General features: G+C 34.8%; 1 protein-coding gene and 1 non-coding gene across 2 annotated transcripts; both read left to right on the top strand.

Moving 5' to 3' along the window:
- The first annotated feature begins 21,752 nt into the window (after window positions 1-21,752).
- LOC114748936 (U6 spliceosomal RNA) lies at window positions 21,753-21,855 on the top strand. The gene has a single exon (XR_003740515.1). It is a non-coding gene; the product is annotated as a U6 spliceosomal RNA (small nuclear RNA).
- A 10,652-nt stretch (window positions 21,856-32,507) lies between these two features.
- Window positions 32,508-38,642, top strand: LOC114748935 (GDSL esterase/lipase At5g55050-like). Its single transcript, XM_028937397.1, has 5 exons — window positions 32,508-32,745; window positions 35,301-35,446; window positions 36,424-36,657; window positions 37,106-37,352; window positions 38,279-38,642. The coding sequence occupies exons 1-5, from the start codon at window positions 32,508-32,510 to the stop codon at window positions 38,497-38,499; spliced, it is 1,086 nt and encodes a 361-aa protein (XP_028793230.1). The 3' UTR covers window positions 38,500-38,642.
- The last annotated feature ends 31,022 nt before the right edge of the window (window positions 38,643-69,664 follow it).

The following is a 69,664-nucleotide window of genomic DNA, read 5'->3' as shown; positions in this document are numbered from 1 at the left end:
TAACATTTGGTATCAAAGCAGATCTCTTCAGTAAAGATTTAACAGTCAAAGAGAGATCCTATGGCAGGTTTCGGAGACAAGTTGCTACTGAAGGATGTTCAACATCAAAGACACCTGGCTTTAACAGAGAGAATTACACCTTCTAGAAGATGAGGATGAAGATCTTCATCAAAGCTACAGAATAAGGATTATGGGACATGATCGAGCATGACAACTACATTCCAATGAAAACTGTAGATGGTCAATAAGTTGTAAAAGTCTTAGGGAGTTCAATGAAGAAGATAAGAGGCTAGTGACGTTGAATGATAAAGCTATCAATATACTGACATGTGCCTTGAGCCAAAAAGAATATTTCTGAGTTTCAGTTTGGAAACTTCAAAGGAAATGTGGAAGGCACTAGAGATTGCCCAAGAGGGAACAACTGGTGTGAAATAGAGTAGGATCAATACTCTCACCATAAAGTTTGAATTGTTCAAAATAGAGGATAGAGAAAGCATTTGAGACATGGAACTTAGATTCTCACACCTCATCAATCACCTTACTACACTCGGCAAAAAGTATAGCCAAGAAGATCAAGTGAGGAAAATCCTAAGCGGTCTGACGAAGGAATGGGAGCTGAAAGTAACAGTCATTGAGGAAACAAAGGGAGAATCAATTGGCTTTATTGTAGCACTATTTAGAAGTCTAGCAGAGTATGAGAGCAAATAGAAATACAAGAAGGAGATAAACAGAGAAGTCATAAGGGCATCGCTTTGAAAACTCAAGAAAGTGAAGATGACGACGAAGAGGACCTGGAGGATGATGAAATGGGTCTTATAGTGAGAAGATTCAAAATGTTCTATAGAAACAAAGTTGGAAGGAGGTTTCAATCAAAACATAAAGCCTCCATGTCTCAAAATGAGTCCAAGGATCAAATCATCTGCTTTGAATGCAAAAAGCCAGGACACATCAAAGCAGAGTGTCCTCAGTTGTCCAAGGTGAAGGATAAAGAGAAGAAGAAAGAGAAGTTCAGAAAGAAAAAGGCCTTTGTGACGTCAATCTGGGGAGACAGTTCCTTAGAGGAAGAAGAGAGCGATGATGAAGAAACAGCTAAAATCTGTCTCATGGCTTAAGAAGACGAAGATTCTGAGATAGATGACATAATCACTTTTGAACCCTCTTATGATGAATTACAATCTGAATACCATCCATTATATTCAGAATTAGTAAGAAGTGCAAAGGAGTTGGAAAGCTCCAAGAAAAAGATAAAGCTTTTGGAGGAATACTAAGCAAAGCAAAAAACACCTCACCTTCAGTATGCACAGAATGTGAGCAGAATAAAAAGAAAGCTGAGGAGCCCACAATAACCTTGGAGAAATTCACTAGGGGTAGTAAAATGCTCAAAGTAATTCTAGGAGCCCAATGGTGCTCAATGGATAAAACAAGAATAGGATATGATCCTACTCAAGATAAGAGGAAAGGAAAGAAGAAAAGTGGTGATAAGTCATATCTTACATTTTTTAGAAATGTTGTTCATTCTTCTAATCCTTTTGCATTATGTTCCAATTGTAACCATAAAGGTCATACAACTTCTTCTTGTCATCACATGAAGAAAGGGATTTATTGGACATTAAAATGGGTGCCCAAAGGTACTTATGTACCAAGAATAAACCATACTAACCAAAAAGGACCCAAGAAAGTATGAGTGCCTAAAACATGATTATTCTGCTACAGGTATGTCTTAAAGCATCTAGGACAAACAAGTGGTATATTAATAATGGATGCTCCAGACACATGATGGGTAATACCGAGAAATTCTAGTCACTCAAACCAAAAAGGGGAGGCAAAGTAAGCTTCCGTGGAAATTAATCCAGAAGAATAGCTGGAATCGGAGAAATAGGAAGTGACAAAGGGATGAAGGTTGAAGATGTCTACTACGTAGAAGGTCTATGTCACAACCTGCTCAGTGTCAATCAGAGTACTGACAAGAACAATTGGGTGATCTTCGATTTAGAGGAATGTTTATCATAAGCAAAGATGACTTGCCATTGAAGAAGGAAGAATTAAATGTAAAGTCGACAGCTCCAAGGGACGGTAATTGCTATACTATTCAAATTAACTCAAAACCTTCTAAAAATTGCTTTGTTAGCAAAAATGAAGAAAGTTGGCTTTAGCATAAACGACTTGCTCATATTAATATGAATTAGCTTTCAAAATTAACAAAAAGGGATCTAGTTGTTGGTTTGCCTAAAATTCAATTTGAACATGATATTGTTTGTGATGCTTGTCATAAGGGTAAACAAGCAAAGTCCTCATTTAAATCAAAGAAGACAGTCTCAACTGAAAGACCACTCCAGATGCTCCACATGGATTTGGTTGGTTTGTCTAGAGTTAAAAGTTTCAGTGGAAACTTATATATGATAGTTGATGACTATTCGAGATTCACCTGGACTCTATTTCTTTCCTCTAAAGATGAGACATTTGGTGCATTTATTATTTTTGTCAAAAAGGTCCAAAATGAGAAAGGTTTTTCTATTATGTCAATCAAGATTGACCATGGAGGAGAATTCGAGAACAATGAATTCATGGACTACTATGATGAGCATGGGATTGATCACAATTCTCAGCGTCGAGAACTCCTTAACAGAATAGAGTTGTGGAAAGAAAAGACAGAGTACTCACATAAATAGCAAGAGCAATGTTGAATGAAAAAGCGATTTCTCAAGTGTTTAGGCTGAAGCAATGAGCACGGCCTGCTATATTTCCAATAGAGCTTACATCAGAACATTGCTTGTGAAAACTCTGTATGAGTTGTACAAAGGGAGAAAGCCTAACTTGGCTCATCTAAAGATCTTCGAAAGTAGGTGCTACATTCACAACAACAACAAAGAGAATCCCGGTAAATTCAATCCTAAAGCTGATAAAGGTTTATTTCTCGAATACTCTAACTATAGTAAAGCCTATAGAGTTTCTAACAAATGTACTTTTACTATTGAAGAGTCAATACATGTCGTGTTTGCTAAAACTGAATCTATTTCCAAACCTCTAGATGATGACGCTGAGATCATTCAAAGTTTTAAAAAACTGAATCTGAGCAAACCTTCTAACAAAGTTTCTTCAGAAGAAAGTTTAGAAAACAAGGATGATTTGAATAAACCTCTTTCTCAAGAAAACCTAGAACAGTCGAAGGCTTGGAGGTATAATAGAAACCATCCTCTGGAACAAGTCATTGGTAAAGTCAATAAAGGGGTCGAAACCTAGAGATAAGTGTTCAATGAAGTGCGTTTCTCTACATTTATTTCTCATATTGAACCAACCAATATTGATGAGGTTCTATCTGATAAATTATGGCTAGTAGCAATGCAAGAAGAGCTGAACCAATTTGAGAGAAATCAAGTTTGGGAGTTGGTACTCAAACCTAATGACCATCCAATCATAGGGACCAAATGGGTATTCAAAAATAAGCTCGATGAATTTGCACAAATCATCAGGAACAAAGCCAGATTGGTAGCTAAAGGCTATAATCAGGAAGAAGGTATTGATCATGAGGAAACATATGCTCTAGCAGCTAGATGGAAGCCATACGAGTACTCTTAGCTTTTGCTTGCATAAAAGATTTCAAATTATATCAAATGGATGTTAAAAGTGCTTTTTTGAACGGTTATATTTTATTATTAAACAACCTCCTAGTTTTGAAGATTCTAATTTCCCTAATCACATTTACAAACTGAAAAAGGCTTTTTATGGCTTAAAACAAGCTCCTAGAGCTTGGTACGAACGGCTTAGCAATTTCCTAATAGAAAAAGGTTTTGAAAGAGGCAAAGTGGACGCTATACTTTTCATCAAAAGAAGTAGAAGGGAACTGTTAATTGTTCAAATTCATGTGAATGATATCATATTTGGAGCTACTAATGAGGATTTTTAATTTGCCAAGAGTTTGCTAAGTTAATACAGGGTGAATTTGAAATGTCAATGATGGGAGAATTAAACTTCTTCCTGGGATTGCAAATCAAGCAGAAGAGAAATGGCATATTCATATCCTAGACAAAGTATCTCAAGGAGTTACTAAAGAAATATGGATTAGAAAATGCTAAAAGTGTGAAGACTTCTATGAGCTCAACATCTCACTGGACACAGAGGAGAAGGGTAAAGACGTGAATCTGACCAAGTATAGAGGAATGATTGGATCACTACTTTATCTCACGGCAAGTAGACCAGATATCCAATTCAGTGTGGGACTTTGTACAAGATACCAATCAGCTCCCAAGGAATCACATAAAGAAGCTGTCAAGAGAATCCTTAGATACCTTGTCAGAACATAAAATTTGGGAATCTAGTACCCAAAGAAAGGATCAGAATATCTAATGGGATACTCAGATGCTGATCATAGAGGTTATAAGACAGATAGGAAAAGTACTAGTAGACAATATCAGTTTCTAGGAGGATACCTCATCTTATGGTCGAGCAAAAAGCAGAATACTGTGGCAATATCCTCTACAAAATCAGAATATATTGTCACTACCAGCTGTTGTGCCTAGATTCTATGGTTAAAACAGCAACTACAAGATTTGGGAATCAACTTGAAGGAAATACCAATCTTATGTGACAACACGAGCACAATAAGCTTATCCAAGAATTTTGTTCATCACGATCGAAACAAGTACATTGATGTTCGATATCATTTCATTCGGGACCATGTTCAAAAGAAAGATGTGAAAGTAGAATTCATTCCCACTGAATATTAGATAACAGATATATTCACAAAGCCTCTCGATTAATAGAAATTCAATTACTTCAGAAGAGAATTGGGAATGGTAAATCCTAATGAGTTGTAAGAAATCTTATACTACTTCTCTAATTTAAGTACTTAGATTTAAAGTTTTGATGATTAAAAGACTAGTTTAAGCATTGGAGTATATAGAAATTTGTTTTGTAGGAAGCTCTGTTTTTTCGTGGAAAAACAGAGGTGAACAGAGTATGGTATGATCGATGAACACTTCGATAATTATATATTGAATAGACATGAATTATCAATCAACTAATTGATAGATAAGGCATATCGAACTGATCAAATATGATGGAAGGAAAATTATCAATAAGCTGGTAAATCACTCAATTATCGATCAATACATCGATCAACAGTAATGAGGAATCTCAGTCAAATCTATCAAATGGGTAAGAATTATCAATAAGATGATCGATAAAATATTAATAGATCAAATGATCGATAAACCAGAACAGGTACGCATGTTTACTTGACATTTATTGGTAACGTGATTGATGATTTATTATTCAATAACTTGATCGATAATTGTCTTCAGTGTTCTTATGTGTTCTTCTTATTTATTGAACACGTGATCGATTATGCATTGATCAATAACTTGATCGATAAATTATGTGTCTATAATGTTCAAAATTTGAAAAATCCCTATCAGTTATAGAACCCTAGCTCGATAAAACTGTCACCCCTATTTCACACAACGTTCAAATTCTCACTTTCCATCAAACTCCTCACTATTCCTTACTTGAAATCACACTCTAAGCTCTTTCAATCCTTCCCAATCTTACTAAACTCTCAAACCACCGAACTTTCTTCCAAAATCTGCCTCAAGACTGAGAAATAGCGAGAGTTAAGCAACCGAATGTTAGGCAAGAAGAAAACACTAAGAAACAAACCCAATCCAGAGAAAATATTCCCTCAACTATGAAGAAGAGATATAGACCCAAAGTAAGGGAAGAACCCTCAAAGAAAAGGGGCGTATTGAAGATAAGAGAAAGCCAGACTGAAAGCTATGAGCAACCCATCTCTTAGAGAAAATCTCCACCGTCAAAGTCTAAATCAAAGCCACCTATGGTCACTGAGGAATCAGAAACAGAATCCGATAATGAAGCTTCAGTTCAGAAAGCTGTAGAGGCTGTACAAAGAATTCCTGTCCCCAAGCAATCAAGACAAAGGAAACAAAAAGAAAGTAAGGGTGCATCATGCCAAGTTCCCACCCAAGGTACTTCATCTGAATTATCTAAGTTTTTAGTTGGGGATCTGAATAAGGATGTGAACATGGTTAAGTTTAAGGCAGATTTTGCAAATCAAAAATTTTGTCCTATAGTTTCTGTTGATCTAAATGGCTTAAAAAAGAATGAGAAAATCAATTTGGACTTGAGTAATCCACTTGAACACTATTCCAATTGGTTGAGCATCGCAAGAGAATACTGCCCAGAATTAGTTAAAAGATTCTATTGCAATATGGAATCTGTGGAGGAATTTGATGAACAAGATAATCTGGTGAATGATTATCTAAAAGTCAAACTAAGAGACAAAACCTTCAATCTCACCAGTGCCAAGCTGAATGAAATTCTAGGGACTCAAGAATATGTGAGGGGAGGTGATATGAATGAGGTGAAAGCCTATAAGGTTCTGATACAGAATGACAACTATCCTGGTGAACTGAACTTCCCCCCAAAGCAAATGTGTGATTATTACAGAATAATCCACTATATATACTCAAGGAGTATGGTCAATAAATTTGGCAGTTTCTCACATCTGAACCAAGATGATTACCTTCTGTTGGCCAAAATAATTAGTAGAGAAAAGATCAACATAGGGGATCTGATTTTTAATGAAATGAAGGACTTTGTTCTCAACAAGTCCAAGTCTACACCAATCCCATATCCTCAACTGGCAACCTATCTCCTTCAAGTGCATAATATTGCACCCTTTGAGCCAAGAGAACTTAAAGTGAAGGTTCCTGTATTTGGCATAAATTAACTCAACAAGATGAGAATATCAACACCATTCAGACCATCACAAAAACTATCACAGAAAGAAAAAGGATAACAACCAGTGGCTAGCACCTTTAGACCCTAAGACGAGGCAAAATCCACTGCAGCTCCTTCTCATACCTCTGGACCCTTATTTATGGAAACATCAATCAGAGAGATGTTCCAAGTACAACTTCAAGAATTTGAGAGGAGAGTTTATGCCACGGCCAGAGACTATGGGGAAATTTTAGACAAGAAATTTGATGGACCCTCCAAGATGTTGGATCTTCATCGTCAAGCCATGGTAGTCTTGGAAAAAGAGGTCTCGCAGAGGTTTGATCATCTTGACAAGGAGATCAGAGAGCTGAAGAGCTTGGTTACCTCACTCTGCACAAACTTTTCGGCCCTTAATACTTCCTTCAGTGTTAAGGACCTTCTCTCTCACCCACCATCTCCTCCTCACCTTGAGCCTGAACCACCTACTTCACCTATACCCACTTCTCCTACTTCTACTTCACCTTTTGTCCCTTCCACATTATATCCTACTCCTCCTCCTGCTACCTTAGCCATTATCATAGTTCCTTAACCTGCTCCCTCTCTAACTCTTCCACCTATTTCTCAGGCCCTTTCTCCCCTTTCCTGGCTTCCCCCTCTCCCTATTCCCATCACCTTACCTACCATCTCTTCTCCTTCCCCATCCTCTGATGCTGACAAAAAAGGGGAGAAGAAATATGCTTAATCCTTTTGTGTTTTCACTATGATTTTTGTTATGGTTTCATGTATTTGTGTTATTCAAATTCTGAGATTTATGCTTTCTGTCATGCTGACAGTACTTATATGATTCAGTTGTGCATTTATGATAGTTTGATGTTTCTTGATATTTTTTTCTGTCATAAGTTCCTGTTTAAATCTGGATCCAGCTTAAGTTTTTTATCTGATAAAACTTGTTTAATCTTACACCTATATTTTGTCATCATCAAAAAGGGAGAGAATGTTAGATTTAAGGTTTTGATGATAAAAGTTTAAGTAATTTCTGGCTTAGTAAGTTGATCGATCAAAGGTTAATCGATCACCTGATAGATAAAGTATCTCGGTATAAAAGTAACTTAGCAATAAAGTTTATCGATAACTTGCTAGATAAATCTGTTTTTATGTGTTGATCAATCATTTTATCAATCAAGGTTAACACTGTTTAGTATACAAGTATGCAGAGAATTATCAATCAATTGATCGATAATGTAATGATCAAAAAACTGACAGATAAAGGAACACAATTCATCTTTAAGGCTTTCTCAGCCTTCCTTATACACATAATTCTCTTCTGAAAGGATTTAAAGGCATTGATGGATTTAAGGTCTTACTCTTACAAAATTTCTTCTGAAAGTCTCTGTGTTTATTTTTCACTGTTTATTAATCACATATTCAATCATCTGTTGATCCATAAGCTCATCAATAAATGTACACATATGTGACTAAAGCCTTCTCTGTATTTAATTGAAAACTTGATCGATCAACTACTTATCAATTAAGGTATCGATCAAGTATGGCCAGTTCATAATTAAAGTACCTGATGATTGATTCATTGCTTTTCCAGTTAGAATATGAATATCAATGTTCATTATTTATTCAACTATCTACACAAGTTTCCTTTTGAAAAACAACTCACTTGCTTCAAGTGTTGCTATAGATTACAAAGCACAATGGTTATTTAGTAGCCCTTGACCTATTGTGTTAGAGGCATTAATGGCGAACCACTGTTGCAACTGCGAACACACGCAACCTAACTTTGAATAGCTAGAAGATCTTCAGTCTGATGGATAATTAAACTTCTCCAACTATAAAAGGCATGAAGAGCATTGAATGAAAGTACTGAATACGCGAGCTACCCTCTGCAGAAAGATTTACTATTGCATTCAATACTTTGTTTTCTCACTAAGCTTCAGTGTTTATTACAGATTGAACCCAATTATTCTATATTATTTCATATCATTTTAAGGGTTTTTATCATAGATTTTGGCTCCTTTTGATGATAATTATGCTTAATTTAGACTAAGAGTCTTGCTTTGAGTTAGTGTCTTTTTTAGGGTAAAATTGTCATAATTGGTTATTAATTGATTTTAATTAATTTCTAGGATAATTAATGCTTTAAATTGTTGCTTTTCATTGTAGGGCATTTGGGAATTAGAGCCAAGATTAAAGACCAAAGCATTACACAACATGAGAACTCAAAATATTCAATCTGGAATAGTTAGTTGAGGTCAAGGAAATATTGTGCTATGGCAAAAAGTCTGAAAAGGTGCATCAGTGACTATTCTGGAATAGTTCACCGTGGCAAACTTTTGAGTTCGCTGCAGCCAACTCCTTTATAACAGTAATGTTAGATTCAGATCTAGAACGCAAAAATGGACCCTATACTCATGATCTAACCCAGATTGACCTCTAAAACCCTTAGAAACCCTATTTTTGACAAATCACTCCATTTTATCATCTCCAACACCTCTATTTTCTTATCTTCTTGCCTCTCCACCTCCATCTTCTTCCCTATCCATTTACTTTAACTTTCATTCATTCCATTTCATTTCCTTCTAGTTCCAACTGCCATGGTTGACAGATTCACTTCGGTTGGAGTTTTTCTTAAAGCTACGGAGGGCTAGGGTTTATCAACTCTTGAAGAATGGTAGAGTGGCATGAGTTTCCAGACTTCAAAGGGGAGCTTAGTTTCAGTTTATAATTTTTAGCTATGATTTATGGCTTTCTATGTCTAAGAGTTGTAAATTGTTAGTTAGGAACTTGGGATTGATACTGTAATTATTGGTTAATGATTACATTTGTAGTTGGATTGGTTAATGTAGAATTTTATGCTTAAATATATGTGGTCACATATATGCTTCTTTGTAACTCTCTTGATTCTCTCTCAACTTGCATGGTTGTGTTTTGATACTGAGTTGATTGTGGGTTATATTGAACCAATTGCATTAATCATTCTCAAATTACACATTAGGGGAGCTTAACAATGTTTTCATTAATGAAGTTCATTGATTTAAACATTGGAATCAATGAGTTATTGAGGTTGTTATTCTAGAAAACCTAACAGATTTGTGAGACTCCCAATATCTTAAGTGAACTAGGATTGCCATTAAGACCATTCTCAAGAGATTTCCTATCATTCATTTCCATTCCATCATCATTATCCAAAAACACCAAAAATATAGTAGCTTAAGTTTATTTCCATTGCATATAGTTTAGTTACATTTCAATTTAATCTTAAAAAACCCAAACCCCCATTTCATTGTATTGCATGGCATTTAGTCTAGCTTAGGTCATTAATAAAGGCTCCTAAAAGTGAACACGACCCAGATTGCACTGCTATATTGTATCTCTTGGATCTCATTATAAATTTCTTGCATTTGACCCCAAGGCATAACGACACAATCAAATCAATTACTCATTTACTCTGTAAGAGAGTTTGATATACCTTTTACTCATTTTCTAAGAGTAACTCAAGAGTGTGGACTTTTGAGAGGGATTGTAACCTTACAAGTAGTAAGGAGGAGTAATTGAGAAATCAATTAGTATACTGAGGTGCCAAGAGCCCGTTTAATCTTGGGATCATAGTGGAAATCTCAAAGGTGTTTGGAGGACTAGACGTAAGTCAAGTAGTTAAGACCGAGCCAGTATAAATGCTATGTCTTCGCTCTACATTGAAATCCTTCTAACTCTACCTTCTCTATTTTATTTACTTCATTGTTTTATTACGTTAAATTTTTATAACTCACCTAATTCACCCCCTCTTGGGTGAAGCTGTCACTAAAATTTCTTACTGTTGATGGCTACCAAATACCCCCATTATGTGGCATCTTGCACATGCAACAAGAGCGAGAAGGAGGCTGATTGGTTTGTCTATAAATACCCCTCCCTAAAATACAAGAAAAATGTTAGAAAATTAGAAAAAGAGGGGGAGATGCTACAACTTTTATTCCAGACCAAGGAGACCAAATTTGAGAGGGAGTTTAAGCAAGGAATCATTCATTTTTTTATCAAGGAAGCGTCAAGGTATGTTCAAGCCTTCCTATCCCTAAGTTTCAAGATAGTTTAGTTAGGGTTTTGGCTTGAAATTTCAAGGTGAGTTGCTGCCCAATTTTCAGTTGAACATGTGTTGTTTAGGGAAGAATAAAAACCTTAAAAATCAAGTGGAATAAATATGGTTAAGTGGCATATGGATTGATTTTTGAAAGAAAACCAAGTTAGAGTTTTTTATGCTTCATTTCGGCCAAGCACTGTTCATAGGGCAGGAGGTTGATTCACCTTGATTTGATAATTCTAACGGGTTTAAAATATGTTTTTACGTAGGGATATACTAAAGGGAAGTGTTTAAAATCAATGGAATCAAAAATGAAATTTTTGGAAGTCATATACCCCCGATTCATCCATTGTAACTTGAGAGGGAAGGAGTTTGATTTTTAAAAATCTAATTGGATATTTAGATTCTTCATGAAAAATTGTGTAGGATTGGGCCAAGAGACCATTGGTTTTAAAGGAGGAACTACATTGCTAAAAATCAAAGAAAAGGGGGGAGAATGTTAGGTTAAAGATAAAGTGTTATGTTTAAGTTATCTAGTTATTAATGTAGCTTGTATTTATGCTTGAATCAATAAGTGTTGGGAAGAGGACACAAGGAGGGGATAATTACTTCAAGGAGGCCAAAACCTATTAGGCTTGAAAGGTAGCATTAAATTATAATTTGATTGTTTATCTTACTTGCTTAATGTGATTTGTTGTTTGCTTAGATTGAGGAACTTGTGTTGTGATCTTGTTTGATTGGATGACTTTAGGTTATACTTTGGCCAAATGCGTTGAATTATGTTATTGTGGAAGTGTTGGTGTTCCTTGTCACATCCAGTAATATGGCAATTAGGAATAAGAATATCCCTAAATATTTAAAGACCAAAAATGACAAGGAGAAATAGAAGAATTTTGCTGAAAAATAATTATTATAATTTTCCAGGCCAATTATGAAAAGTTTGACTAATTAAGAAAAATTGGTCAAGAATAATTATAAAAAATAATTTAGAGTCTTAGAAAATTAAGGAAAAAATAAGGACAATGTTCCTTGAGAATTATATGGGATTATAAAATTGGTTTTATGACCAATTTGCCCTTAGAGAAATTACAAAGGAATTTGAGGGCAATTTAAGCTAATTTAAGGTCTTTATTTGGAAAATTCCAAATAAATATATTTAAGAAGAATAAAATCCCATGAAAATTTTTATGATATCCCAAGGAATTATAAGAGATTATGGAATTAAAATAAGACCCCCAAGTGTCCAAGATTTTTTCCAATTCCTTTGACAAGTGGAAAAATCAATAAAGAGAAGGAAATTAGTTTTCCTTTTTATTTAATTATTGGGAAATTAATTTTGAGACAAAGAGGGAAAATTGGAAAGATAAAAATGAGGAGAATAATTTATGGATCTAACAGAAAATAATTACAGGGGCCAGAGTACTGTAATTATAGAAAAGAAGTTAAACCTGGAGTAAAAGTGCACCGATAAAGCAAGAAGCAGAGTCTTGCACTTTACTTGGCCTACAAGTTGCCACTTGTCAAGCCTTTAATGGATGGTAATTAGAGCTTTCCAAGTGTCAAGCTACCAATAGAGAGGATCTTGACTTTTGAAATTAATTTCAATTGTCATTAAGTTAATTAAAAAGGGAAAATGCAAGACTAAGTAGGTACTTGACACTTGGCTTCTCATTAATGTGGGTAGATGGAATATTTTGTGAGCATTAATGAGCTCATCCTCCCCATTTTTTTGATCAAAGTTTCGGCCAAGGAGAGTTAGAGAGGAAAAAGGAAGAGCTTCAAAGGAAAACCAAGAGAAAGGCATCAGCTTTGGTCATTCAATCAAGGATTCAAGGTGAGTTCTTAGTTCTAGATGTGTTCTTGCCTTGTTTTCCTTCTCTTCTATGGTTGAAAAATCTGTCCTCTCTCTCTCTCTAATGGTTGGTCGAACTGAACAATAAAAGGGGAAGGGAGTTTTGTTCATCATACTTGCTAAGACACAACAACACAAGTTAGATCCTAGTGTTTGCAAGTGATTATAGTTGGTTTTGAAGCATTTTTCATGGTTATTTCCTTGAGTGTTATTTTCGGCCAAAGCAAGATATGAATCCTAGGATATGTTTTTCAAATTTTTGAGGCTTCCATTGTGTTCAAAATGAAGAATAGTGTAGGGTAAACCTAAAGAACAAGTGTTGGAAGCTATAGAATCAAAGTTGCAATTTTTGGGTTTTATACCCTAAGGGTTCGGCCAAGCTGAAACTGGAAGAGGAAAATTTATTTTGTTAAATCCAAGTAGATATTTGGAATCTACATGAAAAATCATGTGGGGTTGAGTTAAGAGGGAATTTTTAGGGTTTATGGAAACCAACTCTAAATATTCAAGAACAAAGATGGAAGCTTTAAGGGGTTTAGGAGTTACTTGAGATATGTTATTGATTTTATGAGGAATGGTTGATGATTTTTACTGCCCTTTTTGTGGATTGCCATGTTAGGGTTTGACACTTGTGGAAGCAAGAAGGAACAACAAGAAAAACAAAAAAGCATTGGATCAAGGTAGTGGGATCTAATTAGCCATTAATGTTAACTTTGCATTGTTATTTATGGCATGTATGCTTGCTATTATATGGTTGAACTATGAAGTTGTGATATGGTTGCTCCTTGCATTTGTTGCCATAGCCTTGCATGTTAAGGTTGCCTATTTATAAAAGATTAGTTCTTCTATGATAGCTAATGTTGAAATGCTTTATAATGATGCATGTTAATGTTTGGTTGATTGATCTTGCTACTGGGATTTCTTAAAATCTCATCCCCCAAATATAATCTAACATTTTAGGGCCTGAAACTACTATGAGAAAGCTGCAGATTGGAGGCTAAAGTATGGTGTTTTGCCATAAAATTCGTGGACCCTTTTTGGTTATGTATATATTAAGCTAACAGTGCTGTAAGCACACTGACACTGCCATGTTCGAGTGACTTTTTGGTTATGGTCCCGGAAGCTTTTAATCACGAAATTTGGTATGATGAAAGATAACGTCCTGAGCTTTACTTTGATAGCTAACATGTTAAAAATGGCCAAGTATACGAATTTGATTGATTTTTCAAAGTTAAAGGTCAGAATCTGGGAAAAGGGATTTTTGGCAAATGGACAGTGTTGCATTTCACAAAAACCTGATGCTTTTCATATGGAAATGGATCATGAGATTATTTTTCCATGAAAGATGTCACATCCAGTATTATGATAATTGGAGACAAGAAATATTCTCAAATTATTGAGGATTAAAAGTAATAAGGAAAAGTCAAAGAATTTTGGTGGAAAATAATTACAGTAATTTTCCAAGCCAATTATAGGAAATTGACTAATTAAAGAAAATTGGTCAAATGTAAATAAGGAAAAATATTTTCGAGCCATGGAAAATTAAGGAAAAATAGGGATAATATCCTTTGAGATTTATATGAAATTATAAAGTTGGTTTTATGACCAAATTACCCTTAGAGAAATTATAAGAGAATTTAAGGGTGATTTAGGCTAATTGAGGGATTTTATTTGGAAATTCCAAATAAATATTTTAAGAGGAATAAAATTCCAAGAAAATTCCTATAAGATCCCAAGGAATTATAAGGAATTATGGAATTAAATCGAAACCCTCAAGTGTCCAAGATTTTTCCAAATAAATGTGAAAAGTGGAAAAATCCCTAAAGAGAGGGAAATTAATTTTCCTTTTTATTTAAATATTAGGAAATTAATTTTGAGACAAAGAGGACAATTTGGGAAGACAATAATGAGGAGAATAAATTAAGGATCTAATAGAAAATAATTACAGAGACTAAGATACTGTAATTATAAAAAAGAAGTTAAACTCAGAGCCTAAAGTATACCGATAAAGCAAGATTGGTGTCTTGCAAATCCAAGGGATCCTATTGAGCCATGTGTCAAGCTCTTGAAGGAGAAGATTTGAATTAGCCAAGTGTCATTCCATGAATGGAGAGGATTTTGACTTTAGTAAATAATTTCATTTGGAATTATGTTAATTAAGATAGAGGAATCAAGACTTAGTAGGGTAATGACACTTGGACTATCATTAAAGAAGGTGGTTGGGATATTTTGAAGCCTTAATCAAGCTCTTCTCTCCCCATTTTCAGATGTTCATTTCGTGCAAGGGAGAAAAATAGAGAAAAAGAGAGAGTTTGAGAGGAAACAAGGAGAAAGGGAGCACTTTTGATCATCCTAGCAAGGTTTCAAGGTTAGATCTTGGTCCTAGAAGTGTTCTTGCTTTGGTTCTTTCATTTTTATGGTTTAAAATCTGTCTCTTCCCTCTCTTAATGTGGACCAAACTGATTAATAAAAAGGGGAAAGAAGTTTTGATCATAACACTTGCTAAGACACAACAACACAAGCTAGATCCTAGTATTGGCAAGTGAGTTTAAGTGATTTTAAAGCATTTTTCATGGTTGTTGTTGTGAGAGTTATTTTCGGCCAAGTGAAGAACTGGACCCTAGGATGAGCTTTTCATTGTTTTAAGGCTTCCATGATGCTTAAAATGAGGAATGGTGTAGGGTAGACTAAAAGAAACAAGTGTTGGAAGCCTAAAAGCAAAGCTGAAAATTTTGGGTCAAAACCTCTAGTGGTTTGGTCGGTTTGTGGCTGGAAGAATCAGTTTCATTTTTACAAATCTAAGCCTATTTTTGGAATCTACATGAAAATCCATGTAGGAACAAGTCAAGGAGTGATTTTTAGGGTTAAAGAGAACCAAATCTAAAACTAGTGAACAAAGGAGGGAACTTTATGGTCCAAGAATCATTTTGATGTATGTTCTTGCTTTTTCATGGTTGGATAATGATTCTTGCTGCCATTTTTGTTGAATCACATGGTTAGGGTTTGATATTTGTCAAGGGAAAGAGGAGAAGGAAGAAAGGCTAAGACTTTTGAAGCAAGGTAGTAAGTTAAACCTAGCTACTACCACTAACTAGCATTGTTGATTATTGTATGGTTACTTGCTATTATTGTGATTGAGCTCTCTTGATTGTTATGTGGCTGCTCTTTATAGTATCTTGCTTTGGCCTTTGCATGATTGAGTTTGCCAAATGATAAGCATGTTAGTTCATCCATAGCAGCTAATGTGATCATGCATAATAATGATGCTTGCTTGTGATATAGTTGGTTAATTTACTACTGGGATTTCCAAAAATCTCATCCCCCAAGAATCATGTAACATTTTAGGGCCTGAATCTTCAAAAGGGAAGCTGCAGATTGAAGGTTGAATTGTGGAGTTTAGCCACAAAATTCGTGAGCTTATTTTGGTTATGTAAATATTAAACTAACAGTGCTGGAAGCACACTGACCCTGACCGGTTCATGTGACTTTTTGATTATGTTTCCAAACGTGTTAAATCGTGAAATTTGGCATGATGAAAGATGACATCCTGAGCTTCAAATTGATAGCTAATACGTTAAAAATGGCCCAGTATACAATTTATAATGATTTTTGAAAGTTAATGGTCAGAATCTGGACATCAGGGTTTTTGGCAAATGGACAGTGTTGTTTTCTTAAAAACTGACGCTTTCTCATAAATAATTGGACAATGAAATTATTTTTCCTTGAAAGAGGACTTAAAGAGCTTTAAGTAGAATTTTGAATCACCCCAATTGGATTTTTGTAGAATAAGTTATGAATTTTTAAAGTTGGGCCAGAAAAACTGGATTTTTACCTAATGAACAGTGAAAATCCGAAAATTAGCCTTTTTATGGTAAAAAGTGAGCCCAAGACCATCCAATGTGGTCAAAAATGATTTTGAAAAGGGACCTAAGTCAATATTATAGTAAGGTGTGACAAAAGAGGACTTAAAGAGCTTTAAGTAGAATTTTGAACCACCCCAATTGGATTTTTTTAGAAAAAGTTATGAATTTTTTAAGTTAGGCTAGAAAAACTGGATTTTTACCCGATGAACAGTAAAAATCCGAAATTTAGCGTTTTTAAGGTGAAAATTGAGTACAAGACCATCCAATATGGTCTAAAGTGGTTTTAAATGAAACCTAAGTGGATATAATAGTAAGGTGTGACATTCCTCTCCTAGCATGATGTTGAGCATGATTTTATGTGGCTTAAAGATGTCTTGAAGTTTATAACATGTCACATTGTAGCTTGCTTGATTTACATGATGATTCTAGTTCAATTGCTACTAAGATTTTCATGAAATTTCATTCCCCTATGTCAACTTATTATCAATTAGGAGGTGCCTCATCTGTAACATCCTAACTTTTGGGCCTAGAAGTACCAGAAATAGCCTGAATTGGATAGGCTACTAGACCCTTTTTAGCAAAGGTCCTAAAGATGAGAAAGAAAGTTAAAGCATTTTCAAGGACTAAACTGCAAAGTAAAAGTTTTAAGGGGCTAAAGTGTAATCAAAGTTAAAGGCTCCAGTAAAGTCTTAAAGGCCAAGAAAGAGAAAAGAGACTAGATACAGGCCAAAGGTTAAGTTAAAAGCCTCAAAGGGATAGTTTTATAAGGTTGAACCTAAGTAGGGATAAGCCGTAAATTAAGAAAGTTACAGCCATTCGGGGTAAAAAATGAAAAGTACATAGAAAATTCTAAGAAAATCTCAAAAAATGGAAATAATATTCTAAGACTCTTTTATCAAGAGAAATGACAAAAATATCCCTGAAAAAGCTTAAATGGAATTTATAAAGTTATGGCCAGTAAAAAGTACACTTTTGAAGGTAATTATTTAAAATAGCAAGAGACATAAAAAATATATGCAAAAATGAGGTTAAATGATTAAAACGTTATACTAATTTAAAAAATTAGTCTCACAATAAAAAAGGCCAATGGAATGGCTTTAATAAATATAAAGCCAGTTATACTGTTAAAAGGATATTTTAGTAAATGATTTTTATGCAAGGCTTAAAGGAAGTGTTATGGCTTGAGAAAATTCATACGTATTCTCTAGAATTAAAAGGAATTTGTGGAGTAGACAGAAGAATTTTCTAAGCTCTGAAAGGCCATGAAGAAAGTCAGAAAAATGTGAGCCAAGTAAAGTAGGAGGAAACTTAGGGAACAAGTTTTGATCCAATAGCTAGGATCTAATCTTGTCACATTCAGTAATATGGTAATTAGGAATAAAGATATTTCTAAATATTCAAAGGCCAAAAAGAATAAGGAGATATAGGAGATTTATGGTGGAAAATAATTATTATAATTTTCCAAGTTGATTATGAAAAGTTTGACTAATTAAAAAAATTGGTCAAGAATAATTATGGAAAAATATTTTTAAGCCTCAAAAAATTTAGAAAAAATAAGGAAAATGTTCCTTCGGAATTATATGAGATTATAAAATTGGTTTTATGACCAAATTACTGTTAGAAAAATTACAAAGGAATTTAAGGATGATTTAAGCTAGTTTAAGGCTTTTTATTTGGAAAATTCCAAATAAATATTGGGAAGGAGAATAAAATTTCCAAAAAATTCTTATGATATCCCAAAGAATTATAAAAGGTTATGAAATTAAAAGAAGACCCTCAAATATCCAAGATTTTTCCTAATTCCTTTGAAAATTGGAAAAATCAATAAAGAGAAAGAAATTAGTTTTCCTTTTTAGTTAATTATTGGGAAATTAATTTTGAGATAAGAGGAAAATTTGGGAAGATAAAAATAAGGAGAATAAATTATGGATTTGACAAAAAATAATTACAAAGGCTAGAGCACTGTAATTATAGAAAAGGAATTAAACCCAGAGTCAAGGTGTACCGATAAAGCAAGACTAGAGTCTTGCAATTCAAATAGCCCACAATTTTCCACTTGTCAAGCCCATAATGGATGGTAATTAAAGTTGCCAAGTGTCAAGTCTTGAATGGAGAGGATTTTGACTTTTGGAAATTAATTACCATTAGAATTTCTTAATTAAGAGAGAGGTTATAAGGAAGAATAGGAAGGTGACACATGGCATAGCAATTAATTGTGGTAGGTGGGTGGTTGAGATATTTGTTGAAGCTTTTAATGAGTTCTTCTTACCCCATTTTGCTGATTATGGTTCAGCTAACAGAGAGCAAGAGAGGAAAAGAGTGATCTTGAAGTGCAACTAAGGAAAAAACAACCATCTTGGATCAAGTAAGCTTGGAGTTAAGGTTAGTAGTTGATTTTATGTTATTTCTTGCTTGATTCTCTTGAGTTTGATGGTTGAAATTTCTAATTTTTCTCTTTTTATTGTGCTGGCTGAAATGAGAATGAGAAGGGAGGGAAGTTTTGGTTGCTAGACATAGTTAGAACACTTAAAATCATGGTAGTTTCAAGTGGTTTGGTGTTATTTTTGAAAGATTTCATGGTTGAACTTTAAGGGATATGTTTTGACTACTTCAAGAACCATAACCTAGGATGAGATTTTCAATGTTTTGATGCTTCCATTATGTTCAAAATGAAAAATGGTGTAGGATAAACCTAAAGAACAAAGGTTGGAAGCATTAGAACCAAAGTTGCAATTTTTGGATTTTAAACCCTAATGGTTTAGTCATTTCAAAACTAGAAGAAGGAATTTTATTTTATTAAATCTAAGTAGATATTTGGAATCTACATGAAAAATCACATAGGAATGGGTCAAGAGAGAATTTTTAGAGTTAAGGGAATAAACTCTAAAAATTCTAAGAACAAAGATGGAAGCTTTAAGGGGTTTAGGAGTTACTTGAATTATGTTGTTAATTTTATATAGAATGGTTGGTAACCGTGCTACCCTTTTTGTGATATATCATGATTAGGGTTTGTTAATTGTGGAGAAGAGGAAGAAGGTTAAAGAATTAAGAGCATTTGGATTAAGGTAGTAAGATTTAATTAACTTTAATGTTGAGCGTTGCATTGATTGCTATGCAATTTCATGTGCTATTATGTGATTGAGCTAGATGATGATGATGATGATGATTGTGTAGCTATACTTCTTGCTTTATATGCCTTGGCTATTGCATGTTAGAGTGCTACGTGTATGAGGTAAAGTAGTTCCCTATTAATAGCAAAAGGTTGGAATGCTTTTAATTGAGGCATGTTGATGTTTTAGTTGATTGATCTTGCTATTGGGATTTCATTGAAATGTCATCCCCCATATGTAACCTAATATTTTAGGGACTGAATCATCAAAAGGGAGGCTACAAATCTAAGGATAAATATGGTGATGAACCATGAGGAAACATTTATATTTGGTGATGTATAAGTATCTATGGTTGGTGCTGTAATCCCTAAGCAAGACGCCAAATTAGAGCTACATTTTTATTAAGTTTCCGAATGAATTTCTTCGTAAAATTTGGTATGCATAAAGTACATGTCAAGATCTCAAATCAATAGTCATCATGTTAAAAAAGTCCAACTACATGATTTTTAATGATTTTTTAAAATTAAGGTTTAGAATCTGGAAAAAGGGATTTTGCCAAATGGATAGAGGTGACTTCCACAAAAACTTGACACTTGTTCAAATGGAATTGATTTACAAGACTATTTTTCCTTGAAAGAGCATTCAAATAACATTTTATAGAAGTTTGAACCACTCTATTTTGATTTTTCTAAATTAAGTTATGAATTTCTGATGTTGGACCAGAAAAATAGATTTTTACTCGGTGAACAGTAAAAATCTGAAGATCAGTATTTTTCATGGATTTTTGAGTCCAAGACCATCCAATGTGGTCTAAAATGGTTCTAATTGAACTCTAAGTCGATACGATAGTAAGGTGTGACAAATCTCCCTTCTCCTCCACCACTTTTGTGATGCCTAGCAGCTTCTAGAAGAATGAGGTAAGGATGATTCAAGAAGATGATGCAATGATGATGTAAAAGTCAACTTGAAGTTCCAAGATTGCCCTTACTCTTTCTCTTAGCCACCAAGGACATTTTGGTCCACTTAAACTAAAGTTTGGACTATAAATATCCCACCTTAGAAGAGTATTTTGGCAGCCATTTGTAGAGGGAAAACTCTGCTAAAAATTAGAGAGAAAAACGTGGGGTTGAAGCCAAGAAGAAGGAACAAGATTCAAGCTCCAAGATCAAGGTATGTGATAATTATAGCATCTGCCTTGATGCTTATTTCAAATAAGTTACTATTTGTATATGATTTTGAAATTTGGCATGATTAAAGTACACTCTATAAGCTTTAAACCCATAGGCAGAACACCTTATTTGGATATGTGTACGATTTATGGTGATTTTTCAAAGTTAGGGCTTGAAATCTAGAAATAGTGTTTAACCTTTGGAAGAGTGGCAAATTCTGTACAATTTTGGTACTGTTTCATATAGAATTGTTCCTAAAAATATTTTTTCTTTAAAGAGAACTTAAGGAGCTTTCAGTGAGACTTAGAACCACTCAGTTTTGATTCTTCTAGAATTAATTATGAATTTTCAAAGTTGAGCAAAAATTCTGGAATTTCTGTGCGAACAGTATTTGTGAAGCAAAATTTTTAGATTTGATCTTCTTGAATCTAAGACCATCCAAAGTGGTCTTAATTGACAAGAAATAGATCTTAAGGATGGAAAATGATGAGGTTTATATTAGAAAAGTTAGAAAGAAAACCCTAAAACCAAGAGAAAGGGTTGAGGTTCAAGAGAGTTAGTCTTGAACATTATGTAATCTCTTACTCCTAATAGATTGAATGATCAATATTGCTATGTTTAGGATCTTGAAGCATCTAAGAGGATGTTTGATTGTTGTTGATCGAAAGCTCTTATGGTTGGAAAGTCAAGGGAGTCAAAGAAAAAGTAAGAGGAAAGCTTGAAGTCCAAGGTAGTGTGAACTTACCCTTTATTTGCTTGATGTGGTATGCTTATCTGTTGGTTTATATTTGTTGATGTTTGAATGATGTTGTGACATGATGATTGTTGCTGAAAATGATGTTTTTAATATGTTTTCATGGCCATGTATTTTTATACCAAACATAAAGCATGATGGCATGTTACTAGTTAACTTAAGTTTATGGAAAACTACATACCATAGTCTTTTCGGGGACATTCGATAAAATTGGAACGATGCAGAGAAGATTAGCATGGCCCCTGTGCAAGGATGACACGCACAAATCAAGAAAACTACATACCATACGTTAGCATCTATCTTGTGCATGTACGTGATAATTTTGCTACTGAGATTGCTTTGAATCTCACCCCTCTCTAACTAACCATTTAGGTCAACCATCAATGGGCAATAATGGCATGAGAAGCAAGGAGAAGAAAGTGGAGAATTATTCATGTTAATGAATGAGATTGTTGATGAATGTGTAATTCTCTTATTTTGTAAATTATGTGTATGGATGCCAAGGATGTCATGTATTTAATTATAATGTTTATGGCATGTATAGAAATGTATGAGAATGAATGGAAAAGAGTAAACCCAAGTTATGTACGTCAAAGAAAGAAAAAGAATTAAAGTAAAGAGTGGTTAAGGGATAAAACGTAGGTCCTGGGGCAATGAATTTGTAGCTCCATTTTGACCTATCAAATGAATGAGTTAAGTCACGAGATTTGGTAGACTTATATTAGACATCCCAAGCTTTAAAATGAGAGTAGATCATCTCAATTGGATATGTACACAAAGAGATACAAATTTCCAAATTTGAGGCACAGAATCTAGAAGTTCCTGATTTTCCCAAATGAACAGTAATATTTATTGATTAAATTGTATGAATTGGGTAAAGATAAGTCCAATTAGATATTTTTTCCTAAAGAGCTTTCAAATAGTTTTTGGTATAATTTTAGAACACCTCAATGCGTTTTTTATGGAATTAGTTATGAATTTTTAAATTTGGGCCTGTAATCTGGAATTTAAATAGTAAATAGTAACCCAAGTAATTATGTTGAATTTTTAAATCCACGGGCTTGTGTCATGATCTGCTTGAACTATAATGCTTATGAATGCGTATTCTGAGGGGTTAAATGAAGGACATTCCATTTTAGTATCAGAGCAGAGGTTCTAGCAAGTATCTAAAGAGAGCAAAGGTTCTAATAAGTGTTTAAACAGAACAGAAGTTCTGGTAAAGGTTCTGACCAAGGTATAAGTAGAGTATTGGTTCAAGCAAATCCTAGTATAAGAGAAAACCTAAATAGAAAAATAACGAGTTGGGCTAAGAGTGTCACACCTTACTATTATATCTATTTAGGTTTCATTTAAAACCACTTTAGACCACATTGGATGGTCTTGGGCTCACTTTTCACCTTAAAAACGCTAAATTTCAGATTTTTACTGTTCAACGGGTAAAAATCCAGTTTTTCTAGCCCAACTTCAAAAATTCATAACTTATTCCAAAAAAATTCAATTGGGGTGGTTTAAAATTATATTTAAAGCTATTTAAGTCCTCTTTCAAGAAAAAATAATCTCATGATCCAATTCCTTATGAAAAAGCGTCAGGTTGTTGTGAAATGCAACACTATCCATTTGCCAAAAACCCTTTTTCCCAGATTCTGACCTTTAACTTTGAAAATCATTAAAATTTGTATACTTAGCCATTTTTAACATATTACCTATTAAAATGAAGATTAGGACGTTATCTATAACCATACCAAATTTCGTGATTAAACACGTCTGGGAGCATAGTCAAAAAGTCACGTGAACATGGCAGAGTCAGTGTACTTACAGCACTATTAGTTTAATATATACATAACCAAAAAGGGTTCACAAATTTTATGGCAAAACACCATACTTTAGCCTCCAATCTGCAGCTTGCTCATAGTAGTTTCAGGCCCTAAAATGTTAGATTATATTTGGGGGATGATATTTTCAGAAATCCCAGTAGCAAGATCAATCAACCAAACATTAACATGCATCATTATAAAGCATTTCAACATTAGCTATCATAGGAGAACTAATCTTTTATAAATAGGAAACCTCAACATGCAAGGCCATGGCAACAAATGCAAGGAGCAACCATATAACAACATCATAGTTCAACCATATAATAGCAAGCATACATGCCATAAATAACAATGCAAAATTAACATTAATGGCTAATCAGATCCCACTACCTTGATCCAATGCTTTTTTGTTTTTCTTGTTGTTCCTTCTTGCTTCCACAAGTGCCAAACCCTAACATGGCAATCCACAAAAAGGGCAGCAAAAATCACCAACCATTCCTCATAAAATCAATAACATATCTCAAGTAACTCCTAAACCCCTTAAAGCTTCCATTCTTGTTCTTGAATCTTTAGAGTTGGTTTCCATAAACCCTAAAAATTCCCTCTTGACTCAACCCCACATGATTTTTCATGTAGATTTCAAATATCTACTTGGATTTAATAAAATAAATTTTTCTCTTTGAGTTTCAGCTTGGCCGAACCCTTAGGGTTTAAAACCCAAAAATTGCAACTTTGATTCTATGGCTTCCAACACTTGTTCTTTAGGTTTACCCTACACTATTTTTCATTTTGAACACAATGGAAGCCTCAAAAATTTGAAAAACATATCCTAGGGTTCAGATCTTGCTTTGGCCGAAAATAACACTCAAGGAAATAACCATGAAAAATACTTCAAAACCAACTATAATCACTTGCAAACACTAGGATCTAACTTGTGTTGTTATGTCTTAGCAAGTGTGATGAACAAAACTCCCTTCCCCTTTTATTATTCAGTTCGGCCAACCATTAGAGAGAGAGGGGATAGATTTTTCAACCATAAAAGAGAAGGAAAACAAGGCAAGAACACATCTAGAACTAAGAACTCACATTGAATCCTTGATTGAATGGCCAAAGTTGATAGCTTTTCCTTGGTTCTCCTTCAAAACCTTCTCTTTTCTCTCTTCCTCTCACTTGGCCAAAACTTTGATCAGAAAAATGGGGAGGATGAGCTCATTAATGCTCACAAAATATCCCATCTACACACATTAATGAGAAGCCAAGTGTCAAGTGCCTACTTAGTCTTGCATTTTCCCTTTTAATTAACTTAATGACAATTGAAATTAATTTCAAAAGTCAAGATCCTCTCCATTGGTAGCTTGACACTTGGAAAGCTCTAATTACCATCCATTAAAGGCTTAACAAGTGGCAACTTGTGGGCCAAGCAAAGTGCAAGACTCTACTTCTTGCTTTATCGATGCACTTTTACTCCGGGTTTAACTTCTTTTCTATAATTACAGTACTCTAGCCCCTGTAATTATTTTCTGTCAAATCCATAAATTATTCTCTTCATTTTTATCTTTCCAAATTGCCCTCTTTGTCTCAAATTTAATTTTCTAATAATTAAATAAAAAGGAAAACTAATTTCCTTCTCTTTATTGATTTTTCCTAGTTTTCAAAAGAATTGGGAAAAATCTTGGACACTTGATGGTCTTATTATAATTCGATAATCTCTTATAATTCCTTGAGATATCATAGGAATTTTCTTGGGATTTTATTCTTCTTAAAAATATTTATTTGGAATTTTCCAAATAAAGACCTTAAACTTGCTTAAATTGCCCTTAAATTCCTTTGTAATTTCTCTAAGGGCAAATTGGTCATAAAACCAATTTTATAATCCCATATAATTCTCAAGAAACATTATCCTTATTTTTCCTTAATTTTCTGAGACTCGGAATTATTTTTCCATAATTATTCTTGACCAATTTTCCTTAATTAGTCAAACTTTTCATAATTGGCTTAGAAAATATAATAATTATTTTCCACCAAAATTCTTCTATTTCTCCTCATCATTTTTGGCCTTTAAATATTTAGGAATATCCGTATTTCTAGTTGCCATATTACTGGATATGACATTTCTCCCCCTCTAAATAAATTTCGTCCTCGAAATTTAAAATATATGTTATTGGAAAAGTTCAGGATACTTTTCCTCTGTCTTAGTCTCTATCTCCCTCATAGTTCTAGTATAAGACCTTTCCAAACAATCTCGACTAATGGAAACTGCCTGTTTCTCAGCTCTTCAACTTTCTGATCAATGATTCGCTTTAATCTGATCTCAAAGACGGGTTGTCTTGGAGCACAATGTCATCATAGTTTGTGACATGTGTCGGGTCTAAATGGTACTTCTTTCATTGGGAGTTATAGAAAACATCATGAATTTGACTTACATACGGGGGAATAGTCACTTATAACCTATTGGTCCAGTCTTGGACAAAATTTGAAACAGTCCATTGTAGTTTGAACTTAACTTCTTAAGGTTTAGGGATCGACCGACTTCCGTTGTTGGTTACATTTTAATCACCAACCTCAATCTTTAATGGTCTCCTTTAATATCTGAGTAGTTCTTTTGTCTACTTTGAGCCGTTAGAAGTCTTTGCTAAATAACTTTAGTCTACTGGGAAGTCTGATCCACTATATTAGGACTATACTTACTTCTTTCATTGAACTCTATCTAGCACAAGGGAGATCTATGTTTCCTCCCATAGAGTGCTTCATATGGCGCCATTCAAATACTTACATGGAAACTGTCATCTTAAGCGAATTCGGCTAACAGTAAGTACATACCCTAGTTACTGCCAAAATCAAGTACATATGCGTGTAGCATATCTTCTAACATCCATATCATTCTCTGTATCTGCCCATCTGTCTCAGGATGGTAGGCTATACTGAAGTTGAGAGCAGTGTCCATTTCTTTCATAAGGACCTCCAAAACTTCAAGTAAATTTCAGGTCTTAGTCTGAAACCATACTGCTTAGGATACTTGATAGCCTAACAGCTTTCTTAAGTTTCATCTTCCATTATCTGCTAGACTTATTACATTCTTGCCAAAATAGCTAACATTTCTGGCTTTTGCACCCTTTTACATTACTTCCCAGAGGTTACCTATCACTAGGTTACTCTTACCCAGGCACACTTAACTGAACAGTGCTGACGAGAAACTGAAGCACTGTTTTTGATAGGCTCAACCCTGGTACTTTGCTGTCTTAGACCCCTTTCTTAATCTATCTTTAGTTGGGTCTTTTTTTTAGCTTACATTCTTGTTTCTTGCCTCATCTTAAGGATTTGCTTGTCGATGCCCAATCTGTTTCTGTGTCACATGGAGTTCTTCCTGTATCTAGAGCTAGCCTAAATGTCTCTTTTCCAGGTCTTACGGCTCTAACTCCTCTAACTTTAGCTTTCCTCTATTAATCAGAAGGAAATTGAATCCAGCTTAATCAATGATGAGGTTATCTGGAAGGAAATCATGGGTATTCTCTCAGTACTGGTTTACAACCGAAGGAGGTTTCCACATCCTCAACTCATCCCTGGTCCTCATCTTCCCAAATAGGTACCAAGCTCTGGGAGACTTAGACCATAGGACTAAGTGAAGTCATCTCCACTCAGTTGGTCACCATACCAATAATTCTCCAAAACTATTCCAAGAACCAATACCATTTTCTTAAGCCTCCTGTCAATTTCCCAGGCCACTTATTCATCTCTTAGGTGCCTAAGCCAATCTGTCTTAGGAGTTCTCTTACTCTTCCAGCTGCTCTTACCGTCTCTTACTACTTTAGAACAGTGCAGAAAAAGGACTTATGCAACTTCTCTTTCCTCTACTTTGCTTTTTAATATGAGCATACTCTAGCATACACAATGTCTGGTGTTTTAATGCAAGGAGTGTAAGCTCTTACTGGTCGCTATGTTCGTAGCATGCCAACCAGACATCTTATCCCTACAAGAGGGAGCCTCTTTTTCTGTTCGCAGCTGCTTCTAGAAGTCATAGGGAGAGGACTTTTGAGGTTCTTTTTCTTTCTGCTTACTCTAGTACTCTACTAAGCTCAGGTACATCTAAGCCTAGCTTCATTCTTGGCTAGTCATACTTCCATTAGGTAAGATCAACTCCACTTGCCTTGCCTCGGCTGCTTCCCTTTTCTCAATCGGATAGGGCATTTCGCTCCATCTTGAGCAACATCAATTCTAACTTGGAGGACCAATTCCCATTTTCTCTAGGCAAATTCCTGGCCAAGAACTTATCCCTTGAAAAGGGTGCCTCTCAACCTAAACTCCAAGCGACTGAGTATCTCTTAATATTAAGGGGAATATGCCAACCTCTAAGCTAGTTCCCTGCATAGCCATTTGTCTCATTGTAACATTCAAACTTTTAAGCCTAGAAGTACCAGAAATAGCCTGAATTAGATAGGCTACTAGACTCCTTTTGAGCAAAAGTCCCAAAAATGTGAAAGGAAGTCAAAGCAGTTTCAGGGACTAAACTGTAAAGTGAAAGTTTTCAGGGACTCAAGTATAATCAGGTTAGAGGCTCCAGTAAAGTCTCGAAGGCCCAGAGAGAGAAAATAGGCTAGATACAGGCCAAAGGTTAAGTTAGAAACCTCAAAGAGAGGATTATATGAAGCTAAGTCCAAGCAGGGACTAAACCGTAAATTCAGAAAGTTATGACCAACAGGGGTAAAAATGGAAGAGTATACAGAGAATTCCAAGAAAATCCCAAAAAATGGGAAATAATATTCTAAGGCTCTTCTGTAAAGAGAAAAGACGAAAATACCCCTGAGGCAGCTTAAATGGAATTTATGAGGTTATAGCCGGTATAAAGTATACTGTTCGAGGTAATTAGTTAAAATAGCAAGAGACGTCAAAAATGTATACAAAAATGTGGTTAAATGTGGTTGTACTGATTTATAAAATTAGTCTCGCAACCAAAAGGCCAATGGAGTGGCTTTAATAAATTAAAAAGTTGGTTTTGCCGATAAAAGGGTATTTTAGTAAATGAATTTTTACGCAAGGCTTAAAGGAAGTGTTATGGCCTAAGAAAATTCATAGATATTCTCTAGAATTAAAAGGAATTTATGGAGCAGACAGAAGAATTTTCTGAGCCCCGGAAGGCCATGAAGAATTTTCTGAGATTCTCCACTTTCTTTGCTTCCATCTTCTTACCCTTCTTCATGCATGCTTTCTCCTTATCATTTAACCTAATATGGTTGGTTAACGGAGGGGTGAGATTTGGAAAAATCTCTGTAGCAAACGATACCATCAATATATGTGAGATGAATGCAAGTGTATAATATGCTTCATTGATTATCTTTATGTCAATTTAGTGATCTAACCTTATGCTCAATGTCTGCTACTACATCCTTGGACATGAAATCATCAAGAGACAGAATATACATCATCCATAGATAGCTCATATAATCACATTTAGCATTATGCAAATCAATACAGCAAGCATAAACATGAAGCACATAAGATAGGCAAGTTTACTACCTTTTACCATAAGCTTTCCTCTTGCTTTTCCTTTGACTCCCTTGACTTCCCAACCATGTGGGCTTTTGGTCAACATCACTTCTCATACTTAAATATTTCAATCAGCAGTGCCACTTTGGATGGCCATAGATTCAAGAAGATCAAATCTAGAATTTTTGCTTCGTGGGTAATGTTCATTCAGTATTTTTAGAATCTTTGCACAAGTTTGAAAATTTGTAATTAATTCCAGAAAAATTGAAAATAAGTGGTTCTTAGTCCTACTAAAAGCTTCTTAAGTTCTCTTTAAAAGAAAAATAGCTTTAGGAACCAATTTGGTGTGAAACAATGCCAAAATTGTATGGAAGTGTCTACTGTTCCAATGGTCAAAAACTATTTCCAGATTTTAAACCCTAACTATGAAAAATCACCATAATTCGTACATGTATGCAAAATAAGTGTTCTACCTATAGATTTAAATCTTATGGAGTGTACTTTAATCATACCAAATGCTAGAATCATCACATACCTTGATCTTGAATCTTGTTCATTCTTCTTAGCCTTTACCCCCACGTTTTTCTTTTCATTTTTATCTCTGATTTTCTGCAAAGTTTCCCCTCTATAAGTTCTTACCAAAATGCTCTTCCAAGGGGTTATTTATAGCTAAAATTATGACAAGGGTTGTCAACTCTGCCCTTGATAAAATGTGACAATTCCAAAGGCAACTTGTCCAAGCTCAAGTCTTCTTCCACAAGAGCTTGCCAAGTGTCATCATGACATCATACCCTTGACATCATCAAACTTTTTTCTTGCCTCACCATGCCATGTGGCAAAATCTTATGGAAAGGAAAGGAGAATATTAGATCTTGACCCTTGGATTAAACTTGAACTCCGATCCAAGTTTTTTTCTAGTTTACTTGGCTCATATTTATCCGGATTTTTAATGGCCTTTTGGAGCTTAAAAAATTCTTCTATCTACTCCATATACTTCCTTTAATTATAGGAAAATTTTACAAATTTTCTTGGGCCATAACTCTTCTTTTAACTATTTCTTTTTGAATTTCTCGTAAAATGCCTCTTAGAGGCATAACTAGACTTTATATTTGATTAAAGCCACTTTACTGGCCAACTTGTGATGGGACTAATTTTCATAAACTTTTTTAACCTCTTAACTATTTATTCCCCATTTTTAACTACATTTTTTAGGCCTACTCATGGCTCAAATAATTGCATCTAGATAATTACCTCAAACTGAGCCACTATATTGAAAATTTCATTAAAGCTACTGTAGGAGCATTTTTGTCATTTATCTTTCTCAAAAGGCCTCTACACACCATTTCCCATTTTTTGAGATTTTTCTAAAATTTTCTGTATACTTTTCATAATTATTCCTATGGCCCATAAGTTTCTGAAATTATGGTTTGCCCCTGCTTGGGCTCAATCTCATGAATCATTACTTTTAGGCTTGTACTTCAACTTTAGGCCTACACCTAATCTTTTTTTTTTTTTTTGAGCTCTTGAGACTCTTCTGGAACCCCTAACTTTATTTATATTTTTTTTTCCTAGAAACTTTCTCACTTTGCAGTTTAGTCCTTATTCCCGTTCTCGCTTCCTTTTACATCTTTGGGACTTTTGCTCAAAGGAGCTTGGTAGCCTACCTTCTTTAGGCTAGTGTCTGGGCTTCTAGGCGTAAAAATCGAGATGTAACACTTATAGTACTTAATATCTTATGTTTAAAGTTCTTGTTACTACTAAAACAAACATTAAAGGTAAATTGCACCAAATATTATTTTAAATGAAAAATAAATCCACTAAAAATTAATTTAGAATATCGATTGCCGCTGAATCTGCTACTTATATCTCATTTTGCATGTGGATTAGTGGTGCAAATATGGGTCGGTGAGCGGTGATGCCAGGTGTCAGAATGGCTTCCATACCCATCCACACAAAATATGAACACCCGAAGCGTTGAGAGAGAGTAGTGGGGCGAAGCATTCCATTCTAGCTTGGTGCGCACATCCATAGTGCTTGGATATGCTGAATGTTGTTGCCAAAGTGCCCTGAAAATTGACAGCCGATCCTCTCTCTGATTCCATTTGGAATTTAATTCACCAAGTAGTATACTTTTGACTTCAATCTAATAATTACTCGTTTTGTACAGATAATTGATTTATTTAAATATCTGGCGATAAAAGAAAAACATTATAAGTGAGGCTTTCAGAAGAGAGAAATTTAGAGAGAACTCATGAAAAAACATACTGGTATTATATAAAGAAGTTGATACAACTCCTTCTGCCCGTAACTGGAGGCAGAGTGGGGTTTATATAGAGGCTCGGTGTCATTACATGATAAAGTCCTAATAGTAGATATCATCATGACGGGTAGGTGTCATAATGACTTGACATTTTAAAATTTTAAATCACTTTTTAAAAATACTTCCTATCTCTATCATGTAAATAATGGTCTCGGCTCACTTGGATAATTAAACAAGTCTGACTAACTTAATTGAAAAAACGATAATGAATATTTCAGATAGGTCGTTGAAGTCTCTTAGTTATGCATAAGAATAAATATTAAATAGTGACCCTAAAAACTTTTTATAAAAAAAAAATTGGAGAGTATAAATTTGACCAAAATATTTTTTTATAAAAGATTTTTGTGTTTTCAACATGAAACTTTCGAAATATTTATGACTTCTTCCACTTTAATTAGTGACATTGTAGTATGTACAAATATCACTCTGTGCACAGGTTTAAAAAACAACAAACGGTCTTAATTTTTAATAAAATGCAATGGTATTTTATTAAAAAGTTCTTAATTATTTATGTAATGTCTCGAATAAACAATTATCATTTATTGAATAGTATAATTGTTAAAAAAATAATTAATACTTTGTGAAAACATAAAGTCAGAACTATTTGAAGCAAATTAAAAAGCCAAATCTTCAAAATGAGAATCATATATTGAGTTAGAGGAAGCACCGAAGCAACAAAATCTTACCCGAAAGTCCGTAATGTGCTTTTTTGGGTCAATAATGAAAGTTTCTGAAGGCCTAGTGATTTGACCATATATACAATTTACATCAATGAATACTGATTAATTGAATTGTATGCAGGCGTATTTTTGCCAAAGTTTTAACGGACTTTTTCATATATAATTTTGAAGCAAACACTTAAAGCCTAATTTATTTTTCCTTTTCTAAACACAAAATTATCTGATTGGGATCCGTCCCATCAAAATCCCACCATGACAAAACAAAATACATCAAATTAAAATGCGGGGTTGAGTGTATCTGGAGACTACTTTTAAAAGTGACGTTTATTATGAAATGATTAAGTTTTAATCTAACTAAAATCTATAATACTTTTTTATAAAATTATAAAAAATAATAATAATTTTTTTCATTTATTAAACAATTTTTGATAGCAATATAACTAATATTTTTGTACTTAAAATTTTCTATTACAATAAACAACAATTCCGTCAGTATCCAGAGTATAGGTTTTTGGACCACAAATTCTTGTTTTCACACGCCAAAACGTGTACAGCTCATTCAATAGATGAGCCTTTAAAAGCCAAGCCTTAGTTCTTTCCCCTCCACACAAGTCACTTGAAGCGCACTAATTAGCTCATACGAATATGACTTGTTTTGTCTCTATCGCTTTCTTCTTCTTCTTCTTCTTCTTCTTTAGCTACTGTGAGGCACAAAAGGCTTCAGCTCTGTATGTGTTTGGAGACTCACTTGTGGATGTTGGCAACAACAATTTTCTCAAGCTTTCCATTGTGAAGGCCAACCATTTCCCCTACGGCATTGATTTTCCCACTAAGAAACCCACCGGAAGGTTCAGTAATGGCAAGAATGCCGCCGATTTCATTGGTAAGTTAACCAAAACTCATTCTTATTTCTATCGTCATTCACAAGTAGTAGATTTTGTCTTCACTATATGTTTTGTGTTTGTTTCTTATACCGATGTAAAAAGATTTTTTTTTTTTATATCAGTTGAAAAAAACTCTTTAATACGGGTTCTTAAACTAGAGTAGATATTCAGTCGGGATATTGAACTTGGTGTGGCAAAAAAAAAAAACTGTTCTACTCTGATTGTTGCTACCCAGTGAAGAAAAGGTTGACAAAATGAACCATTGCATTCTTTTCTTTTCTTGGATGCTTTTAGTTACGTTCTTCTTTTATTTTATGTTGTTTAAAATTTAACGGCTCGTATTTAACATACAGTGCATGAGATTATTGTTTAAGGTGATGCTTTCTTATATATAAAGAAAAACTTACTTATTTTGTTGCATATTCGTTTTACAACAATCAATCTTCAATCAAGGTTTTTTTATCACAACAATCGAACGTATTAAATTTTAAGAATTTTTTGTTACTTTTAAAAATAAGATTTAAAATAAAAGTATGGGTTAATACAAATTTTAGTCCCTCAAATTTGGATCAAATTTGGTTTTAGTCTCTGAAATTTCAAACATATGGTATTGGTCCCTAAAATTATGTCTGTTTCAGACTATTGGTCCCTGGAATCTTGACACCGTTAAAATTTTCTGATATGGCATTAACACTGTTAATTGATGAAATTGACACATAGGCTGGCTTATATATGACATATGACCTGGACATGAAATTTAAAAAAAAAAAAAGAGAAAAGAAATGGACAATCAGATGCAAAATGCGCACACATGACAAACACTAAACACACGCACGGACACTACAAAACCCACAGGCAAGTTTCCCTTATCTGGGCCGGTCTCTTTTTGCTTGAGCACATGTAAAGACCCACACAAGTGGTGGAATAGAGTGTTTGGCAGAGCATGGTGGCGGAGACGCCGGAAAACAGAGCAGAAACACCCTCGGAGTGAAGAATCTGCACACCAACCGATATGGGTCCGGCTCTGGAACCACGAGCTGCAATGCCAAGTGAGGAAGAAGCATCCACTGGAGGAGACTGTGTGGGAAGAGCAAAATTAAAGCAGGATGTAGATTATGAATGTTGTGACAGTTAACGGAAACAGCGACTTGCTTGCCCTAAAGCTGCATCCAAACTTTGATCAAATCAAGCGGATGAGTGCTACACCCAGCAACAATGGACGTGATACCACCCTCAACAAAACTCTTAACACCCATTTCGCGTACAGAAAAGGGATCGAAGATTTGAAATTTGTATGGATAGAGAGAAGGGGGGCAACGGCGATCATTTTCTTCCATTGTCTGTGCTTGTGTTCAGCGTTTCTCATATGTGTGCCTTTCGCATCTGATTGTCCATTTCTTTTATTTATTTCTTTTTAAAAATTTCATGTCCAAGTCACATGCCACATATAAGCCAGCCTATGTGTCCACCTCATCAATTAACGATATTAATGTCATGTCAGAAGATTTTAACGGTGTCAAGATACCAGGAACCAATGGTTTGAAACGGACATAGTTTTAGGGACCAATACCAAATTGGACCCAAATTTGAGGGACCAAAATTTGTATTAATTCTAAAAGTATTTATAATTTAGGTCGCACCAATTAGCATATAGCATTGTTCTCAATCGCCACTCATGAAATAACCTATTTTAAAGGATAATAAAAACATAATAACATTATATCACGAATTGATGACTCTCGATCGTTACATGTCAAACTCATATCTCTCTCACTTTTATCGTGCATACATGTGTTCCCAGACATACTTTAAACGATTATTTCGAATATTATCTTTTTTTCCAAAATAATTTCAATAGCTTTTTGCCAAATTTCTCAGTTAGTCTTTTTTCTTCTTTTCCACAGTTAAGCGTAGTTTCCAAGTATCCCTCATATATTGGATATACATATAAACATACATGCATATATCACGAACCAATAGATAATACATATTGCATCTTTCTGCGAAGAGACCCACTTGATTGATAATGATATATATCCAGAAAACATAAAGAGAGACAACCCAACATGGAAGTCATGAACTAACTTTTATAAAGCTTGTAAAGTTTAACTGTAAGCTTTATCGTTTGCAGCAATAAAATATAAAACAAAAAAGGGAGAGCGAAATGAAAGAACCTGAGTCTCTATTTTTTTTTTTTTTTAATATATATGTAAACCACTGGAGGAGTCAAGGGGGATAACTTGAAAATTACACCAGTGCGCTTTGATAAAGCATGGGCATTGTCTATCTGTGAGGGGTTTATGATTTTAAGAGATAAATTTAATTTAAAAACATTTCAAGTTTAAAATATTTAATTGAAGGATCTGATTAGTTTAGCAGTTTGATAGTTTAAGATTTAATTTAGAATTTGGGATCGATTTTGTAATTGAGGGTCCTCTGATAGTTTAAATATTTTATTTTGTAGTTTGAAATAGCTGTGATTATTATGAGAACATTTTAGCTTAAAATATTAAACGATATTTGATGTTTGTTGTTTTATTATTGGATATGGAAGCCGAGGAATTGGGTTTGCCAACTTCAACACCTTACTTATCTCTGCTTTCGGAGGCAAAGAACAACAAAAACAATGTATCTTTCACGGGAGGGACAAGCTTTGCCTCTGCTGGGGCTGGAATATTCGATGGGTCCGACGAACGCTACGTAAGTGCCCTTTATTCTCTCCCTTCTCCCTCTCCCTTCCCCCCCCCCCTCTCTCTCTCACACAAGCTATGCTACTTGTTTTTGTTTTTTTGAATTAGAAGCATAATTTTGTGAATAATTTTAATTTTGGCGACTAACTTCTTTGGCCGTGAAAATCATATGAAGAAATTAAAAAAAAAAGTGGGATCTACTTAAAAATGAGTGGAAAGTACAAGAAATGATTGATTATTAAATTTTTCCTATTATAAATGACCCTCCTCTGGCGTCTCAAAGGAACCCCCCCACCTTTTTCTCTTCTACACCCACTTCCAAATATTTATATATTTATTTTTAACATTATTTTATTTCCAGACATCCATATATTTACTATTAGTATTAATTAATATCTACATTAATTGATTTAATTTCTATTTTTTCTTCCACAAAAAATAAACATATAATTTTAGCAACGAATTCATTAATAAATCATAAACTACTGCCTCAACTGATTATACAGTAGGTCTGATTATGACAACACCAATTCCTTTTTTATTTTATTTTTTTTAAAAAAGGTTACTTGCTATTTTTTTCCTTTTACACGGAATACTGCCCACCAGTTACTCCCAAATAGCAATCTATAATAAGGACCAACCATCACAGGCAAATGCAACAATTAGAAGTGAGCACCCCATAAACAAAAATAGGAAGCAAATAGCTAGGTAATTAGACAAATTTATGCGCGATGAGAAGAAAATAAATTTTTATTAAAAGAAAAAAAGAAAAAATGTTGTTTTATGGTGCTCTATAAATATACCGGAGCTTTTTAATCAACGATCATAATTTTGTTTTCTTTTACACACAGGTATTCATATACCAAAATCGTGCAATTTTATTTCTTCTTAAAAGATAGTAGAAAAACACAAACTTTACCGTTTTAACTTTTAAGTGGGGAAGCTCTTCTAATAGTTATTTTTGATGATTTTGATATATTTTTACAGAGGCAGTCAATTCCTTTGACGAAGCAAGTGGATTACTACGTGGAAGCACACGATGAAATGGCAAAGCAAATAGGAATCTCTGATTTACAAGACCATCTCTCAACTTCCATCTTCGCTGTTGTAATTGGCAGCAACGATCTGTTCGGCTACTTTGATTCATCCAAACTCCGTCACAAAAGCACCCCTCAGCAGTACGTGGACTCCATGGTTTCCTCCCTCACAGCCCAACTTCAGGTATAATCACTAAACAATCAATTAATGGAGAAATACTTGTATACTCCAAGAGTGCCACATCATCATAACTCTGTCCAATGGAAACACAACAACTCGTATTAATTTAATTCTAATTGGATGATAACTTATTATCTGAAGCAACTTACATTTTGTTTTGATTTTAAGAAAAATAAACCTCTTAGTTTGGGGAAAAAAATAACTCATCTAGCTCAAATTAAAATGTAAATTGCGTCAGATAGGTCATCAGTCAACTATGATTAAAATGATCTGAGTTTTGTATTTCTACTGGATAGAGTTCCAATGAAGATGTGGCATGCTCTTGGAATATGTAAGTATTTCTCCAATTAATGAACCAACCATATGTATTTATAAATAAATTATTGATTAATTATAGCTAATTAACTAGTAATGCATAAATAAATATTATTAACGTGGCTGTTATATGTAGCGAATATACGATAATGGGGGGCGCAAGTTTGAGATAGCTGGCGTGGGCGCTCTTGGGTGCTGCCCAGCGTATAGGTTGAAGAACAAGACAGAATGTCAAGAAGAGATCAATCATTGGGCACTTAAATACAATGAAGGCCTCAAATCAACGTTGAAGGAATGGCAATCCCAGAACGAAGGTCTTACCTACTCTTTCTTTGACACCTACGCCGCCAATTACGACCTCATCCTCAACCCTTCTTCTCATGGTATGTTATTTATATATACATACACACGCACATATATATAGCCACGCAGACACAAAAACGGACATTTGGATTTTGTAAAGGGGTAATCAAACACACAAGGTTAAAAATGGATTTTGCTAGTAAAAATTTGAAGAAGAACGTAGGCGGGTGATTGTTAATTGTTTGGGAATTACTAATTAGTGTAATATATATATATGGACGGGAATTTTATTTTGAAGACAGACACATTTGAGTGAGCTTTTGGGATAATAATATTAAGGGAAATTAATAATATCTAGGACCTCTCATGATTTTTTTGGTGGAATAAAATTGTTTTTGAGTTAGTTTTCTTATTGCTCATCTTCCATAATTTCAATACTCATCTTCCACAGTTTTGGTAGTCAACTTTAGTGTTTTCAATATTCAGTTTTTTTTTTTAAATTTATTTGAGTAGACATCTTAAACTGTCTTCAATACTAATTTTTCATGTTTTGAATACTGAAAAGAATTAAAGATGTGAGGTAAAAACAGGAAAGATGAGTATTGAAAATATCTAAATTAACTACTGAAAAATTTTAAAAATTGAATATTGAAAATGTTAAAGATAACTGTTAAAGGTATAAAAGATGAGTGTTGAAAATATAAAAGATGAAACTGAAAAAATTCACTCAAAAAGTTTTATCCCATCTCAAGAACCATACATGATGCGATCTTCGTTGAAATTTTAAAATTCCAAAATTCTCAACTATAATTAATCTTCTTAGAGGGCTTTTAAACGTATGGCCGAAAAAAAAAAACAGATTAGGGCTTTTAAATGTGATCTTCCCTAATATTAAAAGTATCTAATGCAAATAACAAGGAGAGAGCAATAAAGGAGTCGATGGGACATTTATAGCAATGAGATTAAATCTACATTTTAATTATATATATGATTGGATGGCTCACAGGATTTTCGGAAGTAAAAGCAGCATGTTGTGGGCTGGGGGAGCTTAGAGCGAGGGTTCCATGTCTGCTGGTGACTAGCTTTTGTCCTAATAGAAACGATCATATCTTTTGGGATCAATACCATCCTACTGAAGCAGTTTCTCGTATCTTCGCTGACAGAATTTTCAATGGACCATCTCAATACACTTCACCCATTACTATGAAACAACTCCTAGCCCTTTGAACTTGGCTAGTACATTCATTAAATGACATCCATGTCACATAGTTCCTTTTATGCTTGCATCTTCCGCATAGCAATAGAAGTGAAAGTGAAAGTGAGTTGTAAAGGTATGTTTGGTGAAAGCAGGATAAGAAATTTATTTATTGAAAAGATGAGAATGCCCATGAAATTCAAGAGCAATATAATCACTGAGTTTGTTTAGTCTCTATCGTCTTTTTCTTCGTTTGTTTCTCTCCTATTATGCTAGTCCCAGAAATTCACAAACTATGCACCACAAGTTAAAAGTGTACTATATGCTCTGTATATCAATATGATTGCCTGTGGTGCAAATGGATATGAATGTGGGTTATAAGTTTTAATTTCATGCTCAATAACTGATAGGGGCCAAAAAAAAAGATAACGGATTGGGAAACGTACCAGGTTGGATCTCGGGTTGGATTGGTTAGATCTATTGAGCTCACGCTATAAGCTAAACTATAAAAGTCTAAGCTTTGAGTGTACAGCAGAGCACATCTTTGCAAGAAAGAATAAGAGAGAGAGAGAGAGAGATAGTAGGAAAGCTCAACCACTGGAGTGAGTTGGACTGATGGGTGGAAGCTTCTATTTATAGCTTTTGTCAAGGGTATTTTGGGAAGCCAAAATATCCATTGAGCCCATAAGGTTAAATCTGAGTTAGGATATATAAATATATCCTTATCTCATAATATCATGATATTTGAATTCAAATCCAGAATCAATCACAATTAATTCTAAATATATATTTAATATATATTTAATCTATACAATATAAATTAATTAAATTTATATATAATATAAATCAATTAACTTTATATCGTAACCGATTGGATTTGATTCATGATGTTTGACCAAGTCAAACATATCATAATCTTGCTTAGATATTTGACAAGTATATTCTCTTAATATCCAATCAAATAGTCCGGCCCATCAAAGGTGAATCCAAGCCCAAAATCTAACATCTCCCACTCGCACTTGATGGGCTGTCCGTTGTGCGATAACTAAATCTTGCATTGCTTCATACTATGTGTCTGCCGTGACCGCGTGGGAATGACGTCATTGATTCAGGTGCTTGTGCATTGGGAGTCCTTTATACAGGACCAGCACACAAGAACACCCTTAGTGTACTTGCAAATTGTATACTTGTTGCCCCGAATGCCCTAGTTTTATCCATACACTTTACTTGTGGCATATCTAATCCCTCTCGAGTTATTTTGTTTACTTAGCTTGCCTTCCTATACGTATGGTATCCATACTTGCTTAGTTGTTATGTTCAACTTGTAGGGGACCTGTCACAGACACTAACGTAGATGTGTACTTTGGATAAATCTTCCTTTTGACTATTCAATATTTAGATTTGGCACAATCACTTTCCCAATCTTGACCCGTTAGATCGCATTATTCTTGATCATGGGGTTTAGGCTAGAGCAGCTGTCACTAAACCAAACCCTTTTGATGCTGTCTAAGTCTTGAGGGCATTATGAAAGGTTTATTTCCTTTCTGGGACTCATACCGTAATGGATCAAGGATCTTCCATCTACGCCCTATGTTGCGGGTTTGAGTGAGCTCATGCAGTATGAATTGCATGCTACAGTGCTCATTCCACTAAGTGGAGTATGTCACTTTTGGTTTTAGTAGCACCGTACAGACTTGAGTTCCAAATATACTTCAACATTTGAACCGAGAGCTCTTTTATCACAACTATATATGACGTCTTACAAGTGAAGAGTTCCTTGTCTGGCTACAGGTCTCATAGATTACACATTATCCATGATTTGGCCTTGACTTTTATGGGTCTCATCTTAGTCTAGCTGAGGCGACATTTGTGCAGTGATTCTTCTCTACCATCTCATGGTGATCATCTGCTGTCAAACCTTCTATGTCCCATGAGAACACAGCGAAGCAGTTACTTGTGTGAGTGAGCTAACCTTGTGACCTGTACGACATATTGGTGTTTCATACCTCATGCCTATGCATGTATAAATACACAAATGTATATACAAGAAAATTTCTTTGAACTAAATAAAATGCATTGAATTACTAAATAAGAGGGAATGAAAAAGTTTAGTACAACATGCCTTGTGCATGTGTAACTGAACAAGAAAAAGGATCAAAAAGAAAAAGGAGTTCAATACATCATGCTCTATGCATGCCTAGGGCCTTTACATGCTTGACAAAAGGATCTCTAGCTATAGGCTTGGTTAGGGGATCTGCCAACATCTTATGAGTGGACAAGTATTGAACTGTCACTTTTTTCTTAGCGATCATATCCCTTACAAAGTGATATTTTATATCTATATGCTTAGTATGATTGTGGTACTTAAGGTCCTTTGCATAGGCTATTATTGCTTGACTATCGTAGTGAGTTAGAGTTGGTCCCTTACTACCACCATGGATTCCCAATCGTACTAAGAATCTTTTGAGCCATACAGCTTCTTGGACAGCTGCAGAATATGCTACATATTCTGCTTCCATGGATGAAAGAGACACACATGTTTGTTACTTGCTGCTCCAGGAGATTGCTTCGTTGTTCAGTAGGAAAGCATAGCCTAACGTTGAGTGTTGCTCGTCCAAGTCTCCTGCCTAATCAGCATTAGAATAACCCTCCGCACGAAAGCCGTTTCCTTGATAGCACAACTCATAGTCCATGGTTCCTTTTAGATATCTCATAATCCTCTTTACAGCTTCCCAGTGTTTTACTCCTGGATTGGATTGGAATCGGCTCACAAGTCTAACAGTGAAGCATATGTCTAGCCTGGTACATAGCATAGCATACATTAGGCTACTAACGGCACTCGAGTATGGGACTCTCTTCATGCGTTCTATATCGCATTGTTTTATATGACGCATTCCCTCACTTAGGTTATATCCCTTAACCACAGGGGTATCCATAGGCTTACAGTCTTTTATATTGAAATGCTCAAGAATCTTTGCTATGTATGCCTTTTGTGACAATGATAGCAATTTTCTAGAATGATCTCTTCTTATCTTAATGCCTAAGATATATTCTGCTTCACTCATGCCTTTCATCTTGAAGTTCAAGGATAACTACTCTTTAATCATCTTTATTAGTTTAAGATTGGTACTAGCTAGGAGTATGTCGTCGACATAGAGGGATAGAATGACAAAGTTGTCTCCAAACTGCTTGATATAAACGTAGTGATCATCCCCGATCATTTTGAAGTCATAGGAGCTTATAGCTTTGTGGAACCTTAAGTGCTACTGCCTAGATGATTGCTTGAGTTCATAAATGGATCTTAAGAGTTTATAAACCTTTTATTTGTTCCCTTTTTGTATGAAGCTCTCAGGCTGTTCCATATAGATTTCTTCATCTAGTTCTCTATTCAGGAAACCGGTTTTTACATCCATATGATGTAACTCTAAGTCTAAACTTGCTACTAGAGCCAGTATCGGTCGTATCGAGTTGAAACGTACAACAAGTGAGAAAGTGTCTCTGTAATCCACTCCTTCCCGTTGTGTATACCCTTTGGCAACTAACCTTGCTTTGGGTTTATCAATTGATCCATCAGCCTTATGTTTGTACTTGAGAACCCACTTGCTCCCAATTGCCTTTTAGCCAGGTGGTAGATCAACTAATTCTCATACTTGGCTGGACTTCATGGAATCCATTTCCTCTTGTTAGTGCTTCTTTAACACTTATGGGGTCTTCTTCATCATTTTCTGGACTAACGATGAAGGTTGCTCCTTCAATTGAGAAGCATCTCCTAAGAGTTTTGTCTCTGTTACTTCTCTTAAGTGGGGTTGCTGCAAGACTTTCTTCATGTGGCTGAGTTATACCTTGTTGTCAAAATGGTTCAACCCTCCCACTTGGATCAGTAGACTGAGGAACACTTTGTTGTACCTCATTGCTATTATCCTCATAAAGACAACTTGTTCAATCAATACTCCCTCTACTAGGAAATTTAGTTTTTATGAATGTTGTGTCCCTTGATTCTATCTTAGTCACTGAGCCGTTATCATTTTCACCAATAAAGACATACCCTTTAGAGTTCTCAGAGTATCTTATGAAGATACACTTTTCTCCCCTCGGTTCTAGCTTGTCATACTTATGGGAAGAATCACGAATGTAGGCCGCTGACCCTTATGGTCTTAGGATGCTTAGATCTGATTTACGGTTTGTCCATGATTCATAAGGGGTTGTGGTGACTGATTTAGAAGTCCCTCGGTTAAGTATGAATATGGAAGTTAAAAGAGCATCGCCCAAATATAAGGCTAGAAGCTCAGCTTGTGCCATCATTGACCTAACCATATCGAGCAGAGTTCTATTTCTCCTTTCAGCAACTCTATTTTGTTGAAGAGTGCAGGGGATTGTTAGTTCCCTAACAATACCCCTTTCTTCACAAAGCTCCTTGAACTAATAAGAGAAGTATTCTCAACCTCGGTTAGTTCTTAAGGCTTTGATTCTTGAACCTAACTGATTTTTCACTAGATTGAGATATTTTCTAAAGCACTCTAATGCCTCAAATTTGTGGGAAATCATGTAAGTATAGCCATATCGGGAAGAATCATCGATGAAGGTAATAAAATACCATACTCCGTGACATGCCCTAACACTCATTGGTACACAAATATTAGAGTGTACTAGTTCAAGAGGGTGATTAGCCCTGGTTGCCTTTCTAAAAGGTTTTCTTGTGCTCTTGCCAGCGAGGCAATGTTCACATAGAGACATTTCCTTTTTGGACGTTTCCTAGCAAAACCTCTTTTGCCAGTTTGGTCATGCGTTCTTGACCAATATGTCCTAATCTAGCGTTTCATATATCGTAATTGACATCGAAAGAAAATGCATAGCAAGAACTAGAAAAATTGTCATTAGAATTCTCTAGAACAAAGAAACCATCCGAAACATAATCAGAAACTGAAAAATTGGTCCCATACAAAATGTGTACTATGAAATCATGAAAAAGGACATTGAAATGAAATTTAACTAAGGAAATAACAGACACAAGATTTTGTCAGATTTTCAGAGTGTAAAGGACATTTTACAGGGCTAGCGTTTTTCCTCCATACAGGGTTAGCTCACAAGTACTGATCCCTTTGACTTCTACTCTCATGTTGTTCCCAACATAAAGCCATCTGCTTCTTGCAGGTAACTGATGAAATTCTGTGAAGTTGTCATGATCCTTGCTCAAATGGTCTGTGGCCCTTGAGTCTATAACTCAAACAGGATTAGTTTCAGTAATAAATGCAGTGCTAGAAACATAAGAGAAATATATCCAATCTGAATCCAATACCTTTTTTTGCTCATGGCAGTTCTTGGCATAATGCCCCTTCTATTGGTAAGCATAGCATTGGAAGGTTACTATGTTCCGCTTCTTTGCAGGTTTCTTGGCTTTCTTGAAGGAATTCTTTCCCTTCTTTAGTTTAGGGCCACCTTTCTTATTTTGAGAACCTTTACTTCTTTTAGACTGGTTTTGGGAGGTTGACTCTCCCTTTCCTTTAGTTAAATATGCCTTACCGATAGGTTTCACAGTTTCCATTCGGTCATCCTCCAGTTAGAGGTGGCGAGCTACATCAGTAAAGGTTTTTATACTCTCGTTATGAGTAATGGTATGCTTCATGGTGTCCCAACTTGTTGGGAGAGAACTCATAACAGCGTGAATCTGTTGCTCATTAGATAAGGCACCTCCAGCTTCCTTAAGCTCCCTGATCAAGTTCTACATTGCCCTTAGGTGATGCCTTATGGGAGTGTTAGGGCCCAGCTTGAAATTGTCAAGTTTAACAGTGAGTCTCCTAAGCCTTGCAGCAAAGGTACTGTCAAATTCGGATTTCAGTACCGCCTATATGGCAGAGATGGAAGGGTGTGTTTCGAATTGCACTAACACATTGTCAGTCATGACACTTAACATAGTAATTCTGGCAATGGTATCCCTTCTTTTCCAGGCTGCGTAGCCATCCTGGTCCCTTTGTGATGCATTCGCCTCAGGCTCTAGAAGAAAAGTTGTTAACATATCAGTGACTTCTTGTTCTTCGAGGACATATGATATCTTACGATGCCACAAGCTGTAATTGTCTCTGTTCAGCTTGTCACGTCCTACAAGGTCAGCTATGATGGACTTGATTCCTCTTTGAGACATTGTGCTATCACATAGACAACAATGCATTTTAGTATGGCATGCAACATATACGTTATTCAAGTAGGTCCTAGATCGTTCGAGTAAGAGTCTTGCCATTTTCATGATAAGGAGACAACTAGGTTGGCTCCTATCCCATTACTCCTGGTTAGCCTCTTACCTTTCTTATCTCTGACTTTCCTTGAACATATCCCTAATTTGAGTTTTTCTCATGAAACTCCCACTCAATAAAGCATTTATAATAATAATAATAATAATAATAATTTATTAATGAAGCACAAATGTTTACAAAGATTTGGATAATCCAAAAATAAAGTCTCAAAGAGTAAACATAAAATGAAAAAAGGAAAAATAAACACGAACAAAAACTCATTCGTTCATGATGTCTTTTATTATGGGTTCTCTTAAACTCTCTTTAATGTCTTTCCAGCATCTACAAAGACTGTGTTTAAAAATATCCTTCACTAAATATGTGTCCCCTCCTTGCCAATTCCTCTCTATATTAGATTACAGTGTTTGAGAAAAAGAGTTGATCTTGCTCATTGATAATTTGTTTAGCATAATAGCTCAATTTTGAAAATAGACTTTTTTTATGCTTGTATTGATCAGCATGCTTTTCTGCTATTTGTTCAATTAAATTTATATCCTTAGGTCTGCAAACTTCTTCCTCTTATTGGTTAGGAACACATTTCCTTTTACCACTGCTCCTCTCAGGTACATTAGAGCTCACTCGTGATTGAGGCGTTTTTCTTTTATTTGTACTTTCTTCAGCATAATTATTTGAAGACTTTAGAGCATCAGAAAGAGGAGAATAACTTGGATATATTTCAAGAAAGTGGTTAGAATTTCATATTGCCATTTCCTAAACCCAAAGAAAAATAAAGTTTAAGTTAAGAGGGGAAAAATAAAAATAAAACATTTATTTACTATTTTTCATACCCAAAAATTCATAAAAAATAAGCACATAATATATCAATTTATAGCCCATGATTTTAGGAATATTTTAGGCCAAACAGGGTCCAAAAATAAGCCTCCATGCGCCCTCATGCGCCCCAAGAAGCCTTCTACATTTTGTTTAAAATTTAAATTTAAAGGAGGAGAGGGTCAGCCAGTCTCGGGCTCGGTGCATGTATAACGACGTTATTCTATCATTGGACCCATATTTTTTGATTCCTCACATCTTAAGGAGTCTAACTATGTGCTTTTTGTGACCTAAGAGGCCCTGGGTAGACCCCACGCGCCCATATGTTGTGTTTTTAGAAAAAGAAATTTTTTTTTAAAGAATATTTATTTAAAAAGATTTTTTTTTGGTCGGGTTGGTCCACTGATCCAACTCCACAGAAGATCCGGGTCGAGTTGACCCACGGCAGCCCAAATCAACATCATTTTGTGTCACACCTTACTTATATAATACCTTAGCATTCATTTAGAACCATTCCAGACCACTTTGGATGGTCTTAAGCTTAAAAATTTCAATTTGGACATTAATTTTCGGAAAATTACTGTTCACTATCCAGTTTTCAGATTACAGGTCCAACTTTGAAAAATCATAACTAATTCTAGAAATATCGTATGGAGGTGTTCCAAAATTATACGGAAAGCTCTTTCAATGCTCTTTAAGGGAAAAATATTCAATTGAACTCATCCTCACTGAAAACGTACAGTTTATTGGATTAAAATTACTATTCATTTGGTAAAATCTGGACTTTCCAGATTCTGAGCCTTAACTTTGAAAATTCATATCTCATTGTATACACATCCAAATGATGTGATTTACCACTCATTTTAAATCTTGGGATATGCATTATAAGTGTACCAAATTCCGTAGCTTAACTCATTCATATGATAGGTCGAACTGAAGCTTGGAATTAACTGCTTCAGGACCTACGTTTTATCCCTTAATATCTCTTTACTTTAATTCTTTTTATTTCTTTGGCATACCTAACATGGGCTTACTTTTTCCCATTCATGCTCATATACTTTCATTCATGCCATAAACATCCTAAGCACATACATTGAATTGATGGCATTCATAACATAACTTACAACATAGGAGAATTATACATTGAATAATAACATCAATCATTAGCATTAATAATTCTCCACTTCTTCTCCTTGCTTCTCATGCCCTTAGTGCCCATCATTGATTTGACCTAAATGGTTGGTTAGGGAGGGGGTGAGATTCGGGGGAATCTCAGTAGCAAACACTACCACATACATGCACAAGATGGATGCTAGTGTATGGTATGTAGTTTTTCATAAATTTAAGTTAACTAGTGACATGCCATCATGCTTTATGCTTGGTATAAAAATGCATGGCCATGGGAACATATTAAAAACAGCATTTCCAGCAACAATCATCATGTCACAACATCATTCAAACAACAAATACAAACCAACACATAAGCATACCATGTCAAGCACATAAAGGGTAAGTTCACTACCTTGCACCTCAAGCTTTCCTCTTACTTTTCCTTTGACTCCCTTGACTTTCCAACCATGTGGGCATTTGGTCAACATCACTAAACATCCTCTTGGATGTTTCAAAGGTCCTAAACATAACCATAATGATGACACAATCCATTAGGACCATTAGATTACATAAAGTTCAAGACTAGCTTTCTTGAACCTCAACCCCTTTCTCTTAGTCTTAGGGTTTTCTTTCTAACTTTTCTAATATAAATCTTATCATTTTACATCCTTATGATCTATTTCCTATCAATTAGGACCACTTTAGATGGCTTTAGATTCAAGAATATCAAATCTGGAAATTTTGGTTCACGGGTACTGTTCACGCAGAATCTCCAAAATTTTTGCTCAACTTTGAAAATTCATAATTAAATCTAGAAAACTCCAAATTGAGTGCTTCTAAGTCTCACTGAAATCTAATTAAGTTAAATTTAAAGAAAAAATAGTTTCAAGAACCAATTCTACTCAGAACAGTACCAGAATTGTACGGAACTTGACAATCTTCCAAAAGCTTAACACTGTTTCCAGATTTCAAACCCTAACTTTGAAAAATCACCATAAATCGTACACATATCCAAATGAAGTGTTCTACACATGGATTTAAAGCTCATAGAGTGTACTTTAAGCATGCCAAATTTCAGAACCAGATATGAACAGTAAATAATTCAAAAAAGCCATCAAATCAGCACGTAATTCTTCCAATTTTCACATAGATCCACTTGGATCTATCATACTTTGAGGTGTTCTAGCAAGATCTAACAACCAAACTCCCTTCCCCACTCATCAACCATTTTGACCAGCCATCAAAAGGGAGAGAAGACATATTTTCAACCATAAAAGAGAAAGAAACCAAGGCAAGAACACATCTAGAGCCAAGAACTCACCTTGAACCTTGATTGTATGACCAAAGTTGATGCCTTTCTCTTGGTTTTCCCTCAAAACTCTCTCTTTTTCCCTCTCTTCATGACTTGCACGAAATTCCCATCTGATTTAGGGGAGAGATGAGCTCATTAATGTGTACAAAATATCCCACCAACCATCATTAATGTTATGCCAAGTGTCATTAGCCTACTTAATCTTAATCCTCTCTCTTAATTAACTTAAATCATAATGTAATTAAATTCCAAAGTCAAGATCCTCTCCATTGGTAGCTTGACACTTGGAAAGCTTTAATTACCATCCATTAAAGGCTTGACAAGTGGCGACTTGTGGCCCAAGTAAAGTGCAAGACTCTGATTAATACTTTATTGGTGCACTTTTACTCCGGGTTTAACTTCTTTTCTCTAATTACAGTGCTCTGGCCTCTGTAATTATTTTCTGTCAGATTCATAAATTCTCTTTAATTTTAGAGAGTATCTATGAATTTTCTTAGCCCATAACACTTCCTTTAAGCCTTGTATAAAAGTTGTTTACTAAAATACCCTTTTATCGGTAAAACCGGCTCTTTAATTTATTAAAGCCACTCCACTGGCCTTTTGGTTGCGGGACTAATTTTATAAATTACTACAACCTTTCAACCTTTCAACCTCATTTTTGTATACATTTTTGAGGTCTCTTGCTATTTCAAATAATTACCTCAAACGGTATACTTTTTACCGGTCACAACCTCATAAATTCCATTTAAGCTGCCTCAGGGGTATTTTCATCTTTTCTCTTCATAGAAGAGTCTTAGAATATTATTTCCCATTTTTTGGGATTTTCTTGGAATTTTCTGTACACTCTTCCATTTTTGCCCTTGCTGGTCATTACTTTTTGAATTCACGGTTTTACCCCTGCTTAAGCCTAACCTCATAGAACCATCTCTTTGAGGTTTCTAACTTGCCCATTGGCTTGTATCTAGCCTCTTTTTTCTTTTTGGGCCTTCGAGACTTTACTGGAGCCTCTAACCTTAATTATACTCGAGCCCCTGAAAACTTTTACTTTGCAGTTTAGTCCCTGAAACTGCTTTAACTTCCTTTCTCATCTTTGGGACTTCTGCTCACAGGGGTCTGGTAACCTATTTAATTTAGGCTATTTTTGGAACTTCTAGGCCTAAAAGTCTAGATGTTACATTTTGGGCTGTGGAGGTCATCCTGACCTCCAGCTCGGTTGACCCGAACCTGGCTGGAGCTCTGAGAGGTATGTCGTGACCCGCCAACTTCCAAGCTCCATAACTTCCACCTCCGAGCTTCGTTTTATGTGTTTTAGGTGTCTATGAACTTGTATTTTCGTGTTCTACAACTCTATGGGTTCATTTTCTTTAAAAAAACATCATTTTTAAAAACCCAAAAACTGGTTCATACTATCGATGTTGGTGTTGGAAATTGTGCCCTAGGGGCCAATCATTGTGTTATGAACATTGTTGATTTATGAATTTCTTAATTATGTTATCATATTATTTGCATGTTTACTATGATGACTATCCTTAGATAACTCATGATTTATCCTAAATGTCCCTGATCGGTCATCTATGTGGGAACAGAGATGAAACAAGACCAATATGACTTTGAAGATATATAAAGATATAAATCAAAGTCATAGGCACACGTAAGAGTACAAGGTGTTGGACCGACCCGCTATGAGAGAGCTGCATGGGTTAAGTCATAAGCTTCTCTCATATACAAACCATGTCACTGTGCCCTTTAACCTGAGATCATCATGGATTCCTACATGAGAAACGCTCAGCTTTGACCTAGTCAAAAGTCACTTTTGACCGAGTGATCATAAAGACTATGTTCAGGCTTAGTGGTTTTTCATGCGGAGGAATGTGAATGGTCAAGATGGAATTTGTCCCTCATATTCATAGAGATATTACTGGGCCCCTCGATGAGTGAGTCTGAGAAATGTATGGCCATACTATAATGGAAAGGTAGTTCCGTTTCTATACTCAGACTACTCAGGGATCGAGAAAGTAACGGTCATGAATAGGAGGATGACGTTCTCTATGCCTCATCCATGACCAAAAGGTCGTGTGACAAAAGGGATGTGATATGGTTGTATGAAAGGTTACATCATTCAACAATCCTTATATGATTTGGGTAGTCGTGATGTCTTGCTAGAGACCGCTTACGACTTGTGAGTCATTGTAGTTAATGGCCCACTGCCAACTTCATATGGGCCTACAGGGTCGCACACAAAATAGCCCAACACGAGCTATGATGTCCAGATTCATTGAATCTCAGATATGTCCAGATTCAATGAATAATATAGGGTGGACGTATATATATATAAATTCGTATATATATATACATATTATGTAAATATAAGAGATATTAATTATTAGATTTAATTTATAAGGATAAATTAGATCTATATCAATTTTAAATTGGTAAGATATAATATAATATCTTAAATTTGATTTATGAGAATAAATCAAATATAATTTCGTCATATCTTTATTTTGAATTAAATAAATAGGTGAATTAAATCTGTGAGACGGATTTAATATAAACCACATTTATTTAATTGTTCCCTTATCTGATTAGGCAATATTTGATATTGTATTAATTTCGGAATTAATTTAGGATTAATTTCAAAATTAAATATCATTCATAATACCTATAGCATCTTATATATTTGATATTAGGAGCTAGGGTTTTCAGTGTGAGAGTGAAAACTTGCAGATAAGAGACAGCCAAAAATAGAGAAGGGAGGACGGATTCTTCGAAAATAAACCCTAGAAGGACAAGAGGCGCTAGCACGTCGTTCGTGATTGGAACGCTGTTCGTGTAGATACCGGTAGAGGAAGTCGATCTGAGTTGTCGACTTTGAACGATAAAGGAGGCAAGCAGAGGCATACTGAACGGCGGAATCCCTGAGTCAACAAGAAATCGAACATCGAAGGTAATACTTCTTACTACTTGACTTAAACACAATTGGTAGATCCGGGTAAGGGATTGAAAATTTTAAATTTATTTTCCGTTGCGCGTTTATCAATTCCCTTCAGTTGGAGCTTTTGAAAAATGGATTTAGATGAAGTTTTTGAACCTCACGGCATTACAGATAGTATTTTCGAGCTTCATTTTCAAAATCAGAGTGAGTTTTGGAATTCAATACTCAAGCATTTGATTAATACAAAAAAAAAGGCACCATTGGCGCAGGAAAGGAATTCAAAAAGAAAAATGGCAGTCCATACAATACACACACACATAGATATAAAGCCTCAAGATCAGTATGGCTCTGATGCCAATGATAGAAAAAAAAAGATAATGGATCGGGAAACGTACCGAGTCAAATCTCAGGTCAGATCGGTCAAGTCTATTGAGCTCATGCTATAACCTAGACTATGAAAATCTAAGCTTTGAGTGCACAGTAGAGCACCTTTTTGCAAGAAAGAATAAGAGAGAGAGAGAGAGAGAGATAGTAGGAAAGCTCAACTACTGGAGTGAGTTAGGCTGATGGGTGGAAGCCTCTATTTATAGCTTTTGTCGGGGGTATTTTGTGAAGCCAAAATATCTACTGAGCCCATAAGGTTAAATCTGAGTTAGGATGTATAAATATATCCTTGTCTCATAATATCATGATATTTGAATTCAAATCTAGAATCAATCACAATTAATTCTAAATATATATACTTAATGTATATTTAATCTATACAATATAAATTAATTAAATTTATATATAATATAAATCAATTAAATTTATATCGTAACTGATTAGATTTGATTCAGGATATTTGACCAAGTCAAACATATCATAATCTTGCTTGGATATTTGACCGGTATATTCTCTTAATTTCCAATCAAATAGTCCGGCCCATCAAGAGAGGATCCAAGCCCAGAATCCAACAATAACAATTCAAATAAGAAAGCTAGAACCAACAAAAAATTGAACAGATATGAGAGTTTAATTTCTATGACGATTGCATTGCATGTGAAATCATTAATGCTGAGGCCAAGTCATCGACGGAGCCGCTTGCCCAAAGTCTTTGATAAGTGAACATCAAAATTCAGTTAATTTAAGCCCCTTGTGTCCAACCAATCTGCAAGATTTCGACAAATCCCCATCCATCTCCTCATTTCCAAACCCTTCCCTACAAACCACCTATAAAAGATATACTACAATACCACATGCACTCACGCAATGGTCACCATTGTAACAAAGATGATGATGAGGGGTACCATAGACGATGGCGGAGAGGGGTGTCAAAGACGATGATGACAATGAGTACCAAAGATGGTGAAGGTGAAGGTGAAGGAGATATAATGGGTGAAATTTTAGCTATCATTATCAAACACAATGATTCAATTGCGTCTTAAAAATTTATGCAAATATGAGAAAACAAATAGAAAACGACAGTTGAATAGCATAATAAGTAGTTAATGTGTAGAAAATAAAAAGTAAGCAGAGAGAAAATGCAAACCCAATAATTTATCCTTGGTCAACTCCTTACTTAGCCTTTCTAGTCCCCACGCTCCTTACTTGAGGTTTTCAATCTACTAATCCCACAAGTTTGATCTGAGCACTTGCATAGCCACTACAATACCCTTGACCTATTCACTAGGCCAAGTAATCTCACTCTGTTATGATAGAGCTAACCAATCCCCTCAAGATCCCTACTCAATCTTGAGTGTCACTCTTTGAGTACAAAAAAAGATCACTTAAGTGATCAACTACTGAATATAATCTCACAAATATTGGGCATGTACAATGAAGCTTAGAGTACATTGAGTGACCAACTTGGTAAGCATAGTCATATTTCACATAGACCTCATTAATATTAGAATAACCCTCTATTCTATAGGGACAACCTAGGTCGATTCTTGGAAGACCTCAAATACTTAGAATTTTAGTGAGCTAAATGCCAATTAAACCTAAGTTTAATGAGAATGACAAATGATATTAAGACAAGCCTAATTATTTGTATTTTTTTTGGGAAAATTAGGGAGAAGGACCTAAAAAAATTAGTATTTATTAAGAGGAATCTTAAACATTGTAATTAATTTGAAAGACCAAAAATTAAAATGAAATTTTACAATTACCAAATTATCCCTTCTCAAATCCCTACATTATCTCCAACACCCTCCTATCTCAATTTGACGGTTAATTATCAATTGAACTTGATTTCTCTCTCTCTCTGCGTATCTTTTTTTGATGCACCCAAAGTTTCTATCAATAGCAATTGTCCTCTTGTAAATCCAGAACAAAGAAGACAGATTAAAAGGAATCAACTAGCAGATTATTTATTGGATGGTACATATATTCTGAACATTATTTTCCCTCTTTTATTTTGTTTGTACCGAATGTTTTCTTATTTTCTCATGGCCTCTATATAAAGACTTTTTGGATGAATATAAAAGTATATATTTGTACCTTCATTCAATCCCAACTATAAATACATATGAACACAATCACGCTACCTATACAAAGCTTCTTAGATGAATATAAATATAGTTCTTTCTGTTAACCAAAATATGAAAATCAGGTAAATACTACCGCTTTGTAACCTAAGCTTCACTAATACTTTTTCCAACCATATCAAAATGAGGGGCAAATTCGCAATCGCGCAAGCTAGAAATTTTTTCAGCCATATTGGAATGAAAGGCTAGTAGATGTAGATATGAATGACTGAAAAATAGGACTTTTTTTTGTTAATTGCTGTATTTAGTTTTAAATTTTAATGGGGGTAATTTAGTAATTATAAATTTATATTTCAATTGATAACTGATAGTCAAATATTGAGATGGGTGTTGGAGATAATGTAGGGATTTGGCCAGGGATAATTTTGTAATTGTAAATTCATATTTTAATTTTTGGTCCTTCAAATTAATTACAGTTTTAAAGATCCTCTTACTAAATACTAATTGTTTTTAGGTCCTTCTCCTCAATTTTCCCTTTTTTTCCCTAATAATTGATTAGATGAACGTAGTGATAAAAGTATGTTGAAATGAAGAGTCTTTGAGAAGTGTGAGTTTTAGCCTTCCTAGCTTAATTGAATTAGTGGAGTCTTAGTCTAAATTACTTAGGGTTCTAGAGCACTCTCTAGAAATAAGCTACATTGGAAGGATTGAACCTAGAATACATAAGTGATTCTCTAACAACCACTAGAGATTTTGAAATATATGACGCTGGGTATGTGATAGTTGAAACAAAAGAAGGTCTCCTACCAAAGAGTGAAAATTACAACATCTGTCATGATAAAACTGCTCATTCATCATGGTGAATGACATAGAGAATGTATTTTCACTTTTAAAGCACATTGTGTAACATCCCAAATTTTAGGCCTAGAAATGTAGAAAAAGGCCTGTAATAGACAAGTCACTAGACCTCTTTTGGCAGGAGTTCCAAAAATTCCCTGAAAGGGTAGAAGGCTTGTTAGGGACCAAATTGTAAAGTGAAAGTTTTTTAGGACATAGGACACAGGAAGATAGAGACTTTAACAAAGTCTCAGGGGCCAAGTATGAGGAATAAGGATGATTATGGGCCAAGTGTTAAGTTAGAAACCTCAATGAGATAATTCCTGAGGTTAAAACCTAGCAGAGACGAAGTTGTAATATCGAAAAGTTTTAGGTTGAAAATGGTAATGGTGAAAAATATGCTCAAAATTTCAGAAAATTTGTAGAAAATGGAAAATGATGTATTAAGACTCATTTTAGGTTAGAAATAACAAAAATATCCCAACAATGAATTCAAGAGATTTTTAGAAATTCAGCTAATCATGAGAATTTTAACTATTTAGGAAAAATGAGTCAAAGTCAATTATTTTAATCATGTGGAGATTTCAAATAATTAGACAAAAATGAGAAAAAAATTAATTTAGAGATTATAGAAGATGATAAAAAATTTTTGACCCTTAAAAATAAAGAGATTGGCTTTAAAAATATTTAAAGTTGAATTTTATAGAAAGTAGTGGTATCTGAAAAATCTTTAAAAGAGATATCTACAGGTAGAGTCTTGGCTTAAGAAAAATTAGAAAATTTCACCATAATAAAAGTGGACTAATGAAACAGAAGGGTCAATTTCCAAAACCCAGAAGCATTTGGTTAATGTTGCGATGGAATAAAATAATTTGACATTTCCTCTAATGAACAAAAATGCTAAAGGCACCTTCCACCTATTTTTTTCATCATAACATCATATGGAGCCATTATAGTGAGAGAGCACATGTCAGTGCTATTGCAAAAATGAGGACCTGAAAAAATATTCGATACAGTGTAATAATGCAAGATTGATGGAGAAATAACCTAGGGTCTATTTTTAAAGAAATTTTTCCTATTTTCTTTCCATTTTTGGCACCATTTTTCATCAGAGGATAGTATTGAAATTTTAGCATTTGTCAAAGGCCGAATTGGAAAGGAATTGTCATGGAATTTTAGCATTCGTTAAAAGGCAAAATTGGAAAGGAATTGACTTCTAGATAAAACCATATGGGAGCATGGAAATGAAGACACATAGCAATGGTAATTTCTTCCAACTTTGAGGGCAAAATAAGTCTTTGAACTTATATGATGGCCTGGAAAAGATGACACTTAACTATTGTAATTTTGGGCATGATTGATGGCAAAGTAACTTGAGAGCCATTATAAATACCCCTCCTCCCCCATGTTGCACGAGATTTTCAGCTAAGAGAAAGAGCAAGATGGAGCACAAAATTTTGAAGGAAAAGAAGAACAAGAAGAAGAGCAAGAAGTCCTAGGCAAATCCAAGCTTCAAGATAAGGTAGGGTTGTGGATTTTGATTTAGTTTATAATGATCTATGTATAACAAAACTTGGATAATGTTTTTGATGAGTTTTGGAAGTAGGGAACACTAAGGGAAGGTGCTGTCTAATAGTGATCAAGTTATGTAAAGGATTGACCGAACTTAGATTAATGATTAAGAGGAAGAAAAGAGTAGCAGTTAAGTAGCTATGCGATGAAATTGGAAATTTATGTAAATTTGATGCTTCTAATGTGTTAAAAATGAAAAATTTTATGGGGTACAATTTAAAAGTTTGGAAGCATTAGAATTAAAAATGAAAATTTTCACTAAAACCCTATATATTTTGGCCAAGCTAGTTTAAGGGAAGGAGTTAGATTTTGTTAATTTTGAGCTTGAAAATGGATTCTACATGCAAAATTATATGGGAATGGCATGTGATATTAATTTTAAAAAAGTTGGAAACAAAGCTTAAAAGTTAAAGTTATGTTTATGAGAGCTATGCTTGAATGTGACTCATTATCATAGCTCTAATGGATAGAATATATGATATGTTAATGTATTAAAGGCCATAAGAGGTCAGGGAAGATGAATGAAAAGGTTTATCAAAACAACTTCAAAGGTTGGATGCATAAGGAGTAAGAGAAGGAATGTGAAAGCATGAAAGGTAGTAAACTTTATCCTACTCTTATATGCTTAGTATTTGCTTGCATGTATAACTCTATGAACTCATGCATTATGTGTGTGATAATACTTAAAGCATGCCATAGGCTTATGTAATTTATGATTAATGCAAAATAGTTTGAAAACTATTTTCTGTTCTCTGCACACTTTTACATGACTTCCCAGGGGTCACCCATCATTGATAAGAATTTGAGGCACTGGTGTTGATAGGCTCAAACCCTAGTACTTTACTGTCTTAGACCTTTCTTGTTCTACCTTTTGTCGGGTCTTTCCAACTTATATTCTTAGCTTTAGCCTCATCTTAGGGATTTGCCTATCCATACTCAATCTTTTCTCATATCATAAGAAGTTCTTCCTGTATCTGGATCTAGCCTGGACACCTCTTGTTCAGGACTTATAATTCTAACTCCTTTAACTCTGGCTTTCATGCTTTATAGCTAGGTTTCAATCCTGGGGGCCTGTGCTCATTTACTACATTGTCATGTGCTTTCTTGATACCTACACGATCAAGACCCTCACTTTTAAGCCTTTTATCTAAGCTTCTCACATTCTTTCTATCATTTAGGCATGCTTACTGTAACATCCCAAATTTTGGCTCAGAGATACAAGTAATAACACAAGGAAAGGATGATTGCAAAGTCCAATGCAATGAAAATCCCAGAGATTCCTTGGAAGGAAAAAGAGATTTTCCAAGGGCAAATGTGTAAAACAATAGTGTTCGAGGACTAAAGAATGAGGAACTGGAAACAACTAAGGGCCAGAGGTTATGCTAGAAACTTGCAAGAGATGGTTCTTAAGGTTAAGCCTAAGGAGGGACCAAATTGTAAAGAAAAGATTCCTAGGCCAAGTAGGGACCTAATTGTAAATAATAAAAGTTCTGGTCAGCCAATGCTCAGAGTTAGCAAAAAGGGCCCAAATGACTTAAAAAAATTCCAGAAAAATGGGAATACGATCCTAGAGCCGATGTAAGGTTGGAAATGACGAAAATGCCCTGAAGTCATTCTAGGGTTTTGGACAATTTGAGATAGTAACTTAAATTGAATTATTTAAGCTATGAGACGGCCTCAAATAATCAGGAAAAACTGGGGAACAGTAGTTGAGGAATTTACACAAATTGTAAAATTAATTCCGTCCCCAGAAACTGATAAGGTTAGCTTTAATTAAATTTAAACCCTATTTATACCCTATCTGGGGAAAGTCAAAATAGTTGTCTAGAGTTTGACTTTTGATCCGAGAAAAATTAGAGGAATTTCCTGTTATGAAAGGGAAAGAATGAAACCCAGAGACAGATCAACGGAGTTACGAGCCGATAGAAAGAATTCAGAGAAGGTAACCCTGATTAAGTATTATTTAATAATATTTCTAGGAAAAGAAGAAAGAAAATATCTAAAGACAATCATGATGGTGCTGAGTCAGCATGCTGAGTTACCAAATGCAATCATGACACCGCTGAGTCAACATGCTGAGTCACCAAATGCAATCATGACACCGCTGAGTCAACATACTGAGTCGCCAAATGCAATCATGACACCTGCGAGTCATCATACTGAGTTAAGAGAAGATATTTATGGACAGCATAAAAATCAGAACGCAGTACGAGTATATTTTAGACAGTCCTTTGTCTACTCATTATAGTGAAATCTCTACTGCGTGACTTAGTAAGGTTAAATAGCCTATCAATAGAGCTAATTATTTTTGTCTATGATCCTCTAAGATGGCACCATATATGTACTTAATTAAGATAAGAAAATGGTGCCAGAACATGTCCCAGTGGTACCGGGTAAGTCAAGACTAAAAAAAAAAGTACCATATATGGTACAGAATGGCAAAATAGGTAGAGGAATGTCTAAAGGCTATATTTTGCATGAATTTTATATTAATTTCTTCCCTATTTTGATGCCAAAATGATGAAGGAATATGAAAGATACATTGGCAATGCTTAGAAACCCAGAAGGGAGCTGGACTGACAACATCGAGTCCCTTAAGGGTCAAAACAGTAAATTTATGAAAAATTCTCAAAAATTCCCTAAAAATAGAAAAAGAGTAAATTAGGGGTTTTTGAGTCATATGTGATGTTTTGGGAGTAAAAATAATCCAAAATAAATTATTGCGACATTTCTCAAAAAATAGTGATTTTTGAAGAAAATAGTGAAAGTTGAGGAAATATAATTATTTTAATTATATAAGGGCCTCAATAATTCAAGGAAAAATATGGGTAAGTTCCTTGGGAATATATTTGAATTTATAAAATTGTTTCCAACCATCATAAATGAAGGAAATAATTTATGAGGAATTTACTTCCGAAATTCTATCGGTAAAAGCCCGATTTCGGAGAAAAATGTGAAATAAATAGTTAGAGGTTATGAAAAATCCCCAAAATTTTCAGATCATACTTTTATATTAAATGTGGATTTTTCATGGAAATAAATGAATTTTTGGAGGCCCTAAGCTATTTTTCCTCATAAAGGCCCAAAAGGAGAAAATCAGGTAAAAGATTACGGTTGGGATTGAACTAGATTAATCCCCTTGCTTCCAAACCAGATTTGGGGCACTTAGTTAGCCCAAAGAATTAGAGGATTTCGTGCTCCCTAAGCCCATGCACATGGTCTAGTTGGTTGGATAAGATTTAATCATGACTTTGCAAAATATCTCAAGCAAGTTTGTGAAATAAGCTTGCATATGTGGCTGATTGTCTCCCTTCCATTTGGTCCAAAATTTTGAAGATATTTTGGGCAGGAAAATACTGATTAATATGAGAGAGAGAAGGCAGCACATGTGGCAAATTTCTTGGAGAAGAAACAAAGATCAATGGCTAGGATTAAATCAGAACTGACGGCCAGGATTTGTTCTAGCTTTCTATAAATACCCCTCCCCACCTCTCCATTTCGTCCAAGCACCTTGAACCCTTGGGGAAGCTCTTGCAAAATGGTTTCTAGAGAGATAAATAAGAGGGAGAAAGAAAGGTCAAGTGATCCCAAGCCAAATCAAGCTCTAAAACAAGGTACGAGTGCTGTTTTTGATGTAGTTTCTACCTCCCTTGTTATTTTTAAGCTTGGTGGTTGGTTTGATTGGATTTTTGATGATTGAAATCCTATGGGGAGGTGCTACACGAAATTTATTGGAATAGGAGAAGATGATATGGATGTTAAAAGCATGTTTAAAGGCTTGGAAACAACAAGAATTAAGTGGTTCTGTGTTGATTTTGCATGAAATCCAACTTTCCCTTAGATTGTGAGTTTGTTCGGCCTTGACTGTTCAGAATGGTTAGGATTAGATTTTGATTTTTTTGAGCTTGGAAATGGATTCTACATACAAAATTATGTGGGAATAATAGGTGGAAATAATTTTAGGAAGGTTGGAATTGAAACTCAAAAGTTAGAGTTCAAGTATGTTCAAGAAAGAATCAAGTAGAGATAAGTTGATGAGTTGATTCTAATAATTGTTTTATGTAACATCCAAAATTTTGAACTTAGAATAGCCTAAATTGGATAGGCTATCAAACCCCTTTTGAGTAGAAGTCCCAAAGATGAGAAAGGAAGGCAAAGCAGTTTCAGGGACTAAACTGCAAAGTAAAAGTTTTAAGGGGTTAAAGTGTAATCAAAGTTAGAGGCTCCAGTAAAGTCTCGAAGGCCCAGAGAGAGAAAAGAGACTAGATATAGGCCAAAGGTTAAGCTAGAAACCTCAAAGAGAGGATTGTATAAAGTTAAGTCCAAGTAGGGACTAAATTGTAAATTCAGAAAGTTATGACCAACAGGGGTAAAAATGGAAGAGTATACAAAGAATTCCAAGAAAATCCAAAAAATGAGAAATAATATTCTAAGGCTCTTCTATGAAGAGAAAAGACGAAAGTACCCCTAAGACAGCTTAAATAGAATTTATAAGGTTATGGCCGGTAAAAAGTATACCGTTTGAGGTAATTATTTAAAATAGCAAGAGACCTAAAAAATGTATACAAAAATGAGGTTAAATGGTTGAAAGGTTGTACTAATTTATAAAATTAGTCCCGCAACCAAAAGGCCAGTGGAGTGGCTTTAATAAATTAAAGAACCGTTTTTGCCGATAAAAGGATATTTTGGTAAATGAATTTTTATGCAAGGTTTAAAGGAAGTGTTATGGCCTAAGAAAATTCATAGATATTCTCTAGAATGAAAGGGAATTTATGGAGCAGACAGAAGAATTTTCTGAGCTCCGGAAGGCCATAAAAGAAGCCGGAGAAACGTGGGCCAAGTAAATTCGGAGGAATTAAGTTTGATCCAACGGCTAGGATCTAATCTCCCATCTCCTCCACCACTTTCATGACACTTGGCATCTTCTAGAAGGTTGAGGTAAGTATGATGCAAGAAGATGATGCAATGATGATGTAAAAGTTAACTTGAAATTCCAAGATTGCCCTTACCCTTTCTATTCGCCACCAAGGGTATTTTAGTCCATTCAAGCCAAATTTTTGGCTATAAATAGGCACTCCTCCCCTTCATATTTTGGCCAAGCAAGGAACTATAGGGAAAACTCTGCCGCTCTTGCATCTAAAGAGAGAAAGAGCTACTTCTAGTGAGAGAAAGTCCACCTAAGTTCAAGCTTCAAGATCAAGGTATGTGATGGTTGTAGCATCTGATGTTATCCCTATTTCGAATTAGTTAATGTATGTATCTGATTCTGAAATTTGGTATACTTAAATTACACTCTGTGAGCTTTAAATCCATGGGTAGAACACTTCATTTGGATATGTGTACGATTTATGGTGGTTTTTCAAAGTTAGGGTTTGAAATTTGGAAACAGTGTTGAACTTTTGAAAGAGTGTCGAGTTCCGTACAATTCGGTACTGTTACGAATAGAATTGGTTCCTGAAACTATTTTTCCATTAAAGATAACTTAAGCAGATTTTAGTGAGACTTGGAACAACTCAAGTTTGACTTTTCCAGAATTAATTATGAATTTTCAAAGTTGAGCAAAAATTCTGGGTTTTCTGTGTGAACAGTACCCCGCGAACCAAAATTTCCAGATTTGATATTCTTGAATCTAAGGCCATCTAAAGTGGTCCTAATTGACAAGAAATGGATCATAAGGATGGGAAATGATGAGATTTATGTTAGGAAAGCTAGAAAGAAAACCCTAAGACGAAGAGAAAGGGTTGAGGTTCAAGAGAGATAATCTTGAACTTTATGTAATCTAGTGGTCCTAATAGATTGTATGATCATTATGGTTATGTTTAGGACCTTTGGAACATCCAAGAGGATGTTTGATGATGTTGACCGAATGCCTACATGGTTGGAAAGTCAAGGGAGTCAAAGGAAAAGTAAGAGGAAAGCTTGAGGTGCAAGGTAGTGAACTTACCTATTGTCATTGCTTGATGTTGTATGCTTGTGTGTTGCCATGTATATGTTATTGAATGTTATTGTGACATGTTTTAGCTACTTTAATTGCTATTCATGATGAGTAGATTATGTCACCATGGCCATGCATCAAGAAGTTAGCTTTGAGCATGCTAATATGTCACTAATTAACAAGAGAATAAATAAGTTACGTGTAGTGCATTAGCATCCATCTAGCATGATTATGTAGTATTGTTTGCTACTGAGATTCCCCCAAATCTCACCCCTCCCTAACCAACCATATAGGTCAATCAATGATGGGCAATAATGGCATGAGAAGCAAGGAGAAGAAAGTGGAGAATTATTGATGTCAATGAATGATATTATTATTCATTGTGTAATTCTCTTATTATGTAATTTATGTTATGGATGCATATGATGCCATGTAATTAATTATAATATTTATGGCATGAATGAAAGTGTATGGGCATGAATGAGAAAGAGAAAGCCCATGTTATGTATGCCAAAGAAATAAAAAGAATTAAAGTAAAAAGATGTTAAGGGATAAAACGTAGGTCCTGGAGCAGTAAGTTTGTAGCTCCAGTTTGACCCATCAAACGAATGAGTTAAGTCACGAGATTTGGCAGACTTATAGTACACACCCCAAGCTTTAAAATGAGAGATAGATCATCTCAATTGGATGTGTACACAAGGAGATACAAATTTCCAAAATTGAGGCACAGAATCTGGAAGTTTCAGATTTTATGAAATGAACAGTAATATTTATTGATTAAACTGTATGAATTGGGTAAGGATAAGTCCAATTGGATATTTTTCCCTTAAATAGCATCAAAATATATTTTCTTAGAATTTTAGAACACTTCAATACGATTTGTACGGAATTAGTTATGAATTTTTGAAGTTGGACTTATAATCTGGAAATTAAACAGTGAATAGTAACCTGAGTAGTTATGTTGGAATTTGAAATCCACGAGCTTGTGTTATAATCTGCTTGAACCATAACACTTACAAATGCGTGCTCTGAGGGGTTAAAGGTAGGATGTTTCATTTTACATCATGTATTGATGTGTTTAGGACCTTGCAACATCCAAGAGGATGTTTAATGGTGTTGACTGAAAATCTATAGGGTTGGAAAGACAAGGGAATCAAAGGAAAAGTAAGAGGAAAGCTATGTTACAAGGTAGTAAACTTACCTATATTGTGTGCTTGATATGTATGCTTGCATGATGTTGTTGTGTTGCCATGATGTGACTAAGCTATGATGAAATGTTTGCAAATTTATGTTTGCAAGTTTATGTTGTGTTTTGCCTTGGCAATATGTTATGAAAGCATGAAATGCTTTAGCTTACTTTCCATGGTATTCATGTGTTAATGTTATAACATGTCATGCATGTGCATTAGGTCTTGCATGCTTATGGGTAGTGTTTGCTACTGAGATTCCCCCGAATCTCATCCTTCCTTAACCAACTATTTAGGTCAATCAATGGTGGGCAATAATCGCATGAGAGCATGAAATGCTTTAGCTTATGTTATGTTTTGTCTTGGCAATATGTTATGAAAGCATGAAATGCTTTAGCTTACTTTCCATGGTATTCATGTGTTAATGTTATAACATGTCATGCATGTGCATTAGGTCTTGCATGCTTATGGGTAGTGTTTGCTACTAAGATTCCCCCGAATCTCATCCTTCCTTAACCAACTATTTAGGTCAATCAATGGTGGGTAATAATGGCATAAGAGCATCAAATGCTTTAGCTTATGTTGTGTTTTGCCTTGGCAATATGTTATGAAAGCATGAAATGCTTTAGCTTACTTTCTATGGTATTCATGTGTTAATGTTATAACATGTCATGCATGTGTATTAGGTCTTGCATGCTTATGGGTAGTGTTTGCTACTAAGATTCCCCCAAATCTCATCCTTCCTTAACCAACTATTTAGGTCAATCAATGATGGGCAATAATGGCATGAGAGGCAAGGAGAAGAAAGTGGAGAATTATTGACGTTAATGAATGATGTTATTATTCAATGTGTAATTCTCCTATTATGTAATTTATGTTATGGATACCAATAATGCCATGTATTTAATTATAATGTTTATGAGAAGAATAGAAATGTATGAGGATGATTGGGAAAGTGTAAACCTAATTTATGTATGCCAAAGAAATAGAAAGAATTAAAGTAAAAAGAGGTTTAGTAATAAAATGTAGGTCATGGAGCAGTGAGTTTGTAGCTCCAGTTCAACCTATCAAATGAATGAGTTAAGCTATAAAATTTGGCAGATTCATAGTACACATCCTAAGCTTTAAAAGGAGAGGTAGATCGCCTCAATCGGATTTGTACACAGAGAGAAATGATTTTTACAAAATTAGTTATGATTTTTCAAAATTAGACCTGAAATCTGAATTTTAACAGTGAATAGTAACCCGAGTAATTATGTTGAAATTTTAAATCCACAGGTTTGTGTCATGATCTGCTTGAACCATAAAGCTTACTAATACGCACTCTGAGGGGTTAAAAGTAGGATGTTTCACTTACTCATAATAGTGCCTTGACAGTGTACTCATCATCATGGTATTTTATCATACCATGGTGTTTCAGGCTTTTCTCACATTGCCTTTACCTTACCTTTTCTGTTACACCATCATCATTCTCTATGTCTTGAGGATTTGATGCCTTTCTTTTACATTTCATATCACATTTAACTTGCCTGAATACGTACTATTCAAGACTTACATCCTGTGGTTCTTTAAATTCTTACTTTACTCACCTTCCTTTGTTGACTAGAATAGAATTAAGCTCAATCCAATCAACAATAAAGGTATATGGAAACTAGTTAAGGGTACTCTCTTTGTACTAGTCTACTACTAGCGGAGGTCTCCCTATCTTAAACTCATCCTGGTCCTCATTTTTCCAAAGAGGTACTATACTCTTACTCTTATAGCTCAACTACTTTCCCTTAGGCTTGGTCTACTATGACCTCGAGAGCTATTGCGCTCTACTGTAGGCCTCTTTAGGATCTAGTGTGACCTTGGAATACTATCATCAGTCAAAGCCATGTTAAGATCTCTGAGAAACTCTAGACTACAAGACTGAGTAATAAAATAAGTCACCTCCACTTAAGTGGCAACTTGATTGATCCACTACTAAAAAAAGGTCATTTCCGACTCTTATTTTTTGTCTGTTTTTCAAAACAGAAGAAAAAAGGCCACTATACTCATCTGTTATGGTAGAACAGACGAGTATGTGTAGAACATAATAGACGGGTATAAACAATTCATACTCATCTCTTATGCTATAACAGATGAGTATGTAGTCGAAAAAAATTTCCTTAAAATTTTGAATTTTTAGAACACAGCGCCATTTTTTTAATTAGATTAGAACGAATTCTAGCGATGATTTCTCTTTTCCTCCTCTTTTCCTTCACAGCAAGCTTCCTCTTTTTCCTCTTCCTCTCTTCTCATGCGATAACTAGCATTCTTCTATCTTGTCCTTCTTGACTGACGATAGCTCCTCTTCTCTTCTCTTTCTTAGTGATGCTAAAGTTTAATGACACAATGAACTCCATGGCCAGCCTCTCTTTTTGATGGCGGATAGATCTTCCTCTCTTCTCTTACATGCTTAACAACACTCTCTTCTTTTTCCATCGTTTTAGCTTTGCAAGAAGCAAGGTAAGTTATGTGATTTGGTGTTGAATGTTTTGGTTGTATGAGACTATTTATGTTTGTTGAAAGTGATTGTTTGGGTATTTTGGTGTTGAAATTTTCTATTTAAATTGATTGTTGGTGAACAATAGCTTTTAGAAAGTAATGATAGTGATTGGAAAAGTGTATTAAGATTAAAAGCATATTAAACTAGTTTAAATATTAATGCACATAAGGTGTTTGTGAAAACGTCTAGGAGAGAATTTGTTGGAATATGGTACTTAATTAAGTGTCCTTAATGTTTAATCTTCATGTTATATTTTAGAAAGGTATGGGATTCTAAAGGTTAAAATATCCAATTAAAAAAGTTAGGATGTCATTAGATTTTCTTTTTAAACTTTCTTATGTTATGTGACTGAATTAAGGTGTTTTTTTTTTAACTAAGCTAATTTAGATGTTATTATTGTTATTTGCTTTGACTCTTAAAATTATGATTTGTATGAAAAGTGTAACATAATTTGGTTCTACTGAATTACTATCATTGTTGCTTTGTTTTGGTTTTGTTTTATACACTTTAGAATTACAGGTTATAGTAAAAACTGATGGTGTAAATAATTACATTTTTTTAAAAGGCTACTATATTCGTTTGTTCTGACCAGAATAGACGAATATGTGGCATCATATTTGTCTGTTTTGGCAAAACAGATGAATATGTGGGCACCATACTCGTCTGCTTTGGGAGAACAGATGAATATGCAAGGCACATATTCGTCTATTTTTTTGAACAGAAGAATGTGTGTCTTACATATTTGTCTGTTACAAAACAGACGAATATCTAACTTCTATCTATGTCTCCTTTGTCTACATTCCCCTTTAAATAGATGAAAAAAGGCCTTTAGAACAGACGAAAATGGATCTTTTTGTAGTAATGATCATTCCCCAAGACTGATCACAAATTCCAGTATTGTTTTCTTAAGCCTTACCCAATCCTTTCTGTCAAACTCTGGAATCTTTGCTCTTTTTACCTTTCCTTAGGCCATTTCTCTTTTTACTGTGTCTCGATATACGTCCTTCTGAGCTTGTCATCATGTCCATGCCAATCTGTCACGCCTCACGGATTCTCTTTCTCAACTTACAAGGAGAGGTCTTGTAAAATCTTAGATATTTCATCCTTATATTACTCTTAACTAGTTTCGTCCTCATTAGGGTAAGGTCGACTCCATCTACCTTACCTCGGCTGCTGTTACTTTTTTCCTAGAAGGATGTATTACTCATACCAGAGCACATCAACTCAACCACTTTTCCTGCCTTAATGGAGGGCATACCGTTTTCACTGGTATGACATCAACTCTACCACTATGGGAGGATGCACTGTTACCTTCATAGCATTGTTAGCTCTATTGTAGCTATTTCCCTTTCTTTCCCTCAAAGGATAGCTCGTTTTCAAGCAAGCAGTGTCAACTCTGATTTGGAGGACCACCTCCTAATTTCTTAAGAGATACTTTATGACCAAAACTTTCCATTGCACAACTTTAATCTAATCTCGAAGATACTTAAGGCTCTTATGGTCACATCGTTGCTCTGTACAAGTAATGTCTCCATATCTTTAGTGCATAAAATATCATTGTCAATTTCAAGTCATGGGTTGGGTAATTCTGCTCATGAGATTTCAACTGTCGTGAGGTATAGGCTACTACCCGCCCTTACTGTATAAGCATGTATCCCAATCCTTGCCTGCTAGCATCTATATAGACTACATAGGTCTGTGTTAGATCAGGGATTATAAGTATGGGAGTAGAGGTAAGCTTCTTCTTTAGCTCCTTAAAACTAGCCTCACTCATTTTCTCCCATACTAATGATTGGTTCTTACTAGTAAGCTTGGTCAATGAAAGAGCAATCCGAGAAAAGTCCTTAATAAATCTTCTATAATGCCACACAGGTTTGATGAAACTTCTGATCTCAATCACTGTCTTAGGTCATTCCTAGTTCAGTATAGCTTCAACTTTATTGGGGTTGATAGCTACTCCCTCTCAGGAAATTACATGGCCGAGAAAACAGACTTCCTGTAGCCAAAATTCACATTTATTGAGTTTGGCAAAGAGCTGCTTCACTTTCAGGGTATTCAGGACAATTCTCAATTATTTCTCATAGTCTTCAGGAGACTTAGAATACACCAAGATGTCATCAATAAAAACTATTACAAACTGATCTAGATAAGATTGAAAGATCCTTTCAATAATCACCTGAGGCCTAGGTTGTCACCTTGCTTTCCTATTACGATATAGACTCCTATCCCTGCCTGGCTTACTGTACTCACAGCCATTACCCTCTGGGAAAGTTTTTTTGACTTTAACTCATATCCAAGTCAAGCTCTCTCAGTTTAACCATTCCTCTCCTAAGAGGGAGTCTCTTAGCAGTGACTACCTAGCTCTTAGGTTATTTTCTATCATTCCTTTGGTTCGCTGCTATGAATCACAGCTTCTCTTAACCTTTGTTGGTCTTTCTTAGCTTAGTTCCATCATAGCATCGCCTGCTGCTTGAAGTACTTTTGTATCCCTAGCCTCACTGTGATCCCTAACTAAGTCAGCTACTTCCTTTCAACTAACTGAGGAAGGATCTAGCTCACATCTCTAGGCCATTAGCTCTTTTTCCTTAGGGATCACTAATAGGTGGGAAGTTATCTCTAAATTTCCTTTAAACCTTACTAACTAAGAATTCAAACTTCGTTTCTTATTGATCCTTAGTAGTCATTTTCCCTAGTCCATTCACCTCTAGCCATAACCTTAGTTGGACTATGAACTAGTAACCCACTACTGGTTCTAACCAAGATTGGGCTTAATTTAATCCGCTGCATACCCAGTATCCTGAGCAAACCATTTTATTCTGTGCCAGAACCTCTGTTCCATTTAAATACTTGTTAGAACCTTTGCTTTGATACCAAAATAAAATGTTCTTACTTTTACTCATCATAACACACATTCAGAAGCAAAATGAATATGCAAAATCGTTACTTAAGCTTGAAAATTTTAGAACTTTTCATTAAGGTCCTTAGGTACTATTCACATAGAAATTTCAGATTACAGGTCCAACTTCAAAAAATTATAACTAATTCTATAAAAATTATATGTGGTTGCTCCAAATTTCTAATCGAAGCTCTTTCAATGCTCTACTAGGAAAAAATATGAAACTGGACTTGTCCTTAACCAATTCATACACTTTATTCGTTGAACTTTACTATTTATTTGGTTAATTCTAGAACTTCCAAATTCTCTATCTCAATTTCTAAAATTTGTATCTCCAAAAGTACACATCTAATTAAGGAAAACTACCCATTCTTTTAAAGCTTAGGATTGTACTATATGATCACCAAATTTCATGATCAAGTTCAACCATTTGCTAGGTTAATCTAGAGCTAGAAACTCACTGCTCTAGGACCTACATTTTATCTTTCATTAGCTTCTCACTTTGAATTCTTCCTTAATTCAAGAATGCATAAACTACCCTTATGGTTTCTCATTTATTCTTATACTTTAAATTATATGCCATTAACATCATATGTCATCCCATTACATCACATTTCATGTTAGGCATGTCTACAAAATAATTACATTACTAGCGAATTCAAGCATCACATTGTAACACATAGAAATTCTCCACCTTCTTTGCTTCCATCTTCTTGCCGTTCTTCATGCATGGGAGGGATTTAGAGAAATCTCAGTAGCAAACAATGCCATCAATGTGTGCAAGATCAATGCAAGTGTACGATATGCTTCCTTGATTATCTTTATGCCAATTTAGTAATCTAACCTTATGCTCAATGTCTCCTACTACATGCGTGGCCATAAAATCATCAAGAGACAGAACATACATCATTCATACATTGCTCATATCATCACAATTAGCATTATGCAAATCAATGCAACAAGTATAAACATCAAACACATAAAATAGGTCAGTTCACTACCTTATACCATAAGCTTTCCTCTTGCTTTTCCTTTGACTCCCTTAACTTCCCAACCATATTGGCTTTCAATCAATATCATTTGCCATACTTAAACATTACAGTCAATAGCAACACTTTGGATGCCCTTAGATTCAAGAAGATCAAACTTAGAATTTTTGCTTTGCAGGTACTGTTCATTTGGTATTTCAAAAAATTTTCCTCAATTTTAAAAATTCATAATTAATTTTCAACAAAAAAACTGAGTGATTCCAAGTCATACTAAAAGCTCCTGAAGTTCTATTTAAAGAGAAAATAGTTTTAGGAACTAATTTAGTGTGAAACAGTGCCAGAATTGTACAGAAGTTTCTACTATTCCT

Source organism: Neltuma alba, unplaced genomic scaffold (assembly GCF_004799145.2).
Source record: "Neltuma alba isolate B1F8T4 unplaced genomic scaffold, ASM479914v2 tig00005864_pilon, whole genome shotgun sequence".
Lineage (NCBI taxonomy): Eukaryota > Viridiplantae > Streptophyta > Magnoliopsida > Fabales > Fabaceae > Neltuma > Neltuma alba.
Note: the sequence above shows the minus strand (reverse complement) of the source record. Positions and strands in the feature narration are given on the sequence as shown.

What these genes read in the sequence shown, in the direction of transcription:
- LOC114748935 (XM_028937397.1), top strand. Translation starts at nt 32,508, where the DNA reads ATGACTTGTTTTGTCTCTATCGCTTTCTTCTTCTTCTTCTTCTTCTTC. An exon ending in CCCTCACAGCCCAACTTCAG is followed by an intron (nt 36,658 to 37,105) that starts GTATAATCACTA and finishes TGTTATATGTAG; the next exon opens with CGAATATACGATAATGGGGG. An exon ending in CCTCAACCCTTCTTCTCATG is followed by an intron (nt 37,353 to 38,278) that starts GTATGTTATTTA and finishes GATGGCTCACAG; the next exon opens with GATTTTCGGAAGTAAAAGCA.